We start from the raw sequence: 60,948 nt of genomic DNA on the forward strand, positions 1-60,948 counted from the left end.
GGAACAGGATAAACCCTATCCTCATGAGAAAAGAAAAGGAAAAAAAAAAAAAAAACCTGGAGGGATTGAAATGACCAGCAAAGCCTTCTGTAATTGTTACCACTGTCTTGAGAGAAGATCATGCTGTGGCCATTCCATAATTATACCTGAGCTGTATGTTAAGAAAGACCCTCCAGAACCTTCTGGGGATTGCAAAACTACAAATCATTAACACTGCCACAGAAGCAGGAGAGGTAACTATCCAGTTCAGCATGAGCTAGCTTTGACATATAGGCATTCCTAATCTGAACCCATGGCTATTGGAAGTCTGGGTTGAGGAACCCTATGACCAATGATGGCTCAAGAGGAAAGAGAGATGTTGATTAGTATACTAGTCGTGAACACAAGAGCACAGAGGAGCCATATCCCAGGTATAACTCTTCCCTTCCCCTCCAGTCCTCCTCTTCTTTGACCCTGTTTTATCCACGACTCGAATGGATAAAAACAGTATGGGAAACAGGGATAAAACAAAGATCTCTCCATCCTCTATCTACTAGGAAAGACCAGGCATCGCTGCTGATACGTAAGAAATTAGAGATAGCTTGAGTTAGCAGAAAGAGAGCCGGGACAAAAATGACAGGCTCTGGTTCACTTTGGAGAATTAGCATTAAGCCAGAAAAATAAAATAAATATAGAAACCTTAGGATACCTGCCTGAGCTAGCGCTTTAGCCAAGAACCAGTATCCATCTCTGCCACTCATTTCTCCAATGACAGTCCCTCCTTTATCAGGACATGGCCTGACCCCTAGTGGTAACATTGTCTTAGGTGGTACTAGCTGCAACTTCTACCATCTCAAGGATTGTCAGAACATTTGGTGACTGATATGTGTAGACTATCCCAGCAACGAATGTGCTTCTACTGTCAGATCAGCTTCAAGAAGATCAGCTTGAGGGAAATAAACAGAAAGTCAACACAAAGGACGTAAGCATGCCTGTGTCACGTGACAGGACAACAAGGCTTTTCCCTGATCAGTCTTCTCCTGTGGGCGTAAACTTGGGTTCCAAAGCCCTGAGCTCTGTGTAGAAAAGGACGCCATGACTGAAGAGGTGACTTAGCAGTTAACAGATTACTGAGCTTCCAGGGGACTAGAGTTTAGTTTCCAGAACTCACATTGTGTGGTTCAAAACTGCCTGTAACTTCAGCTTCAGGTGATCCAACACCCTTTTCTGTGAGTTGCACACACACGGTATATATATAGAGAGAGAAATATACAAGCATGCACATAAATAGAAAATAAAAGGCAAACATTACAGCCAATATAGTGTCACTGCTGTCAAGGAAGTGTCTCCATGAACACAATCCAAAGCCTTCCTTGCTCCAGTTTTTTATAAAATGGATGAATCTTAAAACCAGAATGTGCTCACTGAACTATGAGGTTCATAAGCCTGTGGCTAATGCCATATAAATGAAACAGGCAACTAGAAAACACAACTGTCAAGAGAAGGAACACTACCCAGTTCATTCTATGAAGCCACAGTTACACTCCATATTCTCCCTTAGAATTGGAACGGTTTCTGTCTAATCAGGAGCTTGTCACAATTTCCTTTCATAGAGGACGTCGTGCGAGATTTTTTTCTACTTCTATCATGTTTAATATTCCAATAGATTTTAAAAGCTGGTCGAGTGCATATTACTTTTACATTTCAGAAGATATCATGTATATTTAAGAGGCATTTAACGATTATAAATTGTTTTGATGACTTAAGAAAATGTCTAGGCAGCAGAGGATGGCCTTGTTAGGCACCAAAGGAAGAAGAGGCCCTTGGTCCTCAAAAGGCTCAATGCTACAGTGTAGAGGAATACCAGGACAGGGAAGCGGGAGAGGATTGATTAGGGAACAGGGGGAGAGGAGATGGCTTATGGGACTTTCGGGGGGAGGGGGGACCAGAAAAGGGGACAACATTTGAAATGTAAATAAAGAATATATCTAATCAAAAAAGAAAAAGAAAAATGTCAATACTGGGTTGTATATTTTAAATAAATATATATTGGTTTAATAAAAAATAAGAATTAAAGAAAACACAGCTGTCCACATTTTGGTTCCCACTTTATTTCACGAAGCATTAGACAACTGGAAAGGTGCCAAGAGGCACAAATGATTCTGACTGAACCACACCTAAGTCTGCTCCAGAGTCAACTCCATCCTGCCCCAGTCAGAGGTGACTCAGGAACTGGGTGGACTGGGCTCCTAAGGAAAAGACTACTGAAAAGAGCCAGCACTGGGCATTCCAGATTCCCCAGTCCATACACATGCCCCAAGCTGACCTTAAGGCCCGGATTGATTTCAAAAGACTCCTAGTTTTTACAAGAGGGCAATATGAACAGAGATCCAATCAAAGGGAACATTCTGAGGGCAATTATCTATTGTCAAGGGTGTGCTGTGTCAGAGATGCAGATGTATGGTTCAGAATGACTATAAAGGGTTAAAGAGACTGCATCGGAATTCCAGAGAGGCCTAACTGGGCAAGCAGAAACCTAATAAAAATCCAAAGGTCATCTCTGCAGGAGCTGGATAATGGACCTGTTGGAGGTCTGCTACAGGCCCACTGAAGAATCAGGGTTGAGCAGAGCCTCAGGGTTGAGTCAGCTGTAGAAGTGAGGGACTGGGCTGTGAGGACTGTAGCTGTGAGGGGCAAGGCCAGGTCTGGCAGACGGTTGGAGATAAACAGACAGCAATTCAAGTTGGCCACACAAAGAGTGGAGATGATGCCAAACTGAACCCTGGAAACGGTTGGGATTTCACTGTCTGTTGGAACCTTGATGCACAAACTGGGTCAAGAGATGGAGAGACCATCACCACCACAGTGTGGTGTATCCTCCTCCGTAATGGGTCTGTGGAACTGTGGGATTGTAGTACCCTTCCCTCAGTGTGGCGGACTCAGTAAGTTCAAGGGTTTTGTTTTACTGGTATGGTTTCAATACCCTGGAGTGTTCCTATTAGCCCACTTCACTCTGATTAAGTGTAGAGGAGGCACCTTTGCTTTACTTTTAGGAATAAATCTTTCCTGGTGTTGTGCAGGAAGTGCTGCATTGCTTATGTGCCCAACAAAGTAGAGAGTCATCCCACCTTATAGTTTGCACTCAAAATATAGAGTCAAAAGCTGCTTGTGAAATGGAGTCTCTCAGGTGAAGTCAAAGCCTGAAAAACCACTCTTTCATACATAATGTATGCACATGCGTGTACATGTATGTATAAAGATCTTGTTCACAATCTGTCACAGGGAATTGTGGCCCAATAAAATAGTAAAGCAGTGTTTTACTTTGACTCCCATAAAACAGTAACCATCCAGGGCTGTAAGATGGTACAACCACTTTGGAAATCAGTCTGGCGGTTCCTCAGAAAACTGGACATGACACTTCTGGAAGACCCTGCTATACCTCTCCTGGGCATATACCCAAAGGATTCCCCGGCATGCAATAAAGACACATGCTCCATTATGTTCATAGCAGCCTTATTTATAATAGCCAGAAGCTGGAAAGAACCCAGATGTCCCTCAACGGAGGAATGGATACAGAAAATGTGGTATATTTACACAATGGAATACTACTCAGCAATTAGAAACAATGAATTCACAAAAATTTTAGGCAAATGGTTTGATCTGGAAAATATCATCCTAAGTGAGGTAACCCAGTCACAAAAGAATACACATGGAATGCAATCTCTGATAAGTGGATATTAATTAGCCCAGAAGCCCTGAATACCCAAGGCACAAATCGCATAACAAATGACTCCCATGAAGAAGTATGGTGAGGGTCCTGATCCTGGAAAGGATTGATCTAGTATTGGAGGGGAATATAAGGACAGAGAAAAAAGGAGGGAGGTGATTGGAGAAGGGATGGAGAGAAGAAGGTTTATGGGACATATGGGGAGGGGGGATCCGGGAAAGGGGAAATCATTTAGAATGTAAACAAAGAATATAGAAAATAAAAATATTTTTTAAAAAAATCAGTAACCATCCATGGATCCACAAGGAAATAAATAAACAATTGAATAAATAAATAGTTAAGTGGACTGACTAGGGACTGTCTCCATGTGACCCAGTCGAGGAGGAAAAAAAAATGGTGTAAGGAGGAACAGACTATTCCAAAGAGAGAAAGGGTGGGGCTCTGAAAATTCACAAAAATGGCGAGGGAGAGAATGACCAAGAAAGCACAACAACGCATTGGAGGGAAGTTAGGAGAGCACAGCGCCAGCCCTGCACCTTCTGGGTCAGTAAGCAAGGCCTCTTCTAAAACGCAAGGCGGGTGATTCTGCTGAAAACCAATCTGGCTGTCCTCACCTCCAGACAAGCCCGGGGCCCTCCCAAGCCTCAGAGCCAGGTGCAGGGTTAGATGACAGGGTGGAAGCTGTCATTTAAAATGGAACTGCCCTGAGTCTTGAGTATAGATAGCCACCATGAGCAGTCTGGGAGCTTGAATTCCGTCTGCTATAGCCCCAAAGTGAGGGATAACCCTAGGAAGCAGTTGTAGAGAGCAGGGAAACTAGATGCAAGTTACAAGAAGGCTCTGCTCCATTAGAGAAGTCCACAGGAACGACGGTCCTACCCTGGGTGCTTAGGAGCAGATGCATCTGTTGAGAATAATTCTGGGATCGGCTATGTATGCCTTGACAGAAGGCCAGTGTGTGGATCAGCCTCTGGGGCCACCTGTCAGCCTTTCACTGCTATGGAGGTTAAGAACTAGGAAGCTGCCCTGGCTATCCACAGCTACCTCCCGCCTAGAGTGATTAATACCTAGATGGCCTAAAAGTACAAGGACAGATCCTCCATCTTTCCAGATGTCAGCACAGCCACTGTGTTTTGTACCTCCAACACCTCTGTCCCACATAGAGGATACAATCTGGAGTCTTCTCTCAGCCCACAGACTGCAATGCTAATGTGCCCATCAGAGGCCACAGTGCTTTGAAGGTGAAGACAGTTCAGGAAACAGTTAAAACCCCAGCATAAACAATTGGAAGGACCAGAGTCACAGGATCAGGTGACAACACACACACACACACACACACACACACACACATACACACTCCAGTCTCTAGTTCATGAGGTCTCAGATGGGAACTGCCCCAAAACTTCATCTCTTTTTTCTCATTTCCCCTTTCCCCCATTTTATTATTTTCTTACTTTACTACCCCATCGGTACTACTTTTGTTATGCTTTTAAATCACCTATTTATTTCTCTTTTCTAAATTGATCCCCAGTCATACATGCACCTAATTTTGCTAACATATCTTCAGTATTTCCCACGACAAAAGCCCTAAGGTTTGACAAATTATGAGTCACTCATAGAAGTACAATTATGGAACCTCTGATGAACCCTTGGAGAGTGAAGCTTTGCAAAATTTTAGCAATGACTCACCCACATTCATAAAACAAGCCAGGTCTATCATTTGATACCCTATGGGAAACTAAGACACAGTGTGACCATGCCTGACTAGGAGGTGATTCAGCCAGACAACTCACCTATGAGGCTAAACCAGCAGAGAACCACATAACTCACCTAAGAGTCTGAACCACCACAGAGGCACTAAGCCTTCCAAGGAAACTCAGCAGAGAGGAAAAAACAAAACCCAGAACTTTCTATAACTTTCGTAGGAAGTTACTGTGAAGTTTCTGGACAGTCTGCAAAAGCTATTCACCTCCAAATATTTCAGAAACACAGAAAAGAACACCTCAAATGAGGGTCATCCCTCTGACAGTATGGAGGTAGCTTTCCAAGGCATGTCTGATTGAACTTACCCAGGAATGGTTTTTGAAGCTTCCTTTCAAACAAGGAAGGTGTGAAGATACACACACACACACACACACACACACACACACAACCCAAGCCACCCTCAGATTGGGAACTGCAGAGGTAATCGGTCACCTGCTTGTCAAGAAGAAGAGGCCAAGAGCCTCAGCTCTCTGGCTATGCTGGGATGACTGCAGATTGAGACTGAGGGGTCATTTTTACTCTTTCCCTTCCAGACTGAGCTCAACCCCTTCCCCAAATGAACCAAAAATGAAATTTAAAAGCTATAGGTCTGAAGGATGGACAAATTATTAACCTGTCTAAGGCATCCACTGGCTCAATCCAATCCAGGTCCTGGAGGGCAGTGTGTTGGAGTCAATGGGTTAAGACTTTAAGGATTTTAGACTTGCCTAGGGGCACTTTTAAGTTTTGTAGCTTTATGTTGAATCTTGACTGCTTTTGTAGTTCCCAGATTCCTCTGCTGTAAGACCATTTTAATCATCAGGTTTTCAGTTGGACAATGACCTGGCTCATGGTAGGGTCTGCATTCCTTCCATAGCATGCAGTACTTTGGAGAGAGACCTCACTCGTGAAATCTGTGGTAGAATGTCCCTCCCATAGCTCAATTTTATATGGGAAAAAGGAGATGCCAGAGTTCTCTATCAACAACACTCCAAGATGTCTTCTCATGCTCTGTCATGAGTGTGTTTATGTTAGAAACATAAACAACATGTTTGTGTCTTCCTACAACATTAGAACTTATTGTGTGATGATAAATTCACAAGGTACAGGGCTTTCACTGATAGTAGTCATAGCTCTGACAAAGACAAACACAAATCATTTTATTCTAGTTTTAATTACTAACATGAATTCGGTCTCCCAGAGTGTGTGTGTGTATGTGTGTGTGTGTGTGTGTGTGTGTGTGTGTGTGTGTGTGTGTGTATGGTGGGGGGAGCCTATGAGGGGTGAACTGCATTGACCAGGAGAGGAGGAGAGGGGGAAGAGGGGACCTAGGATGTATAAGCCAATCCTTCTAACTCTGGTGAACTCCAAGATAATACTGGGGAGAGGAGAGTTGGGGCAGCAGGGGATTGGAGGGAAGATGCCTGATAAGAGAATGGGGTGGGGGTGGGGCTGGAGAGATGGCTCAGTGGTTAAGAGCGCCAACTGCTCTTCCAGAGGTCCTGAGTTCAAATCCCAGCAACCACATTGTGGCTCACAACCATCTGTAATGGGATCCGATGCCCTTTTCAGGTGTGTCTGAAGACAGCTACAGTGTACTCATATAAATAAATAAATAAATAAATAAATCTTGAAAGAAAGAAAGAAAGAAAAAAAGAAAAAAAGAAAGAAAGAAAAAAAAAAGAAAGAAAGAAATCTTAGGCTATATGGAAGTGGAGAGTTTGCTAGCCAGCAAGACATGAGGCAGTGAGCAGAAAGTACAAAAAGAAATCTTGGAGTGTAGTTAGGAGGAAAGACACAGGCAATCTCCTTCTCTTCTTCTGTGCACTCACAAAAATTATAAAGGTCCCAAGTAATGTTGGGATAGGAGCTGCTATCTAATGGGTATAAGGCCATTCTTGAGTGCTAAGATCAACCACTCTAGAGCATGTAATGTCAGGTATGAGTTAGATTCACTTGAGACTCTTGAGGAGGCATCCCAAAGTTTGCGATTTGGTTGGGATGGAGGGGATCAGGGGACAAATTTGAGGTCAAGTGTGTGTCCCTGAGACAGTCAAGTGGTCCCAACAAAGGGCATCCTGGACCCCATGGAGGAAGTTGTGGAAAGAGGGGGCATCCCCAGAACTCTTTCAGCAGGAGGACAAACTGTACAGGAAAAATCCAGTGACTATGAGCAGGACTGATCATGATTTCAGGATTAATCAAGATGATCAGGAAGGAACCCTATAGGGTCAAAGGGCCAAAGAAAAACACCCTGACCCTGACTTGAACCCAAGCCAGACACCAGGGCCAAGACAAAAATTTCCAAACCCTGAGCTTACCTGGAGATCAGGCCACATAATCCCTCCAATCCCAAGCTCCCCCTAGAAAGCTCCCCTCAACCAAGAAGCCTTACATGAACCATACATTCTTCTCAGTTCCTGCAGCTTCTAACCCAAGCAGAGGCAGCCACTTTCTTGGGTATTCCTTGGGTCTACATTACCAGGATACCTTTCCTAACAGAGCTATAATGCTGTAACATGTTGGGGAAATCTTCCCCTGGAGTAGAGTTGTTACATTTGCACCAGAGAAACCTTCTACCTGCTGGAGCAGACCTGTAACACAAACCACTCACCAGCCCAAACCTACTCTGCCAAGAAAACCATCTGGAGGAGTCTGTTGTTGCCAGGTCCACTGTCCTCATCCCACAAGACTGAGCTGAGACGCCATTCAAACAGGGAGTGTTGTGGATGTCTAGTTAGGGGAGACTCACAAATTAGTCACTGTAGAATGAGCAGAACAAGCTCTGGATGGTCAAAGTGTGAGAAGTGGGTGGGGGTCCCGTAGTCCGATCTGAGTCATGGCACTAATGATGGCCTCAGTGTAGGTACAAAACACACTGGACGTCAAATACTCAGCACAAAGGAGACCCTGGAGGGACAAGCAGGCTGCCTCTAGACTGGACAGAGACATCACTGGCCCACATAGTGGCCAGTGTGGGCACTACTATTTTGTGGATCCAAAGAGGGGAAATAGGAAGGGGTCTAGCAGGTCCTAGGTGGCAAGATTCAATTGGCCAGGAGAATTGTTGCTGCTGGAATGTATACCCAGGCACACTTTGGGAATGGCAGGAAAGGAACTAAGGTGCATTTTAGGAAGGAGGAAGGCATACTCAGGTGAATTCTGGGAAGGAAGGAGGTATACTCAGATGTATCCTAAGAAGACAAGAACACACAGTCAGGTGCATTTTAGGAAGACAGGAAGGGGTCCTCAGATGCATTCTGGGAAGGAGGAACAGCCTGCCAGCATTTCAGTGGCCTGGCCTGTTAAGAGGAGGGAGGGAACCAAGACCAACACTGGGTGTCTCGCCTTGAACTGAGCTGTTGCTTGATGGTATCCCCTCTACTATGCATCCTAAGGACAGACTTGAGTCTGTGTTGCTCTTCCCAAGTGCCTTGCAATAGGTCTAATAATAAATACTGGCAGAAAGAAGGAAAGGCACAATTATAAAACAGTGAACAGTAATGCACTCTTGTGAGATGCTCTCCTCTCATCTCCACCTCTACATCACAGCATCTCTAGGCCACAATGAAAACAAGATGGAACTAGAATTCCCTCATTTCACTCTATACCACTATCACTCTTCATCTTCGATCCCAGGTAGACTATCCTCTGCGGGCACATTGAAGGGAGCGGCCTCCTCCTGCTATTGATTCAGACATAGTGCCAACGAATGGATGGAAGAGGCCCTGGAAAGGCCATTCATTAGAAGACAAGCTATAAAAGATTTCTAGCTGACACTAAAAGACGTCTAAATCAAAAGGATTATGTAAATCGGTCTCAGCAAAACTCTTGAAAAAAGCCAAGACTGAAGGCAGCAAGCGACTCAGCCTGCCACTTCTACCTCTCCGCCCAGATTCTCCCTCTCCCTCTGTTGCCTCTCTACCTACACCGAGAGATAAAACCTGTGTCTTCAGATGGGTTCTTGTCAGTTTACCCCTGTGCATGTTTATATGGTGTGGCTCTCACACGACACGACAAGGATTGCGTAAGTTAATCCACACAGAAGAGCTTAGCATTCATGTGGTATGATTGGGTGGAAGAAATTAACAAACACAGACAGCAGCCATTTGCTTTCTGTCACCCTGACGCTGTCATTACACTCCTGAAATCAATCCAACCTTCATCCCTTAAAAGTCCACGAGAAGTTGGTTAGCACCATTATTACAACGTTAGCCCTGTACCTCGGGCGTACATAGACTGAAGTTGTGACTTCATGTATACATGAGACTCTGAGTTCGATACTCAGCACTCCAAAAAAAAAAAAGACTATGACAAAACAAATGGAATGAAAATAAATTTTAAAATAAATAAAGCAAAAGCTGTGTTTAATCCAAAATGTAAAAAGTGATCCCAGACGGACCTGTCACTCCATAGACCTTGGCCCTAGAAAGGGAAACTGTAACTGAGTCATCTCTTCCAGGTCCTATCATGCTCAGCATACAGTGAGCATGCCATGAGCAGTTGCTAAATTCAGCCGAATTGCATTATTCAACAGCAAATAAACCTGGTGTGCTCAGCATGTTACAAACAATGTGTTCCTGTCACCAGGAGTTTCACTACTCCAAAGACAAGCTTTATTTTCACAGATAATAAGATGCATATGCCCAAAACAGGAACAGTGCCCTGACACAAAGAGATGCTGTGATATGTACAAAGGATCAACACCCAAACAAAGGGCCACTATTCCTGACTCTCAAGCTATTCAATGTAACGCTTTTACTTTGGGGTGATACTGGTACCCTTGTGATAACCCCGAAAGGCTAGGCAAGATTAGCCTTAAAGAACAATGCACTTCAATGTAATATAAATATATACTTTCTTTTTTTTCTTGAGCTGTTAGGGAGATGTGAAAGCAATGAGCTGGGCCAGCCTTCCAACACACAACCAGCCAATGTTGAGATGTGTGAGGCAGACAAAACCCACCACTACTTCACCTTGTTTTATTTCTCCCTCTCCTTACATGGGATCAGATGTATAAAAGGCTCAGAAAGAACTAACCTTGAAGTAATGAAAACAGTTTTTGTGTTCTCTCAGTTGGCTTCTATAGACTCCAACCAGGAAAATTAACCTGAAAAGAAATGGCCACTTTGGTCTACCTGCAAGCAGTAGACTCTTTATTACTTCATTATATTCTGGCAACTGTATCAAACAATGTACAATATTCTGCTCCGAATAATAGACAACATGACAAAATGACGTCTGTAGACAAAAAGATCTAACTAGAAGCTTCTAGTACTGGTTCCTGGACTCTCTTGACCATCTGTTGTCTGTCTTTTGGTAACAAGATGGGAGTTCTAGCTTCAGATATCACATTCATGTTTAAAGGAAGAATGTGGGCAGGAGAGACGCCACTGTGCGTTTTCCCCATTGCCTCCCATTTCCAGAGATCAACATACAGAGAGAGAAAGAGGCTTGGAGCACTTAGCCATAAGTGGGATGTCTTTACCAAACTCCTCCTATCTGGACTTGGGAATCTATGTAGAAGGGAAGGCAGAAAGATTTGGAAATCCAGAAGTTGTGGGTGACTTCCAGGATGTAATATCTTCCTGACACAATAGGACTGACACTCATACGAACTTACAGACCACAGTAGCATGCACAGGTTCAAGGCAGACCAGGTCTCAGCACTGAGTAGGGAAGTAGACTTGGGCTACCATCCCTAACCAAAAAGCTATTTGCAATTGAACCTGCTAGAACAGGGGAATGCCCAGGGTCACTCCATTGGAGAAAACTGATTATTACTAGCCAATAGAGGTATGCCAAGCAAATATCAACCAATCATCTAACTGCCAAGTTGGAAAGTCCCTCACCCTACTACCATGATAAATGGGCAAGGCTTGTACCTGCTCAGGACCTTCCACATCTTCCACTGTGCTGAAGAGGTTGGAAGGTCTGAGTTCAGGCTTGAATAAAAACTCTCTGCTTCTGCATACAAATTGGACTCCTGGTTGTTTCTAGCGGTCTGTGGGGACCTCTTGATCTGAGCATAACAATACAGTATATAAATTTTTTCAATTTTTTTAAATTTTTACGTTTTATGTGTTTACTTAGAAATGTATGTGTATATTCATACAGTGCCTGGAAATTCCATAAGATGGCATCAGATTCCCTAAAACTATAGTTATGAGCCACCATGTTGGTGCTGGGAACCAAATCTGAACCCTCTACAAGAACAGCAAATGCCCTTAACCACTGAGCCCTACCCTCCCCCCTTTTGACACAGTCTTGCTATGTAGCACAGCAGGTTGGCCTCAAATTGAAGATCTTCCTGCCTCGACCTCCTAAATGTTGGGATTACAAGAGTGTGCTTCCATATCTGACTTCTCACTTCCTTGTACGCAAAGAAGGGGAAATGCTTCCCAGAAAGGAAACACTCGTGTAAGTGACTTGTTGAAGGCTAGCAAAAACACAGGTTTGACTGAAATCTCTCCTCAGCTTGACCCATAAGGTTAGTTTCTCCTGTGGCCAGGGGATTTGCCAGTCAGTCACTGGCTCGAGGGTATCCTGGGACTGGCAAAGCTGATCAGTCATTTCAAAGCTGGGAAATTCCCTTTGGCTTATGTCAAGTAACAGAGGATAGGAGATGATTTAATTAACCCTCTGCTGTGCAGGTGGGCTGGCCAACAAAAATGTCTGAAACTATAGCACATGACTCCCTCCTACATACAAGCCCAGAATAAAAATATTTGGTTTTCCATCCTCTTCAGTAGGGTGTGAATGTCTCCCACTGTCAGTCAGTGGTATCTTCCAGAACAGATACTAAGATAAGCTTGTAATAGAGAAAAATCTATTTTCCTGTTTTGCCAACTTTCTCTTTATATTAAAGAATTTTGCTAGATAGCAATTACCAAACTTTTTTATGGCAGAACCCCTTTAAACTCTGAAAAATTATTGAGGCTCCTGTTGGGCATGGTAAGATTACTTGGAATCCCAGTACGTGGGAGGCTGAAGCAGGAAGATTATAAGTTTGATACTAATCTGGGCTACATAATGTGTTTGTGACCAGCCTGGGATGCATCATGAGATACAGCATTAGCAGACTTTATTATGCAATTACCCAACAAGTATATTCTTTAATAGTACTATCAAGATAGTCAGAAAAGAGCAGGGCGGTGGTGGCACATGCCTGTAATCCCAGCACTCTGAGAGGCAGAGGCAGGTGGATTTCTGAGTTTGAGGCCAGCCTGGTCTACAGAGTGAGTTCCAGGACAGCCAGAGCTACACAGAGAAACCCTGTCTCAAAAAAACCAAATCGAAAAAAAAAAAGATAGTCAGAAAATTATGTATTAAAAAGGTGTCCGGTCCATGAGGTAGATATAAGCTTTCCAAAATTCTAAATTTTGCTTACAAACATAAATTTTGTCTTTAGTAACAAGTGTCAACTGTTTCCCTTGATGTGCCAATTACTTCATCAATAAAACACCAATAAATGCTCACATCTGAATAACCCAAAGTTTGTCAGTCATTGTGGAGAGTAAAATGGAGCTCTGAAGGTAAATCCCTTTCAGCTCGGGACTGAAGCGAGAGCCCGATGCTTGTCCACTGAACCACTGTCTTGCTGGAGAAAGCAGACGTACACAGAGCAGTGGGCTCAACAGAATGAGCCAGCCTGGCTAGGATGTTAAGGGGACACCTGATATTCATTCCTTCCTCCCGGCGTGGCCGTGAGGATCATGCAGGCTGGGGTCTGCCTGGCTCGGGTCGACTTACCAGTGGATTCTGCACCATCCCTGTAAATGTCAACAGTAAAAAGATGGCAAAAGACATTTCAGAATTATTGTGGGAATTGCTTTGATCTTGCTGACCCCTGAAAGAGCCTCCAGCGGTCTGAGACTACACTTTAATTACATTGTGGATTCTCTTTGGTATCCTGCCTGCCAACTGGTTTCCAGAGTATAAGGGGGAGACTGGATGATACACATGTAGCTCTCCTTCTAATCTCAAAAATAAGGATTTCTCCCCCTCCCTTTAATAGTGTGGATGTGTGTCACTCCTAGTCACTAGAAGTACTTTAAATCCACTCCTAATCATTTAAAAAAAAAAATCTTGGTCAAAGCTTTGAAAACCATTCATCTTACCAGTTAGATAACAGACTTCTTAAAAAAAAAAAAAAAAAAAAAAAAAAGAGTCCCTGGAACAAGAGGGGACAGACACTTGCCCAATCTCAAGCACAAATGTTTCCCTAGCAGTCTGACATCTGTTTGAGCCCTCTTACCAAAACAGTAGATAGTTGCCTTTGAGCTGTTTAGGTGACGGAAGCAACCCTTCTGGCATAGTGGGAAGGTCTGCTCCAAAGCAGATGTCTTCATGACTATGCCCCACATCTTTTGAAACAAGTGTCAGAATTCAGTTTTGACTTCCATGGCTGGCAGTCACAGAAAATCATAAATCAAAACACACTTCCCTCCTTAGAATTCAACAGACAAATCGCATGTTCTACACTAAGACACGTTAACCGCCTATAATTCTCTAGACAACAGCTTCTCAGGCTTGAAGATGCTAAGATTCACCAAGTACCTATTTTATTTCTATAAACACCGATGATCTGGTGTTTGTACATAGCATTGTGGCTATTTAATTCATTTCCACATTGTCTACCAACAGCCCACCGTTATTTCTTGAGGAAATATCCTTGATCCACGTAAGTACAGCTTTTCATGACTGCTTGATAGAGTAAACATTGTTTGCTGAATTTTTGTATCACAGTGGTAACACAGGGTACAGTGGGAAAGCAAGAATTTATAAACTGGTGTAACAGAGAAGCCCGAAGACAAGCAAGTCCAGTGGGCTATCTCATTATCACGGAAAGCACCAGCCAGAGATAGGTGAGCCACACTGCCCTGTTGTCTGACTGCACCCCTTCTGGTATATACCTATGCATCCGGGGACTCTCCAGATGCAGCAATGTCATGTTCTCATCACAGGCCAGAGTCTGATACACAGAGATTGGAAACACAGCACTTGGTACCCAGGGTCAAACCAGTTTTCTGTAATAAATGTAGATGGCTCAGGGGTCAGGCAGGAAGCAAGGCTGAAAACAGCAGACTGATAAGACAGGGATCAGCTGAGCAACTCGGGCTTCAGCTCAAGGGCAAAAGCTGACATACTAGACAAGGGCTGCCATAAAAGGGGATTTGTAGGCTGTGCAAATCCTGCTTTGAAGGCTTTCTGGGAAGAATACACATAAAAACTACACTTACTTCATTAACCGCCAAGTGTATTTGCACACCTCATAAAAAACACTTTTCTCACTTGACACAGCACCTGTAGTGAATGGATGGAAATAGCCTTATCTCTTCATGTATAAGGGAAATAAAATCCAAGAGTCTTAAACACCTATCCAACAATGCCTGTGATTGATTGATCTCCTTTATCAATGACTCTCATGAGCCATCTCTCTTACTAATGATGCTTCGCAGTGTCCTTTCCTTTAGGTTCAGCTCAAATCCTTTGGTGAAAAGATGATCACATCCATCAAATGTTCTTGCTGCCATCTTTTAACTAAGCTTGCTTAGATGCATTTCTGTTCACCATCTTCACCTTCTAAACTCAGGCTGTATGGTGCGGCTTTGCCTGGGGAGACAAATGCCTGTTCACACCGGGTAGGGCAATGGCAACAGACCAATGAAACAATTCCACTCAAGTCTAGCTTAGGGAACCAATGAGTCTTGGAGCTTCTTACACAGGTGTGGGTGAGGGGTTACTTATAGGAACAGCGGTGACTCAGGCAGCTGCATCATCAACATGCACGCTGACTCACCAAAGCTGCATCCCTGGAACCGCCTGGAACTACCCAGAACCACCTGCATGACTTGTGGCTAGTTCCATGGGTCGGAGAGTGTCGTCTCCCAAGCAGTTATTACTGATTACATAACACTGTGGAGGAGGAGAGCCTTCTGACTATTGTCTCAGCTTCCTGAGTCCTGTATGTTTTATTTACTTCCTAAGTATTACAAAGTGTTCCTTCTTCTGTGAGGAAATATTACCATCTGCAAGGAATCATTACACACAATATGCACTATGACCTTGAACTAATCATCTCCAGGATGTGTCTGACATCTTTTAAAAAAAAAAAAAAAGCTATGAAGAATACCTGATTGGGCATTCAGTGGTACCATACGTACCAGAAGAACCCTCAGCATTCGGTTACAATTTTCCTGGCTTTCGTTCTCAGGTGTGCCTAATGTCCTTGGTTTTTTTGGTTTTTTTTATGATGATGATGATGGTGAGGATGATAACCAAATGCCCACACTGAACAGATAGACTGATTTGTTCATCCTACCATGAAGGTTCTAGTTAATCACAAACATTCAGTATGACTTAACACAGAATCCTGAATGTCCAGCTTTAGAAGAAAACAAACTCTAAGGTTCAGTGAGTGCCTGCTGTTGGTCTGTTGTATTGTCTCTAATGGCTCTAGGCCTTCCTTCTCATTCATACCAATGGCTGACTTCACTTGCTTAGCATTTAGGGACATTTCAGTTGACTTCACTACATCTTTTCTCCAGCATGTTCTGTCATTCCAGACAAAAGAACATGCTTACGCTCATTTCCAGCAGAAAATCCAGAAACTATCGTGACGCATACTGTCAAGGGAAACACAGAAGATTTGCCTCAGGGTTCATCCAAACAGTGTTCAGGATTGGAATGCTACCTCATTCACAGTGTCCTGATATTACCTTTATCAACAGGGTTGGTATTAACTTACAGTCTAAGGGGAGACAGTCCGTCATGGAGAGGAAGGCATGCCGACAAGAGCAGAAGCCTGGCTGGTCACATTGCAGCTGCACCAGGAAGCTGACTGTGGACAGGAAGTGGGAGTGATCTATTCCGCCTCAAAGCCCACCCCTAGAGACCACTTCCTGAAGCCATGTTTCACTTCCCAAAGGTTCCACTGTAGGGCATTTGGGACCATGCCTTTGGGGCAGGTGTGAGAACTGGTAAGGTTGAATGAGCTCAAACCCCAGGAGTCTCAGAGATTCCTCAGAAGAGAGGAACCATTCTTTACCTTTCTCTGTACTTGTTCTGGAACATGTAACCATGATACCCACTGAGGGCCATGGACACTCAGTCATGTAGCATAACACCTGGAGTTCTTCTCCATGCTACTGAGGTATCTATAGCCCTGCGCCTTTAGTCAATGACCTTCCCTTCCTGGGTATTTCTTATAAGAGGTGTATAATCCCTGGTTCAGCCCAAACAAAGTATGCATTTACATCCACCATCAAATAAACCAGTATGAACAAGTTAGGATCATCTCAGGGAACTGCTTCCTTAAGAATCACTACAGGAAAGGCCTTCAATTTAAGAGCCCTGCCTAAGGCTCCCGAGGAAGACTTTCTCCCCTCCAGCCCCTCCAGAATACTCAGCACTCGTACCTAGTCAGACCGGTTTCTGCCACCCCTTCTCCCCCTGGTGCACAGATGCCCCTATGCAAAAGTTAGACCTCCTGGTTTCTGACTCCCTCTCCCTGTGGTACACTAGCATCGCCCAGGTACCCAGAGAGGTGACCAGGAACCACTGTGGGCTCCGTTTCAGACTTGCCCTGCCTCCTTCCAGCCGCATGCCACAGCACCTGGGAACACCCAGCAGAAAGGCAGGACGCAGTAGGACGTTCCACAATCATTCCAAATATCACCACTAGCTAGAGACCAAGTGTTCAAATGTGTGAGCCCATGGGGACTTTTCACATCCAAAGTACAACACACACCATTTGGAAGCATGCGTTCTTCTCTTTGTGGTTTAAACATTCCATAACATGCTGCCTTTGTTCAGAGTTTACTGTGGGAAGTAGCTATTTTAACAGGATTTTCACTGGCTGAGGGACAAAGCTATACTAGTCGGACATGTGAACTTGAAGCCAAAAGATACACATAGGTCTACATTGGAACACCTATCAACTTCAAACAAGTAAATCCAACTTTTCTTCCTCACAAATCCTAAAAGACAATAAAATCACCAAAAATAATATCTAAATCCCAAAAAGACACACACACACACACACCAGAGAAAAAGAGTGAGAGACAGAGACAGAGACTGAAATAATCTACTGATTTTGCCTCTCCTTCTCAGAATGTCTTTCTTAATAACCCAGTTTCATCCTCACACCATTTCTTATGCAGTCATGTATTGGTTTGAATTGTATTACTTTATACAAATGAATATACTGGTTCTTGGAATTGAGTTCTATAAGTGATGGAAAGGGCATAAAGGAGCATTTAACCAAGGACTTTTATTTTATAGAGAGCAAAACTGAAATCCAGAAAATGTAAATGATTTGTCTAAGGTCACAAAATGGCAGAAAAAGACCAAACACCCTCCCCATTCATGATCTTTGTGTTCTGGTATTCATCTAGTTACTATATATTCTTCCAAGTACTGTCTGAAAATGTGTGACTTGGTTGCAGCTTCTGTAATTTACTTTTAAACACTTCGGCTCTAACAGTGTGGTATAAATATGTGAGCTTGTTAAGTCTTAATCTATTCTCTAGGGATAATAAGTCACCCTAATCAAGAATTCAAAGCTTACATCTAATCACACCACCACACAGCACAGAAGACTATCACAGGCTTCAGCTACTTTCTATCCACACAAGAAGCAACGCTAATCATAACAAGCATTGTTAATGGGCCTTCATTGGTAATTACTTTAAAATGATTTTAAAAAATGAACAAGTAGGGGGCGGCGGCGGCGGCGGCGGCGGTAGCAGTGGCTGCTCCAGCTGAAGGGCCATCAGCAGTGGAACCAAGGCGACACAGGGTCCAGTTAGGCCCTGCGCCCACGACCACTGACCTTCGCTGACCAGCCGGGCGGCAAGCAACTGCGGTTCTGCGGAGCCTTTCGCTGCACGGAAGCCACTTCAGAACTCGGCTGCCCGCCAGTCAGGAGAGACTCACCGCCATCTTGATCCCGGGCTCCAGAGATCGGTCAGACTGAGGTACACAAACATAATCCTAGGCCCAACACCGCAGGGGTCTGAGCCAGACGGGCGTTGGCCTGCACCCAGGCCCTGGGCTGTTCGAGTGGCCATCGGGGCGCCAACCCAGCCAGGAGTTTTTTTTTTTGCCCCGGCCGGTGCACGCGCCGCCATTTTGCCTACAGGAGCCAGAGTGCTCGGGAGGGCAGAGACTGCTAACAAGCGTAGCCTGAGGCTAACAAAACGGGGGTCTAGGCCCCAAAAGGCACAGGACTGACCCCAAGAACTGGGCGGCTTGGTGGGCCATCTGTGTGTCAACCAGCCCAGGAGGTTATTAGCACAACAGACTCTCCCGGTGCTTTCGCGGAGCGCGGACGCGCACGCCCGCCATCCGGGTCACCTGGCGGACCCAAATAACAGACATAGCCCTAGGGGAACTTTGCTCGGACCTTGGCCTCCCAGGCGTTTGCCTGGACTCAGGGCCCAGGCGACAAGGCTAACCTAGTGTGCGCCAGCCCGGTTGGGGAAATCGGCTGCCCAGCGGAGTGAGCGGAGCACAGGGGAGGTCACAGCAACATTCACCTTCGGAGCTCCCTGGGGGTGCACACGGGTTCCACCTGGTCCACAGACACAATCTGGGGCAAGGCCTCAGGCAGAAGCCCCCAGCTCAAATCTCTCCGCTTCAGATCAGCCTGGGTGGCCGCCACATCTCCAGGTCCCTCAAGAGGCTAGTGGGGGCTTCCGGGCGGCCAGCTGGGAAAAGTCGGTGTGCTCCGATAAATCCTGCGGGCCCCAGCGGGAGCCTTCAGGTGCCTGCTTTGGGATCTGAACAGCCTGGAAAACAGCACCCTGTCTATAGGCAGTGCAGAGTGTAAGCTGTGCACCAGAGGCCAACGGGGAAGGGGCAGCTTGCACTGGTGAGTCCAGCACTGACAAGACCAAGTAACACCAGTGAGAGCTAGATGGCAAAAGGCAAACGCAGAAACGTCACTAACAGAAATCAAGGCAATATGGCAACATCTGAACCAAATTCTCCTCTACCAGCAAGTCCTGGATACCCCATCACACCAGTAAAACAAGATTTGGATTTAAAATCACTGGTCATGATGCTGGTACAGGAACACATGAAGGTCATTGAGGAGAAAATGGATCAAAAGTTAGAAGCCCTTGCAAGGGAAACACAAAAATCATTGAAAGAAATCCAGGAGAATACAAAAGCCAACAAGGAGGAAATGCAAAAAACACTTAAAGAAATACAGGAGAACTTTGCTCAACAGGCTGAGGTCATGAAAGACGAAACACAAAAATCTCTTAAAGAAATACAGGAGAACTTTGGTCAACAGGCTGAGCTCATGAAAGAGGAAACACAAAAATCTCTTAAAGAATTACAGGAAAACACAAACATGCAAGGGAAGGAGCTAAGCAAAACCATCCAGGATCTAAAATCAGAAGTAGAAACAACTAAGAAAACTCAAAGGGAGACAACTTTGGAGATAGAAAGCCTTGGGAAGAAATCAGGGGACAGAGATGCAAATATCAACAACAGAATACAAGAGATAGAAGAAAGAATCTCAGATGCTGAAGATTCCATAGAAACCATGGACTCAACAGTTAAAGAAAATGCAAAGTGCAAAAAGCTTGTAACCCAAAATATCCAGGAAATCCAGGACACAATGAGAAGACCAAACCTAAGGATTATAGGCATAGATGAGAGTGAAGATTTACAACTTAAAGGGCCAGCAAATATCTTCAATAAAATTATGGAAGAAAACTTCCCTAACCTAAAGAGAGAGATGCCCATGAATATACAAGAAGCCTACAGAACTCCAAACAGACTGGACCAGAACAGAAATACTTCCCGTCACATAATAATCAAAACACCAAATGTTCTAAACAAAGAAAGAATACTAAAGGCAGTAAGAGAAAAAGGCCAAGTAACATATAAAGGAAGACCTATCAGAATCACAGCAGACTTTTCACCTGAGACTATGAAGGCTAGAAGGTCCTGGGCAGATCTCATGCAGACTCTAAGAGAACACAAATGCCAACCAAAACTACTATATCCAGCAAAACTCTCAATCACCATAGATGGAGAAACTAAGATATTTCACGACAAAACCAAGTTCACCCAATATCTATCCACAAACCCAGCCCTAAAAAGGATAATAGGAGGACAACACCAATACAAGGAGGGAAACTCCACCCTGAAAAAAGCAAGATAGTAACCTTTCATCAAACCCAAATAAGTTAAGCAATCAAATTTAAAAAATAACGTCAAAAATGATAGGAAGTAACAATCACTATTCCTTAATATCTCTTAACATCAATGGACTCAATGCCCCAATAAAAAGACACAGACTAACTGACTGGATACGTAAACAGGACCCTACATTTTGCTGCTTACAGGAAACACACCTAAGGGTCAAAGACAAACACTACCTTAGAGTAAAAGGCTGGAAGACAATTTTACAAGCAAATGGTCTCAGGAAACAAGCTGGAGTAGCCATTTTAATATCAGATAAAATTGACTTTCAACCCAAAGTCATCAAAAGAGACTCTGAGGGACACTTCTTGCTGGTCAAAGGAAAAATACAACAAGAAGAACTCTCAATCCTGAACATCTATGCTCCAAATGCAAGGGCACCCTCTTTCATAAAAGAAACTTTATTAAAACTCAAAGCACACATTGCACCTAACACAATAATTGTTGGTGACTTCAACACTGCACTTTCCTCAATGGACCGATCAGGAAAACAGAAACTAAACAAGGACACAATGAAACTAATTGAAGCTTTGGACCAATTAGATTTAACTGATATATATAGAACATTCTATCCTAAAACAAAAGAATATACCTTTTTTTCAGCACCTCATGGTACCTTCTCCAAAATCGACCATATAATTGGTCACAAGACAGACCTCAACAAATATAAAAAGATAGAACTAATCCCATGCCTCCTATCTGATCACTATGGAATAAAAGTGGTCTTCAATAGCAACAGAAACAACAGAAAACCCACAAACACGTGGAGATTGAACAATACTCTACTCAATGACACCTTGGTCAAGGAAGAAATAAAGAAAGAAATTAAAGACTTTTTAGAACACAATGAAAATGAAAACACAACATACCCAAATCTATGGGACACAATGAAAGCAGTGCTAAGAGGAAAACTCATAGCCCTGAGTGCCTCCAAAAAGAAAATGGAGAGAGCATACATTACCAACTTAATGACACACCTGAAAGCCCTAGAACAAAAAGAAGCTATTTCACCCAGGAGGAGTAGAAGGCAGGAAATCATCAAACTCAGGGCCGAAATCAATCAAGTAGAAACAAAGAGAACCATACAAAAAATCAACAAAACTAGGAGCTGGTTCTTTGAGAAAATCAACAAGATAGATAAACCCTTAGCCAGACTGACCAAAGGGCACAGAGAAAGTATCCAAATTAACAAACTTAGAAATGAAAAGGGAGACATAACAACGGAAACTGAGGAAATCCAAAAAATCATCAGATCCTACTACAAGAGCCTGTACTCAACACAACTGGAGAATCTGGAGGAAATGGACAATTTCCTTGACAGATACCAAATACCAAAATTAAATCAGGACCAACTAGACCATCTAAACAGTCCCATAAAGCCTAAAGAAATAGAAGGAGTCATAGAAAGTCTTCCAACCAAAAAAAGCACAGGACCAGATGGTTTCAGTGCAGAATTCTACCAGACCTTCAAAGAAGAGTTAACACCAATACTCTTCAAACTATTCCACAAAATAGAAACAGAAGGAACACTACCCAATTCCTTCTACGAAGCCACAATTACGCTGATACCAAAGCCACACAAAGATCCAACAAAGAAAGAGAACTTCAGACCAATTTCCCTTATGAACATCGATGCAAAAATACTCAACAAAATTCTTGCCAACCGAATCCAAGAACACATCAAAACGATCATCCACCATGATCAAGTAGGCTTTATCCCGGGAATGCAGGGTTGGTTCAATATACGGAAATCCATCAATACAATCCACTACATAAACAAACTCAAAGAACAAAATCATATGGTCATTTCATTGGATGCTGAAAAAGCATTTGACAAAATTCAGCATCCTTTCATGCTTAAAGTCTTGGAGAGAACAGGAATTCAAGGCCCATACCTAAACATAGTAAAAGCAATATACAGCAAACCGGTAGCCAGCATCAAACTAAACGGAGAGAAACTTGAAGCAATCCCACTGAAATCAGGGACCAGACAAGGCTGCCCCCTTTCTCCTTATCTTTTCAATATTGTACTTGAGGTACTAGCTCGGGCAATTCGACAACATAAGGAGGTCAAAGGGATACAAATTGGAAAGGAGGAAGTCAAACTATCATTATTTGCAGACGACATGATCGTCTACCTAAGTGACCCAAAGAACTCCACTAGAGAGCTCCTACAGCTGATAAACAACTTCAGCAAAGTGGCAGGTTACAAAATCAACTCAAGCAAATCAGTGGCCTTCCTATACTCAAAGGATAAGCAGGCTGAGAAAGAAATTAGGGAAATGACCCCCTTCACAATAGCCACAAACAGTATAAAGTATCTTGGGGTGACTCTTACCAAACATGCGAAAGATCTGTATGGCAAGAACTTCAAGACTCTGAAGAAGGAAATGGAAGAAGACCTCAAAAAATGGGAAAACCTCCCATGCTCATGGATCGGTAGAATCAATATAGTTAAAATGGCCATTTTGCCTAAAGCACTATACAGATTCAATGCAATACCCATCAAAATCCCAACTCAATTCTTCACAGAGTTAGAAAGAGCAATTATCAAATTCATCTGGAACAACAAAAAACCCAGGATAGCTAAAACTATTCTCAGCAACAAAAGAAAATCTGGGGGAATCAGTATCCCTGACCTCAAGCAATACTACAGAGCAATAGTGTTAAAAACTGCATGGTATTGGTACAGTGACAGGCAGGAGGATCAATGGAACAGGATTGAAGATCCAGAAATGAACCCACACACCTATGGCCACTTGATCCTCGACAAAGAGGCTGAAAACATCCAATGGAAAAAAGATAGCCTTTTCAACAAATGGTGCTGGTTCAACTGGAGGTCAGCATGCAGAAGAATGCGAATTGATCCATCCTTGTCTCCTTGTACTAAGCTCAAATCCAAATGGATCAAGGACCTCCACATAAAGCCAGACACTCTGAAGCTAATAGAAAAGAAACTGGGGAAGACCCTTGAGGACATCGGTACAGGGAGAAAGTTTCTGAACAGAACACCAATAGCGTATGCTCTAAGAGCAAGAATTGACAAATGGGACCTCATAAGGTTACAGAGTTTCTGTAAGGCAAAGGACACCGTCAAGAGGACAGATCGGCAACCAACAAATTGGGAAAAGATCTTCACCAATCCTACATCAGATAGAGGGCTAATATCCAATATATATAAAGAACTCAAGAAGTTAGACTCCAGAAAACCGAACAACCCTATTAAAAAATGGGGTACAGAGTTAAACAAAGAATTCTCACCTGAAGAACTTCGGATGGCGGAGAAGCATCTTAAAAAATGCTCCACTTCATTAGTCATTAGGGAAATGCAAATCAAAACAACCCTAAGATTTCATCTTACACCAGTCAGAATGGCTAAGATTAAAAATTCAGGAGACAGCAGGTGTTGGAGAGGGTGCGGAGAAAGAGGAACACTCCTCCACTGCTGGTGGGGTTGCAAATTGGTACAACCACTCTGGAAAGCAGTCTGGCGGTTCCTCCGAAAACTGGGCACCTCACTTCCAGAAGATCCTGCTATACCACTCCTGGGCATATACCCAGAGGATTCCCCACCATGTAATAAGGATACATGCTCTACTATGTTCATAGCAGCCCTATTTATAATTGCCAGATGCTGGAAAGAACCCAGGTATCCCTCAACAGAAGAGTGGATACAAAAAATGTGGTATATCTACACAATGGAGTACTATTCAGCCATTAGAAACAATGAATTCATGAAATTCTTAGGCAAATGGATGGAGCTAGAGAACATCATACTAAGTGAGGTAACCCAGACTCAAAAGGTGAATCATGGTATGCACTCACTAATAAGTGGTTATTAACCTAGAAAACTGGAATACCCAAAACATAATCCACACATCAAATGAGATACAAGAAGAAAGCAGGAGTGGTCCCTGGTTCTGGAAAGACTCAGTGAAACAGTATTTGGCAAAACCAGAACGGGGAACTGGGAAGGGGTGGGAGGGAGGACAGGGGAAGAGAAGGGGGCTTACGGGACTTTCGGGGAGTGGGGGGGGGCTAGAAAAGGGGAAATCATTTGAAATGTAAATAAATTATATCAAATAAAAAAAAAAGACAAAAAAAAATGAACAAGTAGTTACTTAATATAATGAATACTATAAATGGACTGCTATTGGTGAAACTAGAACTATTCTGTTTTAGAGATATCCCACACCTTCACCACCATGATGAACTGTTGAGAGGTAACTTGATCTGAGGCTTTCTCAGAACCCCTCATGGATGGACAATGGGGATACTTGTTCCATGTCTTTGCCCAGGGGCAGACTTGGCAAGGTCTGGTTTCTAAGGACCTGTGCTGCTTAATGAACTTGCTTGGAATCAGTTATCGTCATATGCAAGGCATCCTGGCCCCAAATATGCCTTAGCTATTTCTCACCCCTGGTCCTTCCTCCTGACCCCTCACTGTTTGGGGTCCTTAAGCCTGCAGGTTCCCATGAAGATTTACAAACAACCCCCCCCCCATAGAGATGGCACACAGGGTTAGGCTAGAATAGATTCTCAGTCCAGCCTTATTTCCAAGGATTCTGTTTGGTTGATATTAAGGCATTGCTAATCGAATCCTCTACTCAAACTGAGACATCAAACACAGAGGAATCCTTTACTCAAGGCAGAGTGAGATCCTCTACAGAGAAGAAAGCTAAATTAAAAAGTTAAATCTTCTCGGAATTATGAACTATGCTTACAAACTGAGCCTATTTGTTAATACACATTTATTTAGGAAGCTGTGGAATTCTGTCCTTCTCCAAGCAAAACAACCATTGTCATCTTAAAGGGCAGCTGTAATTGCCTACAAGAAGCTCCCAAGAGGAGTCAGGTGACATTAACTCCCAAAAGGAGATATTGAGAAAATTCATTAGATCCCAGCTGTATATGGTCTTGCTATCTGCATCCCTTTCAGATATATTCTACCACAGCTGTATATGGTCTTGAGAGGTGTTAAGAGTATATAGGAGGCACAGGGTAAGAGACTCCATCTCTGTGACTGTAAGGAAAGCATCTTGTAGGGTTGGGTTGGACTCTAGTGATGCATCTGTTCTGTTCCTGTGAACAAACCCTCACCTGTGTTTCTGTAAGTGATCCCAATAAGCCCACTGATTCACCAAGCTACACTTGAGTGAATCATTACTCTGTCTGTCCTTACTATCCTATGATGGGAAAAGATACTTGTTCACATCTCCCTAGAAGACGTTTACACACTAGAAGTATTTTTTTATGTGTGTAGAAATTTGACTGAAGATTCATTTTAAAGATATAATATCTATACACAGAGAGGAAATATCACTTTTCTCTGAGAGTGGTGGCTACTGATGTCAACTATAAAGATTCTCATGGTTATAAATTAGGGGTTGAATTATGTTCCACATTAAAGGCATTTGTTAAAGTCCTGACAAGACGCTCTTCAGTATATAGGACTTGAATGTAGAATCTTTGCAGAGCTAATCTAGCTCTGATGGGGCCATTGGGGAGGGATTCAATCCAGTATGACAGAGGTTCTTATAAGAGGGGAAACAGAAAGCAACAAGGAGAATGCCATGTGAATTTAAGGCGGAAAAGGGATTAGAGTAATTACTGCAAACCTGAGGCAGACTTCAAGCTAACTATCAGAAACTGGTGGAGAGGGTGCTTCAGAGCCCTCAGCAGGACGCATGTTCTTTAGCCTGGGCTTCTAACATCTAGAACTATGGGACACTAAGAGACTGCTGTTTAAACCTCCCACTTGGTAGCATTTCTTTCCTTCAGAGCACACTTAGAAAACTGATACAGCTCATGGGTTGAGGTCTGTTGTAGAGCAGCTTCAGTAACTGGACAATATATCCACTCTGATATGAGTCAGAAATGGCTACCAACTATGCAATCCTCCCTCTACCTAACCACACAGAGTTGTGTGCCTACGTTAAAATCTATGTAATAGGCAGTATAAAGGAAGCTGAGGCCAGGATGGATCGGAGCCACCGCTGCTCTTCCAGAGAGACACCTGTAATCAGAACGGTGTCCTGTTGCAGTGGGAAATGGACAACATTCAACAAAGGAGCTTTGGAGTCTCTGGGGGCACTAGAGAGGACTCTTAAGGCTTGGGCTGGAGTTCAAGGCATGGAAGTTGGGCTTAAGTGGACACCATCAGAAAATGAAGGATTCTGTTGTCAGAACTTTTATCTATGTATTTAATGAGGGTTTTGTGGGAGGTAGCTTGTTTGTTTTTATTGTTATTGTTTCTGTTGGAGCTTTTGGGGAGGTTTTGGTTTTGGTTTTGGTTTTGGTTTTTTTGCACTTTTGAAACATGGTCTCCCTGTGTATCCCCGTCTGTCTATATGCAGAGCAGGCTGGCCTTGAACTCATAGAGATCTGCCTGCCTCTGCCTCCCAAGTGCTGGGATTAAATGTGTACATCTCAGTGGAATTATTAATTGTCATCTGAAATGTCAATATTTTGGCTGGAGTGCCACACCAAGTCTCCACAAGGTCCTGCTTTGGTCATCTGCACCAGTGAGCAAACTTATCCTCATAATTAGGATAGGGCAACAAGGTACTCCACCTCCAGGTATGATGCAAGAAGTTCATATTACCTCAGATGAGACCTTGTCAAGAAGAAACTCAGTGAACACAGGGACTATAACACAAGTCACATATGGATTTATCAGTGACCACTTCATAAAAGCAAAAATGAAGCAAAGTTAGTTTTAAATTATATTTCTGGCTAGTATATTTGAGATATCATTTCATATATAATGGACACTTAAAATAGTAACAAAATAGTCTATGTTCTTTTTCATAGTACATCTTTAGTATCCAGCATAAATTTTTTTTTCCTTCATTCAGCACATTTCAGTTCAGACCAGCCATACGTAAAATGCTGCTGGGCTCACTCGGCTAGCAGCTGCCATGCAGACTACACCATTAATGACTTGACCCCTGATTTAGTGGAAATATTAGAAATATAGAACTGCCTGTCTCCATAATGCAGAATTTTCAAAATTCTTCAAAAAGGATTCAGTGTCTTTAGCAGATAAACAGTAAGGGTAATTTTTTGGAGATGGCTACTACTCTGGTTACATTGAAGTAAAAAATAATTCTTGGGGCGGGCAGTGGTGGCACATTCCTGTAATCCCAGCACTCTGGGAGGCAGAGGCAGGTGGATTTCTGAGTTCGAGGCCAGCCTGGTCTACAGAGTGAGTTCCAGGACAGCCAGGGCTACACAGAGAAACCCTGTCTTGACAAAAACCAAATCCAAAAAAAAAAAAACCAAAAAAATAATAATAATAATAATTCTTATCTACTAGAGACATAGGCTGAAATATTTATGTATAAAAATATGTCATATATAGAATTTACTTGAAAATATTCCAGCAAAATTAAAATGTAGGAAACTGGTAAATGAAAGAAAAATGGCTGAATGTTGAGGGTGAGTGGACACTTGCTTTGCTCTGCTACTCTGTTGGCTTGAACAGTCCCATTATAAAAAAATTAAAGATGTCAGGTGCGTGGGTGCACACCTCTAATCCCAACACCCAGAAAACAGGAGCAGGTGTCTCAACTTGAGGCTAGCCTAGTCTAATGAGACCCTGTCTCAAAAAAAGTTAAAATAACTGAAATTAAAATGCAATTACTTTATCATCTTGATTGTGTCACTGGTGTCAAACTGGTCAAGCTGTATGCTTAAAATATGACTGGGGAGTTATATGTCAATTAAACCTCAATGCAAGGATTTAATAAAGCACTTCATTGTGAGATCAAATGCACTTGAGAACTTAACATGGATGTTTTCACGTGCACTAGCTCAGTGGAGAAGGGAGATATTGGTTAGAATGTCTCTGTTGTAAGCAAGAAGACCTCAATTCTTCACTGCCTAAGAGAGAAAAATAAGTGCTGGAAAGCTGAATCAGCAAATAAGAGCACACGTTGCTCTTGCAGAGGACCCGCTTCTGTTCCCAGCACCCATGGGTGTCTCACGGCCATCCATAACTGCAGGTCCAGGCCTCTGACACCTAGTTCTAGTTTTCAAAGACAGCAGGCATACACTTGGTGCACATACATACATGCAGGCAAAACCCTCATATGCACAAAATAAAGCATTTAAAAAGAAGAGAAAAAGTTGGCCAGACCTGGTATTTAGTTACACCATAATTACAAGCTGACAAGTGAGTCTAACTATTATAATAGTACTGGCTGTAGGTACTTCCCAATGACCCATGACCTTGCTACTCACGGCCCAGGCAGCCCGGCATCAGCAATCTTTCACTTTCGGGCCGTCCTGAGTCCTGCAGGATGAAATAACATGGCCCAGAAGGATATTTGCGCACAGTAGGTCTTCATGGCAGCAGCAGCACACTTAGCTTATAAAATCCATCTCATTTCACATGTAGAGCAAGCAGTAAGAGAGTTTGTTGAGGTGAGGAGCATCTTGGAGGAGATGAGAGAGGTGAGACCATGACTAGAACATATTGTATCAAACTATTTATTTTCGATAAAAAATAAAATAAAATAAAGTAAAAACACATAAATGTACAAATCAGTGTGTTTCATAACAGAATAGTAAGTTTGCTTTTTGTTCTGGAGGAAGACATCATCTTATTCCTTACAACTGCTTGCCAGATGTGTGAAATGGCCCAAGTAAGGAGCAGAGAGGGCCTGTGTTCTTGTCTTACCAACATCATGAATAAGAGCAACCGCAAGCCATGAGAAACTATCTTTCTCCACAATGTTTGGTAGCATGATTAATAAAAACCCCAGGGAAATTCTATAGCTCCAGGCCTGGCTGCATCAAGAGCCCCAAAAACTTCATTGGCTAACTCCTCTTAGCTTTTTTTCCTCTGCGTCAACACTACTCGGAGACAAACCTTGTGTGTGGTATGATTAACTCTATGGGCTTGGTGGGGAACTTCCTGGATCTGTGGCCAGGAAATTATTCTACCTGATTGGGCAGTTTTGGTGGTACACAAACCATCACACTCAAAGAAGCCCCCATTCACAACATATGTGTCATAGATATGTATATGAACTTGAACAATGCCCAACAGACAGAAATGTCTTCATGCAGGTGTTATATAGGAGGTCCTGGTTTAGGTGATGTGTTTAATCTCCAGCTATGAAGTCAGTCTTATTGAAATCAGAGTGGTTCCCTAATGTGACACTCGAGAACATTTATCAGTCTTAGAGGTGAATGCTATACACGCGTGCGCACGCACACATCCACTTACACTAGTTCTATTGCTGTCGGTTTCCAAATGACAGTCTATAAGCCACAGGATCCAGAACACACCCAGTTTTTACTTTAATTTCCTGCCTTTAGTGGATCAAATCTAAATTTGTTTATTTTTGTGTTTCCTTTCTTCAATTGAAACTTCATCCTTTACGGTGTTAATGATTACTCTTGATTGTCAACTAGTTGAGATTTTGGATCACTTCAGAAATAAATCTCCAGGCAAATTCGTGAAGAATTATCTAGATTAGGGTCCATGGGGTAAGAAGATCTACTCTAAATGTGAGCAGTAGCCTTTCGTGGTCTAGGACAATGCAAAAGAGCCAAAGGCAGGAGCTGGCCGCAGTGTACCTGACTGAGGGCACAAGGTGACCCCCCCTCCCCTACTCCTGCTGCCACCTCAATGGAAATAAGCCTCTCCTTCCTTCAGCATCTTTTCTCAGACATTTGTCAAAGCAGCATGGCAAGTAACCAATATAACTACCTAATCCCAGTTTCCACTGAACACAGGGACATGTCCCCAAGCAGTCCTGACTACCTTCACTCCTTTTAAAAAACCTCTCTGTTCTCATTTGGAGTACATATGCCATAGGAAAGTTAAAACTGAATGTTTCTTTAAAGCCAGGATCAATATCTCGATGTTAAATTACAAAATTACTTTCAGAAAAAAAAAAAAAACCAACATTTCGTATTTATTTGTGCTAAGGACAACTCACCACTTAATTTCCACGAGGACAAGGAACTGTTCTTGATATACAGGACAACCTTTAAATCATCAGGCCTACCTTGACTTTCCCTCATTAGAATTTTGTTTTTAATCTACCAACATAGAACATAGCCATATTTGCACATAGAGGCAGCTTCTCTGCCCAGCCTTGGCTGACTGTACTGGGAAGAGTCATCTGGCCTAGGCTGGCCAAATCAATAGTTTCTCCTGAGATTTGAACTGGAATTTAAGATCTAAGATGCCTTGTCCCACTGAGAACTGTAGAAACTGAAATCTGTAGGCTGCTGGCTTTTGACCCTGCATTCTGGGAAGCAGCAAGAAACAGTTTGCAGAAAGAGAAAGAATCCAGTAAATTATTCATGAGGAAGAATTGGAAAGCATTAGCTGCCTGCTTACTGATGCTTCCAAGCACCTGAGTCTAGGTTCATAGGGCTGCCGGCACCACTTCCCTAGCTTTCCAAGCAAGACTTCCCAAATCTGTCTGATACAAGTTTCATATTGTGTAAACAAAAGAAGATACAGCAGATGTGACCCAGGAGCAGCGTGAAGAAAACATTCACTTTCACACATGGTGAATGCTCCAATATGGCAAATGTTTGTGTCTCACTCAGTGCCCTGGGCTGCAGAGTTCATTACACATTATTAAAACGGAATCCAGTCAGCTTTCTGCACTTACAGATTCTAGATCTATGGATTCACCTAACTGTGAACAGAAAAGAATGCATACTGAATACTTATAGACCTTTTCGCTGGTGGTCATTATTCCCTGTGCAGTACAGTATAACAACCACGCTGTCAGAACAGCTTAACATTTGCATTGTATTAGGCATTTTAAGTAATCCACAAACTTGATATCATGGAGGCATAGGGATTATATGAAAACACTGCTCAAGACTATATGTGAGACTTGAGCATAGATTTAGGTATGGGGTTGAGAGTGGGGGTATCTTGAAACCAATTTTCTCGAGATGCCAAAGGATGACTGCTCCTGAGCCTAGGTGAGTTATAAAGAATGAACGTTTATTTTGGCTCATAGGTCTGGAAACTGGGGGGGACCTAAGAGCCTGGTATGAGAATCTGCTCAGTGTCTGTGGAAGACTTCACACACAGAAAAGTAGAAAGGCAACTGGTGAAGAGGAAATACACAAGGGGCAGACTTTACAGAAACTGCCTGTAGCCCCTGAGAAGACTATCAATCCCTTTTAATGACCCAATCACTGCCCCAAAGCCCCCCCACCACAAACACTGCTGTGTGGCGATCACATTTCAGCCAGAGTGTCAGATGGGACAAGCTGTATTCCAGTTCTAACACATGGTTGTGTGTGTGTTCTGGAATAGGCGGAGAAGCTGGTGGAGGTGGTGGAAGCAGGTCCAGGGCACTTGCTCGGGGAGGGGCTGGTAAAGGTAGGCCCAGTCAGGATGGATGGCAAGCAGTGCCCCTTGTTCACATGATCTGGAGGCAAGGCCAGGCTGGGCTGGAAGGAGAGAGGACAACTCCAGGACCCCAGCAGGAACATAAAGGCAATAAACTGGGCCATCCACTAAATCCAAGAATACAGAGGAAAGCAGTATGTTTGTGGGGACCTGGAAACTCTGGGAGAAAGATACATGCACAAATTTCTCTACCTTTTATGAATTTCTCCAATAAGGACACCCAGAGAACCAACTTTAAAAATTACCTACTATCTAGCACAGAGTTAGAGGCTCTCTCTTAGTACCATCTTTCCTATTACTCAATGACAGCCTGTGTGATGGTTTGTATATGCTTGGCCCAGGGAGTGGCACTATTTGGAGGTGTGACCCTGTTGGAGTAGGTATGGCCTTGTTGGAGGAAGTGTGTCATTGTGGACTTGGGCTTTGAGACCCTCCTAGCTGCCTAGAAACCAGTCTTTTCCTAGCTGCCTTCAGAACAAGAGGTAGAACTCTTAGCTCCTTCACCCCTATGTCTGTCTGGATGCTGCCATAGTCCCACCTTGATGATAATGGACTGAACCTTTGAACCTGTAAGCATCCCCAATTAAATGCTGTCCTTATAAGAGTTGCCTTGGTCATGGTGTCTGTTCTCAGCAGTAAACCCCAAGTCAGCCTGTTATTGGGCTTGCAATGTGTTCAAACTGATACCAAAGGAAATGAATGTATTACTGGAGACCTCAAGATCATGTCAACGTCTGCTGAGTCTCAGTGTTCACATCCAACATGAATGAGCCCCCAGGGAACCCCACGTCAAACATGGGCATGCAGAGCTTAGGACTCTTTCTCTCTGCCTTCCTTCACTTTTCAAACTATCTAAGGGTAGGAATCAAGCCTGACATACAAGTCACACTCAAGAGTTTGGAAGGAATTGGCTTAGTAGATAAGAACATTTACGGCACAAGGACCAATGTTTGATCCCCCAGCACCTATGTATAAAGTCAGGCATGGCTGGCAGTGTATGTAATTCCACCGTTGGGTGGGAATCTTATTAAGATTTCCAATGCTGAAAGGACATCCCCATGACCAAGGTAACTTTTATAAGGGCTAACATCTAATTGCAGCTGGCTTACAGTTTCAGAGGTTTGTCCATTATCATCATGGCAGGAAGCACGGCAGTGTGCAGGCAGACATGGTGCTGGAGGAGCTGAGAGTTCTACATCTTGATCTGAAGGCATCCAAGACAACACTGTCTTCCATGGGAGACTGAGTTCACACTGGACATTGCTTGACCATAGAAAACCTCAAAGCCCACCCCCAAGGTAACAAATTTTCTCCAAGGCCACACCCGCTCCAACAAGGCCACACCTCCTAGTAGGGCCACTCCACAAGGGCCAAACATTTAAACACATGAGTCTATAAGGGGCCATACCTGTTCAAACCACCACAGTGGGGGACTTGAAGACAGGTAGATCTCAGGAGCTCAGGACCACTGAGCCTACCCAAAACAGTTCAGTGGGAGACACTGTCTCAAGGGAGTAAAGCAGAGAGCAAAGGAAGAAGGTATCTGTGTCCTCCTATAGCCTACACATGTGCACACATGGCATGTGTGCCCATGGGAGTGCACACACAAAGATGGCGGCCACGGGGAGCACAGTACTCGGTGCTCCAGGCACTATACCTTCTTGGCAAGGCGCCTCTACTCCCTTCTTAGCTCATCACTTTCTTCACCCTGGCTCTAGTCCTCATGCTTGTCCAGGAAGCGCTTTTCTGCCTCCTCTTTCCCAACTCTCACAAGGTTTTTCCAAAGCATTCCTAGCAAGAGAGCTGAATACTTAAAAGTACAGACTGGCCCTAAAACAGGCCCCTCCCAGATCAGGATTCGGCCCTTTCCCAGCTGTGGGACCTGCTGTGAAGTACTACACTCAGATCCTTGCTTCACGTAACCATAAAATGAAATGACAGCATGCGCCGTTCTCAGAAGGGTTAAGTGTGCACTGACGAGTGAGCTGTGTAAGAGTTAGCCATCCTTAATATTGCGTCCCTGCGCAATTATCTCCCTAAGAAGTCAAGCTTTGACACGGACTCAATAATCTTTGCAGTTTTTCATCTGACCAATGGCCACAATTTGACTCATAGCTCTGATCTCACCTCTGCCTGGGGCTCCATTTCTGCTTGACCCAGGAAGCCTTTCTTGGGCCTCAAGCCCTCCATCTTAGATCTTAGGTAATTTGTTCTCTCTCTCTCTCTCTCTCTCTCTCTCTCTCTGTGTGTGTGTGTGTGTGTGTGTGCGTGTGTGTGTGCGCGCGCATGTGTGTAAAATGTTCCAGGTGTGTGTGCGTGCACGCGTGTGTGTGCACATGTACATGTGTGTGCGTGTGCATGTGCATGTGCGCGTGTGCGTGTGTGTGTGTGTGTGCGTGCGTGTGTGTGTGTGTGTGTGTGTGTGTGTGTGTGTGTGTGTGTGTGAAGTAGGTAAGCCTATTTCAAGGGCAGAGGAGAATTTGGTGGGCTCACTTCCCTCCTTCCACCTTTAAGAGGGTTCTAGGTACTGAGTTCTGGTTTCCACATTTGTTCAGCCTCTGTTTTGCCTACTGAGCCATCTCACTGTCCCTGAATTACTCTTGTTAAAACACCAATTTCAGGTACGGGAGAGATGGCTGAGCATTTAAAAGTACTGCTGCTCTCCCAGAGGACCCCAGTTCCCTGCCCAGCAGCCACATTAGACAGTACACAGTCCAATGGAACTCCAGTTCCAGGGAATGTAATGCTCATGCCTGACCTCTATGAGCATCTGTACACATGTGGCACACACACACACACACACACACACACCACACCAAATCTAAAGATTTCAGCAAGTCACCTCACCTCCCACACGCAAACGTTATAGCAGGACAAGTTCTACCTCTTTGACTTGCACCACCATTTTGGTTCCCATAATGGTGGGTAAACACATCCTAAATAGCTAAATAAATATAAATCTTAGCTAAATAAATCCTATGCTGAATGATTCCAGAAAAGCAAGGTCATCTTTTTGTAGGACCATAAAAAACACATGCATAAATTCTCATTGCACAAAGAAGAGAATAAAGAACCATAGAAACAGAGTAAAAATTCCCCGATCTGAAGGACACCCTCTGTGCTGTCCTTCACTGGCTTCCAGACCTTTCCATGTTGTTATGATGAGACAGTAGTTTCATTTTGTGTGGCTCCTTTTATGTAACTGGGAGCATTTGGCGTGTGGGAACTTATCTTCATGTAGCAATTAGTTTTAGAAACTTTTCACAAATTGCACACGATTTTATAGGATGGCTTTCTCTTCCTTTCTATAGATCACTTTTCTATTGATAGACATCGAAATTGTCCAATCTAAATGATGACTGCATTCATTCACAACTTTTAGAGCTTTTAATTACCATGTAATCACCAGAGAGATGGCTCTGTGGTTATGAATACTTGCTGCTCTTACAGAGGACCTAGGACCTGGGTCCAGTTCCTAGACCCACATGGTGGCTGACAACACCCTAACTCCAGTTCCAGAAAAATCTGATATCCTCTTCAAGACTCAGGCAGCAGGCACACAAGTAGTACACATGATTTAAAGCATTTATACACCTAAAAAAAAACTCTAAAAATTATATTTTAATAAAAGAATTCTAGTGTTGTTGGTAGTCAGTCTCTGAGTTTATAACTATATTACAATATTCATTCAATTATAATCATAGATTTACTCTTAAATAATTACATATATAATAAAAATCATTAATAGGGACGAAGTAGACGTTCTACATTTGGGATTTTTCAGTACACATTCTGTGAATTTGGGCAGCCGTATGACGTACTTCTGTGTAACAACTGATCTGAGGACAGTGACTGGAATGGTTAACAGGCTTTTCTCCAGTTTCTGAGATTCAGCTCAGCTGCACTCTTGGCCCCTGGTCTCCCAAGTGCAGTCAATTGTCAGTCAGAGCTACAGTAGCCACGAGGCTCAGCTTGTGAATCCACTACAAATGCACTCGCTGTTGGCAGGGTCCTCAATGGCTGGTGATCACAGACAGCGGCTCCCGGCCCTGAGGCTCTTTGGGTAGTTTATGTCCAAGAGGATAGTAGCTGCTTGCACCTACAAAGAAGGCTCAGAGAGAGGTGGGGACAAAATTTTTGCATACTTCCCAAAGCATACTGAAACTCTGCCTCGTTAGTATTAGAGGAGGTCATAGCAGAGATTAATTAATGAAAAATGACAAGAGAACTTGCCTCCTATCTCACAGCATAAAGACAGGAGGGAGAACTGCCGGACCTCATCGGAACCTTAACCTCCGGCCTTGAGCTTGGCCTGCCCAGTTCTACACAACTGTGAGAAATCGAGGCTTTTTCTTTCATGTCATCTAATTTATAGTATTTTGAATACAGCAGTGGAGCTGCCTTTGAGAGACTGGGCCCTTTCTGTGACATCATCACAGAAGTGACATTGTATCGTTACTCTAGTCATTGACAACAAAGGTGGTCTTGACTAAGAGAAAATATTTACACAGGGATGATCCTAGGAGGAATGGCTACTGGGAACCAATGGGAATTGTCTCCAAGGCTACTTAGAAGTAAACTGGCATCTCTGTGCCTCATTATAAAAGACGGCAGGAGGAACCAAAGAATTAAAATATGTAGTCCTTGGAACAGCACTGAAGAACCAAGAGGATGAGACAATGCAAATAGAGCCAGACTTGGTGCCTGAAGGGTTAAAGGCCCGAGCTCACACCCAGGGTTGAAACCCCACCAGCCCCTGAGCTTGAAACTCCAACAATCCCTGGGTTTACACCAAGCTCAGAACTCGAAATCTTGAAAACTCCACCACCAAGAAACCCTAAATGAAGCCTGCTAAGGCAGAGTCAGCCACTCTCTTGTGTCTTTCCCAATAATTCTTTGTCAGGTTTGTTGTGTGGTATCACTTTGTGGTATTCCTTGGCTCCTGACTGCCGGGATACATTTCATTCACCTCAGAGCTGCTACACTTCCACTGGGGACACTTTACCCTCAGAGCTGTTCACTTGCAATGCTCACACCTGTAATTCCCATCCTTGAGGCACAGTGAGGAGGACGGCCAATTCCAGAGCGGTCTGTGCTACCTAGCTAGGCCCAAGCAAACTAAGTAAGCAGACAAAAATGACTGTCCAGTTCAAAGAAGTAAGTCCACATTGATTGTTCACGATACATTCTAGATGGCCCACGGTCATTCAGACGAAGTTGGAGTATTTTGGGCATGTAGAAATTACCCACAGAAACAGAAGTACTTTATGAAGCCAACATTGGGACCAGGAGGCCTCAGAGTCACTACCAAATTTCCCATAAACTTTCCCCTGATCAGAAAAGTTCACACTCTAAACCAGACCGCATTCATTTCTAGACCTGAACAGGAAAGACCTCCCAAGTTCTGTTCTGCAAATGCAAATTATTGGCCTGAAGAAGTCACCCAATTTGCAAAACCATACATGGTGGGGGTTTTTTCTCTTTCTTTTTTCTTTTTTTTGTTTTGTTTTGTTGTTGTTGCTGCTTTTGTAAGTCACAGAAATAAGGGCCCACTTGTCTGCCTGCTGTGACATTTCTCACAGTGTTCAGCAGAAGAGGTAAGAAAGCTTAGGGAAGGGCTCACTCAGGAAAGTTGTAGACTTTTTGTTGTTATTGCTGTTTTCAATTAAGATTTGTTGCCAAGGTTACTAGTGTCAAAGCTTGGCATTCCTAACCAGATAGACACTTGATCACTTATCTTCAATAAGCTAATTAAAATGACAGTGAAAAGTCTCCACATTACAGAAGAACATCAAAGAGATCCAGCAACCCAACCCCATCATCTCCAAGCCCATCTTGGGGTCCTGACAGGAGGTTTAGGTTTAAGTAAAGGACCAGAGGAATGCTTAACCGAAGAGTTGCTGTCCGGGTGTGCCCCTGCCTGTCCCTGACCCATGACTGCCTCAGCTTCAGCCTCTCCTGAAAGGCCATCTGACAAGGTGTCCCAATTGTGTGAAACTTCAGGTTTCTACTTTGGGTGGCACCAGACTTCAGCTTTCTTTTTACCATATGAGATTCTCAGGAAAATTCTGATGTCTTGGAGGCCATGGTCTGACAGCCAACAGGAGAGACACAAACTCAAATATCCCTCTTCCTACCAGGCCAGTTACAGACTTGCTCTGAGAATTTAAGGCAAGAATCACTCAGTACATGCCCAGCTTTAATGAAAAGTACCAGGAGCAGGAGTGCACGCCTGTAATCCCAGCACTCTGGGAGGCAGAGGCAGGTGGATTTATGAGTTCAAGGCCAGCCTGGTCTAAAGAGTGAGTTCCAGGACAGCCAGGGCTATACAGAGAAACCCTGTCTCCAAAAAACCAAAATCCAAAAAAACAAAAAACCCCCCAAAAAAACAAAACAAAAAAAAGTTCCAGGACTGCAGAGGTGGCTCGGGGATTAAGAGTCCCGGCTGCTCTTCCAGGGGACCTGGGTTTTATTTCCAGCACCCACACGGCTGCTCACAAGCCTCTGCAACCCCAGTTCCAGGGCATCAGGCATACACAGACATATATGCAGGCAAAACACCTACACAAGTAAAACAAGGGTGTTTGTTTTTAATCATACATAAAAGCACAGAGCAGGAGATTACGGTAAAGAGAGCCACCTGCTTGACAGGCCATCTAAAATTCAGTGGGTGGGAAGAGTTTAACCTCTCTCTCATCCAGATGCGGAAAATGAGTCATGAATCAAGAGATTACAAAAGGGCTCAGCCCCTCTCCCTGAAGTCCAAAGTTCACCCATTAAGCTTAGGCCGAGGAACAGCAGCGTTCCCCAGGGCAAATAAATCTCAAAACCAGCCCGTTCTGCACACCGCACACATCTGAACACTAAGCAGGAGTTGTAAGCTCAATGTTCTCTGCCTAAGTTCAGGCGCAGGAGTGGAAAGGCCACCTCTCTCACCCAGGTCCCGAGGGAGGAGATATGAAGCTGGAAAGTCCAGCCTAGCAGCCTGGGAGGTCACTGACGTGCAACCGGCCTGCCTGCCTCCCCACTGTCAGCAGCCGCCCAGGTGCCTCTCATTGGCTTTGGTTTTGAACTGCCCTGGTTGATTTGGTCAGGAGTGGCATGATTTAGAAGAAAATGATTCTCCATACCAGGTGATTCAGCCGCCAGGATAGGAGTTGTAGTTTTAGTAGCCAAATTCTCTTAGCGGAGAATTGTTTTTCCCGGGTTTTTATTTTGGTTTTAGGCTTTCTTTCTTTCCTTCTTTCTTTCTTTCTTTCTTTCTTTCTTTCTTTCTTTCTTTCTTTCTTTCTTTCTTTTTTTCAGCAGCCTCTGAAACCACACTTCATTTGAAAATATCAGCGCCTGATAGAACTTGTCATCGCCAAGGCAAAGACCCCACTTCTGCAGCAAACATTAACATGATGTGGAAATGGGGAGTCTCTGACAGAGGCCAGAGGTCAGAGACAAGGGAATGCAGTCTGTCACAAATTCCAACTGCTAAGGTTCTAACTTGAGTGGAAGAGAGAAAGAGAGATAGATAGTATATAGATATATAGATATAGGCATAGATATAGATTATAGATATATATTCTCCAATAAAGGTGAGACTGTGGGTGTCTTTATTCCCTATCAGTATTTTTGTGCCCAGCAGAGGTGAACACTGAACAAACAATACTACCTACCTTTTCTTTTCAGACCAGCTAAGAATCAATGACGACTGCCTACACAGCGCAGTACTTCAATATGATCTCTGGAGCTGCTTTCTGACTCTGGTGAGTGAGCTAATCACCTCATCTTAGCAAAGTAGGAGTCAGATAAGATAAAGGCTCTGGAGCAAGTTCTAGCCTTCTCGGCTCAGGGACTCTGAGCAAATCAAATTCCCTATGCCCCTGTTTCCTCCACAGTATCCACCCTATGAGGTGCCTGGAAATCTAAAATCCCACTTTGCCCATATAGTGGGTGCTCAATAAATATTAATTTTATAGTCTCCATAGCACCGATCTAGAAGTTCAAGTTCAGTATATTACAGGGCTTTTAAGAACTCCACAGTGAATCCAGAGGCAGATGCCTTGTTCCTTTAGTGGCTGTTCATATACTTGCTGCATACTCAGCTAGTGTACGTGACACCCCCACTACACACGCCCAGGGCCAGTCCATCTGTAATACATCCTCTCTGCACATCACTTTTCACAGTCTTTCCACCCGCAAACCCCACTATACTTTTTTTCCTTTTTGCATTACTAGGAATTGAACCTAAGACCTTGCATAAGCCAGACAAGTGCCATGCCACTAAGCTACAGCCCTAGACTTTCTTTGCAAGTGTGGACAGTATTGCCAAGTTGTTCATGTGGGTCTTGAAGTCACCCTGTGACTCAGGTAGCACAAGACGCTGGGTTTATATGACTGCAGTCCGGGCACTTCCCAAACCTCTGAAATCCTTTCCCTGAGTGATTTACTACTCCTGCCCCGTCCCAGAGTGTAAACTGAGTAAGAACCATCCTCAGAGCCTGAACAGTGGCTGGCATACACAAAGGGAATGTTCGCTGGGAGATTAGGTGGCAATTATATCTAATAAGTTTCTCTACAGCTTTAGATAACCCATTCACTCATGAAGTCTTCCCGGATTATAAAATTCAACTTTGTTTTTCTTTGAACAGAGTCTATTCATTGACTCAAGTAATAAATAGTCACGGTATTTTTAAACTATGGCTATCATTTACAAGGTGGTTATGATGGATAAGGTTCTACAAGAATAACACACGAGACAATTAAATTGTTTAAATTCACTTTTACAGAATAGGAGACTGGAGCTGGGAAGATGGCTCAGGAGGGCAGTGGTGCCTGCATCAAGCCTGCCAACTTGAGAATGCTGACTCCCACAAAACTCCACAAGTGCTCACAGTCACAGAACACGATCTCACCCTGTCCTGACTAATCTCTGGTTTTCCTACAAAGACTATCACACTAGCTTTACCAATTCCAGTGTCATCAGTTCAAGCATAAAACTTTTGCCCAAGCAATTATGAGCAGGATATATCCATTATAACAAAATGCGGTTCGAAACTCTCGGGCTCTCTCTTAACTTCCGTGGGTTCTGAAAGGTGAGTACCTGGGAACAAGTTTTATTGAGACTAGGGGAACCCCTGTAGAGATCTCTTATTGCTAGACCGGAAGGTAGGCTGTAGACATTTCCTGACCCACCCCCCCACCCCCGCCTAAGGTTTGTTTTCACTTATGGGCATGTGTGTATATGGTGTGTACTGGTGCCAAACTGCATCAGATCCCCTGGAACTGGGGTTACAGGCAGTTGTAGGAAGCCAAAGTCTGGTCCTCTAAAAGTACTACGTTGAGGCATCTCCCCAGCCCCTGTAGGTGCCCTTTATTCTATACCTCGAAATCTACATCTTAGTTTACACCTCTGAGACATTCCACATGTCAGCCTGTACAGAGAAGACTCAGGAGGAATCCAGCACCAATCCTGTCAAGCTGAGGGGTGGTAACAGCTACGCTGACCCATTTCCTTCCTCCCAAAGCCCAGGTAAGCTTCAAAGCCTAAGGCTTGGACCAGAGCTAGATGGTAAGGACTCAGGCGCTAGAGGGTCTCCTGTCATTCTGGGCCTCACAAACCCATTCTGGGCCTCACGTGTATGTATGGTATTCCTTGGAGTTTTTAATTCTCCATGGAGCCAGAGATGTCCAAGAGGTCCTTGTTCTCTCAATCGGAGGCAGCCACTTCCAAGAAGCTTTCGCCAGTGGGCTTTCGAAGGAAAGCAGAGTTTACCTCCTAGCCTTAGTAGACAGACCCACTGATGAGTCCACCCTCATACCTAACTGCCACACCCGAGGCCTTCGCGCGGCTCCCGCCGGACTCCGGGTCCCGCCCCCGCGTGTCAAGCTACCGGCGGAGCAGCTGTCTCGCAAGCTTCTCCAGCGCGTCAATGACTCAACCCTAAAAGAAACGTGGGGATTCCGAGCCCCGCCCCCGCCCCGCCCCGCCCGGCCCGGCCCCGCCCCGCCCCCGGCGCACTCGCGCGCCATCCACGCCCACGCCGGGCCAGCAGTTGCCCTTCCAGCTGGAGTCCGGTGCGCGTCGGCGTAGGTCCCCTGGGAAGGGTCGGAAGACTTCAACTAGATCCTTTCCCTGGGCTGCCGGCTTCCGCCACCGCAGGGAAGCGACCCCGCTTGGCGGCCACCGACCCATTCAAGTGCTCCCAGCGGGAAACCGCTCGGGCGCTGCCAGCTGGGCCGGGCGGAGCTGCGCCGGCCGCAGGGTGGCTCTGCCAGTCCCTGAGTGCCGGGTCGGACGCACACGTGTCTCGGCGTCACGTCCGCGCGCGCCCCCGGGGCTTGCGTCAGCTGCCGCTTCTGAAGCGGGTGGGCCAGGGCTCTGCGCACCAGAACGCCGCCGGAGGAGGGCAGCGCACGGCCGCGAGCCCCGAGAGCGACGACCACTCCGGGCGCCGCCGCCGAGAGGATCGGCACGGTCCGGTCCCCGCCCTCCCGGTGCCGGTCGGGTCCGCGCCGGGTCCCCGGGCTGGGCGCCGTGGCGTTGCCCCGGAGCCCGCCACCCGCGGGGCGCGCACCGCCTTAACCCGGGCGGCCCCGCGGCAGGCAGACGCCCGCAGGTCCATGGTGGGCTCGGAGCGCGATGAGCCGCCCGTCCTCCACCGGCCCCAGCGCTAACAAACCCTGCAGCAAGCAGCCGCAGCCGCCGCCGCCTCAGACCCCGCACGCCCCGTCCCCGGCTGCGCCCCCGGCCGCCGCCACCATCTCGGCTGCGGGCCCCGGCTCGTCCGCGGTGCCCGCCGCGGCAGCGGTGATCTCAGGCCCCGGCGCCGGCGGCGGGGCCGGCCCGGTATCCCCGCAGCACCACGAGCTGACCTCGCTCTTCGAGTGCCCGGTCTGCTTTGACTATGTCCTGCCCCCCATTCTGCAGTGCCAGGCCGGGCACCTGGTGTGTAACCAATGCCGCCAGAAGTTGAGCTGCTGCCCGACTTGCAGGGGCGCCCTAACGCCCAGCATCAGGAACCTGGCTATGGAGAAGGTCGCCTCGGCAGTTCTGTTTCCCTGTAAGGTAAGTCCAGCCACCATCCGCAGATATGCCAAGGAACCTTCCGGTGCCCTCCAGCGCACTTGAAGGCCCTAAGAGGCGAATGGCAAATCACTGTTTCCACCTCTCTTGTCTCTGTGTGCGTCTCTGTCTCTGACTCGCTCTTCTCTCGGGCGCGTTCTGTCTCGCGTGTGTGTGTGTGTGTGTGTGTGTGTGTACACCTTGTCCATTGTTTCCTGGCCCACCTGTCCATTTTGGGAACTAGCAACTAGAGTTGATGTTTGCCAGAGCATTGACTGTAGATAAGTTGGCACTTGCTGACGGTTTAGAAGCATCCCAGCTCTCCCAACCAAGTGTCGCCGCGTCCCCTGCAGGGGTGTGTGCTCTGTAAGGCTGGACAGCTTAACTAAAACGTGAACAGGGAAGCTGGCCGTGGAGGTTGTGGAGGAAGGAAACGTACGGTTTCCAGCCCTAAGCTTTGCAAGAATGATCCTGAACTCTTCCTGGACCCAGTGCCCGAGATCTGGGAGCTCTTGAGAGTGCGCCTACAAAGGGGAAGCGGATCCTGCCTGCTTCGCTGGGGAACCGAGAAAAACCCTGCAAGCCACGCCTTCTCCTCGCAGCTTCCCCGGCTCCGGGAGGACTCCGAAGTTGTGGCTGCTGTTTGGTTTTTGTTTTTGTTGTTTTTTAAGTAAGTGCGACGAACTCGAGTCCACTAGGACTCAACGGGGACACTCAAGAGCTTTGTTAGTTCTCTCCAGTGCCAGCGTTTTATTGAAAGAGTTACCTGTGCTCCCGGGAGGGGGAGGGGGGTGAGGGGGAGAAGCAAACCACAAGCCAAAGCCCAAGTACTCATTCCCTTGTCTCCACCAGTTTAGGGCCTATGTTTACATGTTTACATTCTCACAATTAAATTAATAGAATCATTAATGTCCATCTCTGAAAACTTTTTTAAAAATAGCTGCAGAGAGATAATGTTTTTTTTTTGTTGTTGTTCTACCAACCAGCTTTATCAGTAATACTTGTTTCATGCCTGAAACGACTTGATCTCCTGTAGTTTAAATGACTGATAGGGTTACATTGTGTGGTTATACTGTAACATCCCATTGCAACACCAAAACCCTTAAAAAAATCCTCACAATCTCATTTATATGCCTCTCTAACCTAGACCTCTGTCTGCCAAAGAGTTCATTTTCTGAACTTATAGGTGGGAATAATGTTAATATTTCTAAGATTTTTTTATGAAAGTAATTGTTCTACCTGAGACTGTTTTGTCTTGCATATCTCCTTAGTGGTTAGTTTTTAGGGCAAGAGCTGTTTTTAAATTAAAAATAGCTCACTGGAGATTTTCGTTTTAGGCTTCAGAGTCAAGTCAGTAAAATGAGTGAGTTACTTTGGTCTTCTGCCCAGCTACAAACCCAGCTAAAATAGCTTATTCAAATAAGGGTTTGAATGAGGGTTTAGGCTCTAGGGTCAGCTTATTAAACTGCTTGCCTTTTGCCCCACCCCCAGTGATGTCACTAATCCACTCAGCTCAAGTGCTGCATCTGTGCAATTCGGATAAAATATTTTCATGCCTCCCCGTTTTATTGAAAGTAGATATTTTTCCCTCCTATAATACAACCTGATTAGAGTTTCCCCTCCCTCTGCTCCTCCCAGCCCCTTCCATCCCGATCCACTCCCTTTCTGTCTCTCATTAAGAAAGAACAAGCTTCTAAGGGATGGTAACAAAAGACCAGGAGAAGGCACAGGAATCCGAGACCCACTGTTCTCACATTCAGGAGGCCATGCGCCCAGAGGACCCTTTGCAGAGATGCACAGGCCCTGCGCATGCCGCGTGTCAGTATCTGTCCTCCAACCTCGTGGGTCACTCAGGAGGAACTCTTTCTAGTTCTACTTACCTGCAAACTGCATTCTTCTTAATGACCAAGTAATACTCACTGTATACATGCTCCAAGTGTTCTCTATCTTCAGAGAGACATCTAGGAATTCTGACTAGAGGAGGAGCAGTGAACAGGGCTGAAGGAGTGTCACTGTGGTGGAGGAAGCACCCAGTGGATATGCGCCCAAGAGTGGTGGAGCTGAGCCTTGGTAGATCAGTTCCCATCTTCCTGAGGAGCCGCCACACTGGTTCTATAGCCACGGCTGTATACATTTGCACTCCCCCCAGCAGTGGATGGGTGTTCCTCTCATTCCACAGCCTCACCACCGTGAGGCCGTCTGTCTCTTGTGCTATTGAACTCAGCCATTCTGACAGGCAGAAAATAAAATCTCAAAGTCATTTTGATTTATATTTCCCTGATGGCTAAGGAAGGATTCCAAACATTTCTTCAGGTGTTTCTCTGACATTTTAAGTACCCCTGTTGAGAATTCTGTTTAGATCTGTATCCCATTTTAAAAAATGGATTATTTGGTTTGTTGATAGCTAGTTTATTGAGTTCTTATATATTTTGGGTGTTAGTCCTCTGTCAGGTGTGGAGTTGGTGAAAATCTTTTCTGGTTCCATAGGGTGCTGTTTTGTCTGAATGACTGTCCTTTGCCTTACAGAAGAAGCTTTTCAGTTCCATGGGTTGATCTTAGTGCCCATGCTAACTTTTCTGTTCAGAAAGTCTCTTCCTGTGCCAATGAGTTCAAGGCTATTCCCCACTTTCTCTTCTATCATTCAGTCTATCTGGTTTCATGTTTTGATCGTTGATACATCTAGAGTTGAGTTTTGTGTGGGGTGGTAAGTATTGATCTATTTGGAGTCTTAGACACACAGATATCCAGTTGGACCAACACCATTTGTTGAAGATGCTGTCTTTTTATTCCAGTGTGTACTTCTGGTTTCTTTATCAAAAATTAAATATCCATAGGTCTGTGTTTACATCTGGGTTTTCAGTTTCATCCATTGATCACGCTCTGGTTTTGGGCCAATGCCATGTTATTTGTATTAGATAGCTCTGTAGTATTGCTTGAAATTGGGAATGATGAGACCTCCAGCAGTTCTTTTATTGTTCAGGATTGTTTTAGCTATCTTGGGTTTATTTATGTTTCAATATGAAGCTGTGAATTGTCCTTTTAAGATCTGTGAAGAATTGGAATATTGATGGGGATTGCATTAAATCTGTAGATTGCTTTTTGGTAAGATGACCATTTTTACTATATTCTACCGATTTATGAGCATGGGAAATCTTTTCATCTTTTGATAACATCTTCAATTTCTTTCTTTGGTGCCTTAAAAGTTTTTAATCATACAACTCTTTCACTTGCTTAGTTAGAGTTACCCAAGATTTTTTTATATTATTTGATGCTATCGTGAAAGATATTATTCCCCTGATTTTTTTCTCAGTCTGTTATTCATATATTAGATTTCTGTGAGTTGATTTTGTATCCAGCTACTTTGCTGAAATGGTTTATTAGCTGTGGAAGTGTCCTGGGGGAGGATTTTGGGTCACTTAATATATACTGTCATATCATCTGCAAATAAAGAGTACATATAGAGTACTTTTCTCAATCTAGTTTATAAGAGTACAGCTGGGCCAAGCCATCATGCGGATCAGGAGCCAAGTCTATAATATAATAGGTCTTGGGGTTCCTTTTGTGTGTGCATATCTATGTTTATAAAACTGGAGTGTGTATCTCTTACATTTGATTAATCAAACTATTTAAGCAGGGCAGCCCAGTCATTTTGGTGTGGAAAAGCCAAATATGGATGTGTACTTAACTGCTGCGACCAAAACTCTTCATTGGAGACTAGAAACATTAAGAAATAAGGTCTGTGTCAGACTGAAAACAAGGCAGGCCTGTGTCCTTAGCTCAGGTGATCCAGCTCAGGTTAGGGCTGCTCTCTTTGTAGGAGTCTGAGCTCCTCTGCCTCTCTACTTCTAGAACAGTGATTCTCAACCAGGGCTCAAACAACCTTTTCACAAGCATCACCTAAGATCACTGGAAAACACAAGCATGTACATTGTGATTCATAACAGTAGCAAAATTGCAGTTATAAAGTAGCAACTAAATTTTATGGAGGCGGTGTGGGGGTGGTCACTGCAACATGAACAAAGGTTTAAAGGGTCACAGCTTTAGGAAGGTTGAGAAAAACAAGAGCCTTCTCCAGTCCCTGAGGCTATATGTGTCTGTTACCTTTCTTCCTTGCACTAGTCCCTGGGAGTATTTAGATAGTTTGTCTCAACTGTATTACATAGGGCCACTCCTTTAAAGTGTCAACTAGGTTGTCTGGCTTTTTTTTTTTTTAAGCAAAGCAACATTGTTACAATCTAACCTGAGAAAAGACTTAATAGCTAAGGCTTTCAAATTCAGTGATGCTATGCAGTCACATTTCAAGAACTTTCAAAAAAAATAAATAAAAATGGAAAACATGTCCTAGAATGATACAAGAAGACTAGAGAGGTTTAGAATTTCCGCCAGATTGTTGGAGCAGCATAGTCAGACTCCTTATCACAAAAACAAACCAAAGGGCAACCTTTTACTCATGGGTAAAAGCTGGGAATGTGGAGACAGCCATGCCAGGCATTCATAGGAGGAAAAAAGAGAGAGAGAAAAGCCAGAAACTGGACTTTGGTGTCAAATCCCATCCCCTGATCCCTCCCCGATTCGTTCACCTTTGGCCAAATTCAAACACAAAGCCAGTACTCATAGGCCAAACTATCTACATGTACATGCCAGATTCTTCCTGCTTAGGGACAGCTTTGGTTGGTTCTGTTTTAGGCAGTGTTTACTGAGCTAGATTCTCTGCATACCTGATTTGGAAGTCTGACAGCTATAGAAAGATTATCTTGTGTATTATATGGATGCATCACGTACCAGTTAAAAAGCATTTGGCCCGTGGCTTAGGCAGAAAATAGAAGGCAGGCCATCTGGGCAGAAAAAAAAAATTGTGGAGTAGAGCAAGGTGGAAGATGTGAAGGAGGGAGGGACACATGGCGCCTGAGCACAGGTAACGGCATGTGGCAGAGTGTAGGTTAAAATGATTGGGTTGTGCAAGTTATGGTCTAGTCAGAGTAGAGCCTAGCTACCTGGCGGAGGTGTCTGAGTCTGAGTCGTATTTCTGGGAGCATGGGGCTTGGAGGAAGAACCTGGACCTAACTCAACAGACAGCCCTGGCAGTGGTTTTGTAACTTACTTTCTTTAGATCTTTATTTTCTAAGGGGCATTCATACTACTCAGTGAGAGAATGTAACCATTGTCCAAGTAGCTAGTTGACTTTGTACAAAGTGATTCATTTTTTGCACTTGGGGGGGTCTTTAGAAGCAGGGCTAGAGCTAAATGATCATACCAGAGGTTTTTCTTGCCCTAAAAATTCTAGAATCTGCTAAGTGGTCATGGGAACAAAATCACTAGAGAGAAGACAGAAGAGCCAGATTCTCGGAGGGCCTAGCTGTGGTCTGGGTGTGAAGTCCCCTGAGCCAGGCAGCTCACCTATGATGATGAGTAGAGAGACTTCCTACCCTACATGGCGGAGATCCTGAGGTCATATTTAAAAGGCCAGAGAAGGCCCTTCCTCACCGGTGCAAATGGAGGCCAGCTGGTGCTACTGTGCTGGCACAGGAAAGCCCACTAGCAAAAATACTTTTAAAGATTTCTTCTTACTCTCAAAAGTTCTCCCGTGAGTCATTTTCTTCAGAAGCGGTCTCTGTAGTCTTTACCATTGCCTGAAATTGACTATGTTAGCCCAGAGGCTTAGGATAGTACACGAAGAGCCAGGACTCACATCCATCACGCCACGGTTCAGTCCTTGAAAGAACGAGGTTGGCAGTACAGCTGAATGTCAAGTGGAATTGAAGGCTAGAAAATTGCAAAGCCGTGCTAAAGTTGAACATTGATTCTGATGTAATTGACCAAAGGGGTTCCCCTGGTCACCACGACCTGGAACTAGAGTCAACTGCCACTAAAGTTATCCTTCCTACAGCCTGACTAGAGGCCAGTTAAAAAGTGTGGCAAATCTGGCCTAGAAAGTACCAGCCTGAAATGTAATTGCAATCTCTCTGTTCCGTACAGCTCTTTCTAGTAAGCCCCATACAATGTATCCCATCCATAGGTGGGATTGTGGGCCAGGCTAAGGAGCGCTTGTCATTCAGACATGTAAAGCCTTCACTCAGGAGAGGCACAAGATGGGTACACATTTGATCATCTGAACGCCAGCGCCCACCACCAGCAAGTACTGCTGGAAACACGAGATTATACCTGGGATATTAGAATGAGTTTCCATTTTGCACATCCAGAAAAGAAAACAGAGCTGTTTTCCCAGTTAAATGTGTCTTCATCCTTCAGGTCTTGCGGGAGCTTCTGAAATTTACCTGGGGTGCTCTATTACCTTTACATCAATCAACCTCCTGTCCTTTTCCTTTTGCTCCGTGGTAGTTACCCAACTGTCGTTCTCACCTTTCGCTTCCCGTTTGGTAAACATGTTATGGAATGGCCTTTTAGACTATGCAGCATCTATGGGGTAAGGAGTTACCATGGAGATAGAATAGACAGGGTTCCCTTGGTAATCATGTGGGCTTGTGCCAGTTTTTAAAGCTTTGAGAGAACAAAGGTGCTGTCTTTGGTCCCTCCTACTGGTAGGCTCCCTGACTGTGGTAGTTTTAAGAGCAAGCCCTAATCAAACCTCCTGGTTTCCATCTTCACTCTATCCCCACTGTGTCTGGCTCCTCTAAGCTCCAGGGGCTCATTTGAAAAATAGGGTGACGTTGGGTTTGGTAGTAATAATTCATGCCAAGTGCCTAGCACTGCCCCAGGACTAAATAAATGCACAGTTAGAAACTCACCGGAAGCAAATGATGAGGGTGGGGTCGCTGCAGGCAGGCATACACGGGAGAGTCGTCCTTTCTCCTCTCGCAGACCCTCAGTAGGCTTCCCTCCCGAAGGCCTGGTGGTACCAGCCCACCGTGAGTTTTCTAGAGCCAGGTGATGTGGCCCTGACACTAGTTCATTGGCGTTTCAGAGACAAGGCTTTTTTCATTCTTCCCATTTCTGTAATCTATTTTTCTTTACTTTCCTTCCTTCTCTTCCTTTTTTAATTAAGAAAAATAAGGCCTTGTTATGTAGCCCAGGCTGTCTCAAACCCACGATCCCCTTGCCCCAGTCTCCCGAGGTGGTGGACATGTGCATGTGCCACTGTGCAGAGGGTCTCTGATCTCTAAGGCCTCATTTGGTTAGGCATCACATTTAAGTATATACATTTTATTTCATATATCTTTCTTTACACATTTTAAGTTATAACTATTTACATTTTTATTCAGGGGAAACACGATGCTTATTCCTTTTAAAAGTATGATAGAACAGAAAATAATGTAAAATCAAAATACCCCATAAGCCCTAAAAATAACCATGGTTCCATTTTGTAAGTTTCCTTGCAAACACACCTGTAACATAATGGTTTCTTTCACTCACACCTCCCCTACCAAGAAAAAGCAAGAAAAATGGGAAGTACGAATTTTCATGCTGTTTCTTGGCTTTTCAGATCTTGCACATCATGGCTGCTTTTCTATCCTGATAAATGTTCTTTGAGGTCATGTTCACTGGCTGCTCCAGACTGCAGCTCCCCAACAGCACCAGAACTAGGCAATCAGGTTCCTGTTAGTAGTCGTTTTTAATTTTGTTTTCTTGCTGTGATTTTCTTTTGATTACTGCTACCCTGAATCCTTGGGTATAAGATGACCATTTCCTAAGCATGTTGTTTCTGGGGTTTCTGTAGTACATGAGAAGAGGTCTTAGTTGGTAAAGCCACAGTAGTTCAGTCCTTCAGACATATTCGCAGTTCCATATCTACTCAGCATCCCCATCACGCGTGTTGTCCTTTGTGGCCTTAGTGTTGCTAATGATTCAGTGTTCCCTGAGGTAAACGCAGGCCTGTGCTGGTTGCTGCCCTTGACCCACTTAATTTTAACCACCTCAGTCCTGTCTGACATTCTCCTCTGGCCCCAGGTCCTTCCCTCTGAGTGACCTGCCCATCTGCCTCACCTGCCATTGTCCCCACTCACCTTCCTGGAGTCCAGTGGCAGAGACAGGCTAGAAGAAAAGCAATGCCTTCCTGAAGTGGGAGCAGGGGTGGGGGAGCACAGGAGGCGGGGCCTGCACTGTGCTCCCGAAGAAAGAAGGGCTAGAAGGTCTTCCCTCAACCCAGGGAAGCCAGCTGGAGAAAACTGCTTCCTTCCTTTTAGATGCCTGACAGGTGTATTGTCTCCCATTATCCTCCTAACCTCTTTGTAAAAGCGATAATATGCAATTAGCATACCTCATTAGTAATACATACTCTTGGACGTGTCAGTGTGGTCGACGCAGGCTTCAGTCTGAAGCAGTGACTTTCTTCTCACAGCCCTCTCTTTTCTTCCATTCTTTTTGCCTGGCTGAGAGGCTGGGATCCCCTTCCCACTGCAGACCCAAGCACTGGGTCTGGGAGGAATGGCTGTGAGATCAGAGGCGTCCTCGTCTGAGGTCGCCAGACTGAATTCGCAATGCCTGATCACATTTGATCTTCAATTAAGCAACATAATTTTGGAAGAAGCTATAAGTATATTAATTTTTAAAAGCCTATCTGGAAGATATGCCGGGCACCTTGTATATCATGTGTTTATCTGACAACCCCACCAGTTCTTTTGATGAGTATGCTTGAAAAGACAGGTAAGGGAGAATCACTATTTAAGGCTTGTCAGTGTTGTCAGCGATATGATTGTGCAGGCATTGAAGAGAGAGCACATTTGAAAGGGGGTAGGCCTGTTGCTAGGAGTGTGACAGAAAGCCTTTGACTCTGGTAGTTTGTTACCAGTGACAGAGTGTACGTGCCTGCTCACTCTGCCTGTGGACAGATGAGAAACACACCGTCAGAAATCAACTTTTGCTCTAAGATTAAGAGTGAACTATTGCTAACCCAAAGAGTTTACAAGGCCACATGTTCCCTCTCTCCATTACAGAATGTTCTCTGATCTCTGAGTGAGTAATTATCCCCAAAGTTTTCCGTCAACACACCATTTAGTAAGAAAACTATCTGTAGTATGTGATCTATTTTGTCTTAGGAACAATAGATGGATTTGTGAAGCCAAGATTTTAATTAGAACACCCTTCTCTAAACAAACTGTCACGTTGCCAGCATTAGTCCCAGCAGTGTTTGATGACAGTGTGTGGCAGGTCTGGGGCTGAGTAATAGTGTCTTCTCATTTATTGTCTGTAAACTGTTACTGCCCTACTGCCTTGGGAGAGGAGGTGAGGAATTTACCATTGGAGTTAAAAGAAAACATGACTGGCTGTGTAGAGAAAGATCTAACCAGATACAGACTGAGCGACTTAACTTTGTCCTGCTGTTCAAGGGTTAACGTGAAAAGTACACTCTTTCATTATTAATCATATTAACAGGCTCAAGGTCAGACTGGCACAAGTACCAGCATTCTAAACACAATATTTCACTAATGGTTGTAAATCTATTTCCAGAGAGGTATCCAGTCATCAAAAGGACAGCTGAATCTGTGGGACATTTCAGAAGTTGTAAACACCCCACTCTAGTTGTTTATATAAATGAAATATGACATGTCTTCACTAAAAAAATGATAGAAGAAACCTATAATTCTGATATTTAAAAATATGAACATTTTTCTTACATGATCTGAAACTGAGTCCCTCTTTAATACTAAAACCTACAGTAAGATTAATAAATAAAGTAATATTAGCGTGCTGTGAGACTATCATCTGCAAATAAACCTAAAATGTATTCACTTGTCTGTAAGTACCAGGTAGGCAAGGATCAGGTAATAGAACCAGTAAATCAGAGCTTAAGCAAAATTATTAGGACTCTAAAACAATGGGCAGTAAGCTGTGATCACTTGCCAGTATCTGGGGAGCAGGTGAAACTTTAATCACATACACACAAAAGCTAGTTTGAACTGCTAGAAGGCTATCCTTATTTTTTAAAGAAAAAAATTTTAATGACTTACTTTTGTTTTATGTGTATTGGTGTTTTGCTGCAGATATGTCTGTGTGATGGTGCCAGATGCCCTGAAACTGGAATTACGGTTGTGAGATACCCTGTAGGTCCTGGGAACTGGACCTGGGTCTTCTGAAAGAGCAGCAGATGCTCTTACCACTGAATTATCCCTCCATCCCTTAGAAGTCTGGTTTGTTATTTTAAGGCTCTTTTGAGGCTGGACATGTAGTTCAAAAGTATGTTGTTTCCCTTGCATGCACGAGGTCCTAGGTCCAGTCCCCACTACTGGTTAATGGTTAATTTGGATAAACCTAAGTCTTGACATACTGTGTTTATCATGCTATAATAGGTTCACCTGAATTCCCTGAACATCGCCAAGAAGAGAGAGAGCAGCTAGGTAGTTTGCTGGTTATCTGCTGATCGTTGGTGACAAATCACACAACCTTCCTTTTGAACCCCCACACTTCACTCCATTTCTGGCACCCATCTAAGAAGACAGTGGACTGGGCTAATTACATGCCTGGAATCACCTTTTTGATGGTGTCTTGGAATGCAGTGGAGCTGTTTACTCAGTGGACAGTCTCACTGAAGTGGTCAGAGATGGCAAAGCAGGCCACACACCAGTAGTGACATCCAACTGTGGAAGGATCATAGAAACTCTGACTTCTGTGAGGACCAAAGAAGCGTTGGCTTTTATAACAGTTCTGTCTTCATTGCAAAACTAGGTTGTTCCCACAGAACCTTGAGAAAAAGAGAAATGAATAACTTTGGATTATTTCCATGTAGATGTTGTATGCTAGGAAAACACCAGGAGACAGCTCAGCTCATTCAACCAACTCTTTGTAAGAATTTTTTTATCCTTTAAAATGTAAATATGGTAACATTTCTCCTGGGTTCTTTTGTACATTTTTAGTTTGGATGTGATTTAAGCATAGATAACAGTTGCAATATTACTGTAAAAAAAGAAAAATCCCAAATGGCCTTTATCCAGATTCTCTAGTCCCTCTGCTCTGTGTGTGTGTTTTCATTTCGCTTTTACAACTCAAACCTGTATCATTAAACGCTTTGGATGTAAGCTGCAGGCTCCCTGCCTGACCCCTGAATCTCTCCTTGTGTGGCTCTTAAAAGCCAGGGCATCTCCTCTAATCAGGGGACAAGACACTGTACTGTACTCTGCCATGCACGTGGAGGTCTCAGCGGTTGTCCGTGACATGCCCTTTGCAGCATGGAGGCTTCCTGGCCAGGCCACGGGCTGCATTCACTCATCACTGTGTGTTTTATGATCATTACAGCTTATTTAGATTGGAGCAAAGCGCCGTTTGCTTGTGCTTACTCTGCAGAAGGTCATTTCTTGGAATTGATTCACATCCAACAACAGAATATGGGTTTTATTTTATTGTATTTGGAAAGCTTCTCATTTGAGACACTGGCAGCCATCCTGCTAATGAGTTTGAGCTATTTCCTTGGAGGTGAGCAGGTGGAAGCAGAGGGCGTTTACCTCACAGTGCCCCAGAGGAACCAGCTTCTGCCACGGTAGGAGCTCCCGCTACCTCCATGGTAGTGGGTGATTGTTGGTGTTCAGTGTGTCGTTCTGGAATTACACAGAATCAAGTTTAATGTAACAGATTAAATGACTCGGTCTAAACCTTCTACAGTATACATTAGCAGTCTGCAGAGAGAAGAGTATTTAGCTTGTAGCCTCATTTTATAAACGAACAGTGTTACTGTTTATTAGGTAAATAAATGTCTAGTTTTCAGGATGCCATGATGTCTCATTATACACATTTGTGTATGAAAGTTTTGTATTTGTATATGAAAGGGTTTCTGTGACCCAAAGGGGGAAGCCCTGCCTAAATTCCCCCTTAAATACAGCCTTTAAATCTCCTGCCAGGCAAAGAATGGGAACTATTTACTGCTTTCTGCAAAGACTCAAACACAAAGCCACAGGTTACATACTGCCTTTCAGAGGCAGAACATGTCTGCACAGGACCGATGTGTGCTAGCACCTAGCAGGCTGCTCAAGAAGATGTCCTAGGCCTGGCATTGTACATTTCTTTCTCCTGCTCCTCCCCACGTTGTTTTTAGTTCTTCCATGTCTCCTCCCCCACCACACACCTCTTTCTTTCTTCTTTCTTCTTTTTTTCTTCTTCTTTAGAGTGGTTGGCTTAGAAATAACCTCCACCCTTTGGGGAAAATGAGCACATCTTTCCCAAAGGAGAAATCTCATTTATAGCTGTGGGTGTGTCCCAGGACACACAAGCCTCTCTGCAGAGGAGCCCAGGGGCTCCTCTCGGCAGCACTTGGGTAAAGCAAAGAACCAGGCCTGTGAATGGAAGGCCCTCTCAGCCCAGATGTCAGGAAGAGAATCATTTGCTTCAAATGGCCCTAAGTCATTGAGCATGGCTGTGCCAAGTGGAAGATAGCACAAGTAACATGGATAAGCCAGACAGATGGGTGAGTTGACTCACACAGATACTATAGAAGTGTACACACACACACACACACACACACAGAAAGTTGGAGGATTTTCCTTCTGGAGATCATCTTTAATCCAGATACCATAGAAATGGCCTCAGTGGTCCTGAATTACCACAATAGATTAGTGTTGAAGTTCAGCTGGTTTAAAAGAATCAGTAAAACACTCAAGGCTTTAAAAGCATGTTTAAGTTAGTAGAGCCTATAGCAAGATCTTTCCAGCATGCCATTGTTCACACAAGTGAAGGAAATGTCTGTTCTATCTGTATGACTTGAGAGGGTTACCCTGCAGAAGACTTGCAAGTGTGAAAGCCAAGAAACAGCACATAACTAACTATTCCTGCCCGATCAGGGCAGGTTACCAAGCTCTGCTGCTGAGAGAAAGGCTCGCTGGGCTAGGGTCAGCTCTGGAGGTGGAGTGGTGTGGGGCTGTGGGGAGAGGCTCAGAGGGTGCTATCCCATCCCAGATGCGATGCGCTGTGCCTGGCTTTGCCTCATTCTTGGGCTTTCATCCTGGCAGCTAAGGTCAGCAGCGCATTCTAAGCCATCTTCAGATCCAAACACTGAGCCAGGCTCTGAGACGTTCTTGCTATTTTTGTTGTGTTTATGTGTGCTTTAAAAACTCTGGACTGAAACACCTCACCAGCCGTCCACAGGAGGCCCTATGTCCTGCCCACACCCCAGATTTAAAACCGTTCATAGGGACTCCTTTGTGAGGCTTTGAAAAGTTGAGAACACAGAATGTAAATAGAAATGGATAAATCTATTTCTCCTTCTGACCAAGACTTTTTTTTTAACCTGAACTTTAAAAATTAGTCTACAGTTCTGAAACGTGAGCAAGCAATTCTGTCAGGGAACAGAAATACTTCAGCCAAGGTGATGGAGACATGAGCTACGTTTTTGCTTGATTGGTATGTTTGTTTTGTCTTGTTTTGTTTTGTTTTGAAAAGGAGTTCTGTGTGATTCAGGAACAGCCTGAAGCTTATAACCCTTCTGTCTTAGTCTCCAGAGCAATGGCGGACAGACAGGCACCCTCTTACCAACCCTTCGCCCCTCATCCCTGCCCTCCACTTCTCCATCCCCACCTCCACCCGGCCATGCTCCGTGTTGCCTACAGTGTCTTCAGTTCCCTGTGGAGAGCAGCTGTTGTTGTCTTGGCTTCTCTGTCCTCACAGAGATATCAGCTTGCTGTCCTGTGTGGAGAAGATACTCAGGCCCTCCTGGTGGCTAAAAGATGGGGTGGGGGGGGGGCGGGGAACATTTGAAATGTAAATAAAAAATATGTTGAATAAAAAAAATTGGAACTTGACCTGTGTTAAGTTTATAAGTCAGAGTAGGGGGAGCAAAAAGAGCTATGACCTCAGCGGTTGCTTTTTATCTTAGGCTGGATGTTAGAAAGGGGACTGGTGCTGTCTCCTCTTTGGTCCCTGCAGGCTTGAATGGGGGACTGGAGTAAGTGCAGGAAGCCAGGCAGGGTTTCTGTCACCCTGGGCTCCAGACAGAGGAGGCTAACTCCTCCGTTTACCTAAGAAGCGGTTGCCATTTCTTACTTTGTTTTCTGTGACCACAGTGCAGAGCACTGGGTAGGTATCCTCTTGTGGCTCAACCCTCCCTCTGGTAACTAGAATTACCATCGTCATTCTTGTGAAGGTTGAGAGCGGAACACTTCAGTTCCTTTTAGTGAGGCGTCTGCCATGATAGACGTGATATATCTACTGAGCCTGTCCTGAGAATGGGAAGGAAAAGAAGGATTTGGTTCCTATCGCAGTAAGGCAGCGTGTGAAGGGCAGGCATAATTAGCCGTTCACCTAGCTCGCCACTCCCCAGCCTGGGATGAAAGCCTCTCAAGCCTCCTCAGCAAGGGGTGTGCATTATGGAAGGAAGCAATGTCGGGGACAACTTAGTGTGCTTTAAGGATCTGCTAAGGTGCCAGACCTGAATATGATTCTTTAAAAACAAAACAAAAACCTGTAGGTATAGCACTTTCACTTTCGGGGCAGTGAGGACAAAGGTGACAGCAAGACAATAAAAGAGGATCCCAGCCTCCTCTACCCAGGCTTAGCCACGCTGGCAGCCGAGAGCAGGGAACCACCACCCCCCAAGGAACCCTGCCCACTGACTAGATGACCTGCCTTCAGTCTTAGGAAGGAGTGGAGTGAACCTGTGCTGTCTGTGCTTTTCCCTGTTTGCAGGAAAACCCTAGAATTGATCCAGTGTTCCCTTGCCCACCCAACTTCCAAGCACTTGAATTCTTAAAGGAATCAGGGCTTATGAAAACTGGGAGAAGGGGCCATGTCGTCTCAGTAGTTTAGCTTGTCTGGTCTACGTAAAGGAACATTTAATCCCCCTTGTTTCCCATTGTTGGGAAGGCTGAGTCTAGAAAGCAGTGCCCCGACTTTACGAATGATGCTTTGTCAATGAACAGAAACTGAGCCTTGTCTTGAATACTTGACTCTCCTTGAACAAATGAAGTTTAGATAAAGATAGACTGAGCCCAGGGAGCCCGTGTGGGTGGGTTTGCATAGATGCTGGTACTGAGGAGGTTTGGGGATGATGCAGTATGTTGCTTTCTGTCTCTGCAGTATGCTACCACGGGCTGTTCCCTGACTCTCCACCATACAGAGAAACCAGAGCATGAAGACATCTGTGAATACCGTCCTTATTCCTGTCCTTGTCCTGGTGCCTCCTGCAAGTGGCAGGGGTCCCTGGAAGCTGTGATGTCCCATCTCATGCATGCCCACAAGAGCATCACTACCCTCCAGGGAGAGGACATAGTCTTTCTAGCTACAGACATTAACCTGCCAGGGGCTGTGGACTGGGTGATGATGCAGTCGTGTTTTGGCCACCACTTCATGCTGGTCCTTGAAAAGCAGGAGAAGTACGAAGGTCACCAGCAGTTCTTTGCCATCGTCCTCCTCATCGGCACCCGAAAGCAAGCTGAGAACTTTGCCTACAGACTGGAGCTGAACGGGAATCGGAGGAGACTGACCTGGGAGGCCACACCCCGGTCCATCCATGATGGCGTGGCTGCAGCCATCATGAACAGCGACTGCCTTGTTTTTGACACAGCCATAGCACATCTCTTTGCAGACAATGGGAACCTTGGAATCAACGTCACAATATCTACGTGCTGTCAGTGAGGCTCCGGGGATGCTTTCCTAACCCTGGGAAGTTATTTGGGCATAGCGCTTATGTTTAATAAAGTTTTTTTAATAGATGTTTTATTCAGTACGTCTTCCCAAGTCAGGACCCACAACTGTCCTATGTTTTATTTAAACAACAGCTTCCTGTCTGGCACTGATGGAACAAAGTTCACTGAACTGTGGTAAGTGGGGTTGGCCTGTTAGTGATTTGGAGGTTGTTCTGTGATCTCACATCAACTCTATTCTGTTTACTTCCTGAACAGCTCTTGACAGATTGCTCAGGGCTGCCTCCCCCTGCCTCCTGCCGAGCCAACAAACGCACAGTGATGCTTATGAGATTCCCCTGATTTCTAGGAGGTAGCAACTGCTTTAATACCTCTCAGGCTGGGCAGTTACACAGAATCACCTGTAGTACTCCTCTTCCCACCACAGAGCTAGAGAATCAACAAAGTTGAACAACCTCATCTTCTCAGAGTTTGGGGATTACTGGCTTGAATTGTGGGAGAGGGTTCAGGATCTAAAGGTGCTTTAAGGTCATCCTCCGCTGATGCCGCCGTTGGTCTCTACCCGCCTCCCTCGGCCTCTGCACGCAGAACTCTAAATCCACGGGACGCAACTCCTGGGGTTTGCCTGCTCTCGGCCTCACAGTGAGTTAGAGTTCTCACGTAGTCAGCTGTTGCTCACCATGGTACAGATGGCCTGTTTACATATGGCTTCCCTCAGAAGCCCTCCTTGACTGTAACTGATGCGAAAGCCTAGATCAGTGGTTGGGAGAACTTGATAACCAGCATCACAGGCTTGCTATTCTAAAGGCATGCGTCAGTTGTGTGGGTATAGTTTTTGTTGTTTTCGTTTTTTATCTTTACACGCACATGCACACATACACATTTTAATTTTTTAATAAAATTTTTTCAAAAAACGTCATGCTTCATTTTCCTGCTGGAATCCTATGTATCTGTTGCATATCCGCTGTGGACAGATGCAGAAGTCTCCACCACAACCCTAGAGCTGGTACATTCAGCATGTCCGTGAGCAAAGTCCCTTGTCCAAGGCTGGGGGCAGCTCTTGTGTCTAAGCCCAGTGCTGTGCCTTGTCACTAGTGATGTGGGTCCCATATCCAGGACTGTTTGCTGTCAGACTGCCAGCTGCCATGTGAGAAGACACGCCTCCGTTTTCCAAAAATAACAAAGAGGCATGATCAGTGTTGGGGCCAGAAATCGTGAGACCCAGCCATGGTGCACGCTCTCTTCTTCCAAGCCATAAGTCACAAAAGAATTCCCATTAACCCTGAACTTTGTTACAGAATTCAGCATCTCCTCAATGAGGTAATTAAGCTGACTGAACAGCAGTTGGACGTGGTGCCTTAAGAGCTGTCCTTGTTCTCCAAGAGACACATGATAAGCTTTAGGGAACGGAGTTCTGACAGGTAAGGAAGTGCTGTGCTGGCTAGTTTTATGCCAACTTGACCCAAGCTGGAGTCATTTTGAAAGAGGGAACTCAATTGAGAAAATGCACCCACCAGATTTGCCTGTGGCAGTTTTCTTTCTCAGTGATTGATGTGGGAGGGCCCAGCTCACTGGGCAATTCCACCCCTGGGCTGGTGGTCCTGGCGCCACAAGGAGGCTGAGAAGCCAGTAAGCAGCACTCCTCCATGGCCTCTTCGCCAGCCCCTCCGTGTCTGCGGGTTTCTGCCAGGCTCGAATTCCTGCCCTGAAATCCATCAGTTAATGTGATCTGGAAGCATAAGAAAAATAAGCCCTTTATTCCTCAAGGTGCCCTTGTATATGATGTTTTATCAAAGTAATAGAAACCCTAACTAAAACCGTTGCTAAGGTAAAGTATAGGCTATCCTTCAAATAAAGAGTAAAAGGATCTGTACAAAAGTAGATTGGAAGTGAGGGAAACCGCTGTTGGCACTGACTACATCGCATCTCTCCCTGGTGGGGGTAAGCCAGCACCAGGAGCAGGCAGGGCCCCATCTGCTCCCGTGATGCCCAGGCAGCGAGAGTATAAACAAGCTGTCAGGAAAGAGAAAGCTATGAACGACCTGAAAGGAGGAGATGGAGAAACAGCACTTTAAGTGCAAAAGGGGTGAGGAGGGGTAGCCACCATAGTGACATGGGTGAGGTTTAGGTGCTCTAATTCCCCAGGTCTCCTGTCTTAGAGTTTCTATTCCTGCACAAACATCATGACCAAGAAGCAAGTTGGAGAGGAAAGGGTTTATTGAGCTTACACTTCCACACTGCTGTTCATCACCAAAGGCAGTCAGGACTGGAACTCAAGCAGATCAGGAAGTAGGAGCTGATGCAGAGG

The 60,948-nt window shown here is 44.6% G+C and overlaps 1 protein-coding gene across 1 annotated transcript; it reads left to right on the plus strand.

Annotated features, from left to right (window-relative positions):
• The first annotated feature begins 42,095 nt into the window (after positions 1 to 42,095).
• Positions 42,096 to 58,709, plus strand: Siah2 (siah E3 ubiquitin protein ligase 2). The gene is made up of 2 exons (XM_052180471.1): positions 42,096 to 43,125; positions 58,075 to 58,709. Exons 1-2 carry the CDS (start codon positions 42,700 to 42,702, stop codon positions 58,630 to 58,632), a joined length of 984 nt encoding a protein of 327 aa, XP_052036431.1. The 5' UTR covers positions 42,096 to 42,699; the 3' UTR covers positions 58,633 to 58,709.
• Positions 58,710 to 60,948: the final 2,239 nt, after the last annotated feature.

Source organism: Apodemus sylvaticus, chromosome 4, assembly GCF_947179515.1.
Source record: "Apodemus sylvaticus chromosome 4, mApoSyl1.1, whole genome shotgun sequence".
NCBI classification, from domain to species: domain Eukaryota; kingdom Metazoa; phylum Chordata; class Mammalia; order Rodentia; family Muridae; genus Apodemus; species Apodemus sylvaticus.

Bases quoted from the DNA above. Each gene is read 5' to 3' on its own strand.
- Siah2 (XM_052180471.1), top strand. From the start codon at position 42,700: ATGAGCCGCCCGTCCTCCACCGGCCCCAGCGCTAACAAACCCTGCAGC. The intron at 43,126-58,074 runs GTAAGTCCAGCC...CTGTCTCTGCAG, and splicing joins CAGTTCTGTTTCCCTGTAAG to TATGCTACCACGGGCTGTTC.